The sequence below is a fragment of the Oncorhynchus nerka genome, linkage group LG27, assembly GCF_034236695.1.
Source record: "Oncorhynchus nerka isolate Pitt River linkage group LG27, Oner_Uvic_2.0, whole genome shotgun sequence".
NCBI classification, from domain to species: Eukaryota; Metazoa; Chordata; class Actinopteri; order Salmoniformes; family Salmonidae; genus Oncorhynchus; species Oncorhynchus nerka.
Window position 1 is genome coordinate 91,456,678 of NC_088422.1, and position 68,010 is coordinate 91,524,687.

The window sequence follows — 68,010 nt, forward strand, 5'->3', positions numbered from 1 at the left end:
GTCAATGCAGGGGGTCTATTTAACTAACTTGGTTGTTGTCCTGGCACCACACTGCTATGTTACTGACCTCCCTATAGGCTGTCTCATCGTTCTTTGGTGATCAGGCCAACCACCGTTGTGTCGTCAACAAACTTAATAATGATGTTGGAGTCGTGCGCAACCACACAGTCGTGGAGTCATGGGGGAACAGGGAGTACAGGAGGGAACTGAGCACGCACCCCTGAGGGGCCCTCGTGTTCAAGGTCAGTGTGGCAGATGGGTTGTTGCCTGCACTCACCGCCTGGGGGCGGACAATTAGGAAGTTCAGGATCCAGTAGCATAGGGAGGTGTTCAGTCCCAGGGTCCTGAGCTTAGTGATGAGCTTGGGGGAATTATGGTGTTGAACACTGAGCAATAGTGTTCCTCTTGTCCAAGTGGAGAGGGCATTGTTGAGTGCAATAGAAATTGTGTCATCTGTGGATCTGTTGGGGCGGTTTGCAAATTGGTGTGAGTCCAGGGTGTATGGGATGATGGTGTTGATGTGAGCCATGACCAGCCTTTCAAAGCATTTCTTGGCTACAGATGTGAGTGCTACGGAGCGATAATGATTTAGACAGGTCACCTTGGCGTTCTTGCGCACAGGGACTTTAGTTTTCTGCTTGAAACACGTAGGTATTACAGACCGAGTCAGGGAAAGGTTGAAAATGTAATTGAAGACACTTTCCAGCTGGTCAGCACATTCTCAGAGTACGCATCCTGGTAATCAGTCTGAATGTTAACCTGTTAAAAGGTCTTACTAACATCGGCTATGGAGAGCGAGATCACCCAATCGTCCGGAACAGCTGGTGCTCTCATGCATGGTTCAATGTTGCTTGCCTCGAAGTGAGCATAAAAGGCATTAAGCTTTTCTGGTAGGCTCACGTCCCTGGGAAGCATCCCTGGGTTTCCCTTTGTCAGAGCCAGTGTAGTAGGATTTAATCATAGTCGTCTATTGATGTTTTGACTGTCGGAAAACGTAGAGGGATTTCTTATGTGTCTGGATTGGTGTCCTGCTCTTTGAAAGCGGCAGCTCTAGCCTTTAGCTCAATGAGGATGTTGCCTGTAATCTATGGCTTCTGGTTGGGATATGTACGTATGGTCACTGTGGGGACGACAACGTCGTCGATGCACTTATTAATGAAGCCGGTGACGGATGTGATAAACTCCTCGATGCCATCGGATGAATCCCGGAACATATTCCAGTCTATGCTGGTGAAACAGTCCTGTAGCTTAGTTTACACAGGCAGCCCAATTCTACAATTTTTGGCAAAAGATCTGATCTGATTGGTCAAAGGACCAATAATTGTCCAAAAGACCAATAATTGGGCAAAAGATCAGAGTTTGGCTGTCTGTGAAAACGCAGCCTTGAGGAAGATCTCAATTGCATACACCTTGCGTCCTCTCTCCTTTTTTCCTTCTCAAAACCCATTGGAGGAGAATGTCAAAGGAGCAGGACATCTGGTTTTCTCATCCAATAGCTTCTGATAAGGAAACGAGGAGAGAGGACACAAGGTGTATGGAATCTCCCATAGACTTTCAGGAATATGAAGTGTCCTTGAGCAAGGCCTAATTAGTCTGTCAGTCAATTGCAGCCCCACCACTTGGTTTTCTGTAAAGCAGAGGGATAGGGCTGGAGAAATGTATGATCTCATTCTTTGAATGAGCTATGGATGAAATGACTGACAGCCAATAAGATCAGCGTATTTAGAAGTTATACAGGACAGTGTTTGTAACTTTTAAAACTGAATTCTTAGAATAGATTTTCTTTGCATACCATCCCCACATACAAATGAACAGGTCATAGTTTTCACCCTGTAACACTGAAACCCAATGAGGGTAAATTAGGTTAGTCTTGAAATTCCTCAGGCTTGGAATTACTCCTTAAAGGCCCAATGCAGTCGTTTTTATATCAATACCACATTTCTGGGTAACATTTGGTACCTTACTGTAATAGATTATCCCGTTAAAATAGGCAAAAATGGCTTTTTATCAGAAAAATATTTCTCAAGCAAGGACTGTATGGGAGTGGTCTGAGTGGGGAGGGGAAATCTGAAAACTAGCTGTTATTGACAGAGAAGTCTCCATAACAATGTGTGTTGGAACTGGAAAATAATGAGACATTATACAAAAACAACAGGGATGTCCACATTCATAACATCCTAACCTTGATGTGTTGATGTCCTGTTGACTTGTACAAAGACTACAATCATTTAAGTTGTGTTACTACTAGCACATTTACAAATGTTTGGTCATTGTCTCAATACTGATCCTGTTTTGTAAAATAAGAGTGAGTGTGTTTGTCTGTGTTTCATGTTTGTGATTGCCATTTAACTGACCTCCATTTCTGTCTCCAGAGGCCCAAGCATCCTTCGACACACATCCCTGTGTGAAAAGCTCTGATGTTGATCCAAGTTTTTCTGGGGCACCTGGTTATGGCCCTAGGTCTGCTCCTGCTCTACCCTGTCTGTGAGGCCACCTCTCTGGGTGCAGTGGTCAATGTTGTCCCTCTAGAGAAGAGTGGAGGAAATATGGTGAGGTTACACATGGTTAATTACCAATGCTGTCAGCTTTTAACACGGTGTATTAGGAATGTCAGGATTGACCTAAAATATACACTGCGATAATGATAGGCTTTCTATGTTATGATGCACATGTGCGCAGTATTCAAATGAATTACAAATCCATGTTGATTGGTTCTGTCACGAATATCACCGGCGCTCATCGGTGTCGTCTCCGGTCTACTAGCTGCTACCGATCCCTTTTCCCCTTTTCGTTTTGTTTGGTCTAATTGGTTTAACCTGTTCCTTGTTTTGTGTTGGGGTTATTTAAGTTCAGTTAGCCCGCCTGTGTTCGGGCTTGTTTGCTGTTTTTGGTCCAGGAGTGTTCCTGTCTTTTGGACTTTCCGCTGTACAGCGTATGTACCAGTGTAGTACATTTTGTGCGCTGTGATTGTACGGAATAAAGTGTTTTTTCCGAATCCTCTGCTCTCTGAGCCTGACTCCACACCCATCACTCTTCGAAGCCTGACAGGTTCTTTCTGTACCTCCCAGCTGTAAACACACAGCCCCTCCAGGTTACTTACTACACTGGTATTTTACAGTCTCTGGGATTTACCTGTTGTTTTCATTGTTTTTGTTTGTTTCAATTTACTTGATAAAATGGTAAATAGCCAATAATTACAGTGTGGTTTAGGCACCAATAACAGGTAGACAGTGATTGTGCTGAATTCCGAAAAGCAAGTTCCTCACTGTTACCATGTAATGAATTATATGACCTCCTGACCTCACGTCACCTTTGGCAGGTGAGGGCCCACTACACCGTGATCTCTGCCCTTCCCTGTCCTACGTTCTCCGGAGTGTGTCAGACAGGGGAAGACTGTGTCGTGCATACCACCTCGTTACCCTACACAGGACAGAAGCCCGCCTCAGGCTGGTGTGTCCGCCAATGGCAGAGGACCATTCCCAGCAACTACAAGGCCAACGTGAATGTGGGGTATGTGATTCGCTGAGAGACCTGTTATTATTATTACACCGTGACCATTTGATGTGCTTTTGTAGAACATCTATAGAATCAATACACACTGACTGGTCATGTTCAGCGCTAGCTTCCGCAACATTGAAGACCGTAAGGTTTCATGAGTTGGTTTCATAATGGTGAAAATGTTACACAAACTTACTTCAATGCAGTTGGTCATTAGACCTCCTCAGTCCTCACAATTCAGAACATTAATGTATAATGCAGTTTCATGACTGATCATTCTTACTTTATATCATATGCATTATGTTGTCTATGTGTCATAAAGCAACCATTTTGCAGGTTATGTCACACCATTTCAGAAAAAGTGAAAAACAAACATACTTATTTGACTCCCCTGTAACTGTGAATTAGGTCCAACGTGAATGTGTTTCTGTTCTTGTGGGCTGGACCCTCCAACCAGTCTAACCCATTGAGACTAAACCAGCCCCCTTACTGCAGCCTGCCTCCTCCTCTCAGGTAACTCAACTCACTGTAACCTGGACCTGAGTCTTGAACTGCACATAAAAACATTACTCTGTTTACTCCAGTCTACACATTCTCACGGTTTTGACTGTTGATATGTAGTGTGATTTATTTGGTCATGATGACTGATACATTTTGACCCTTTCTCTCCTCTTTGCCCTTCTCTCCTCTTTCGTTTTCTCCTTCCTTCCTTCCTTCCTTCCTTCCTTCCTTCCTTCCTTCCTTCCTTCCTTCCTTCCTTCCTTCCTTCCTTCCTTCCTTCCTTCCTTCCTTCCTTCCTTCCTTCCTTCCTTCCTTCCTTCCTTCCTTCCTTCCTCCTTCCTTCCTCAGCACCGTTATCCCTTTCCATACTTTTTTCTTTCTCCTCTGTATCTCATCCCGATTGTCAAGCTCTTCGGTTCCGCCACAGCCTCTTCAAGTCTCTAAAAACAGGGTCCCAGTCCTCAAACTGCCTGTGTGTCTGACTTATTGTTTGTAAGATACACTACTGTCCAAAAGTTTGGGGTCACTTAGAAATGTCCTTGTTTTTTAAAGAAAAGCAAATTTTTTACCATTAAAATAATATCAAATTGATCAGAAATGCAGTGTAGACATTGTTAATGTTGTAAATGACTATTGTAGCTGGAAACGGCTGATTTTTAATGGAATATCTACACAGGCGTACAGAGGTCCATTATCAGCAACCATCACTCACTCCTGTGTTCCAATGGCACGTTGTGTTAGCTAATCCAAGTTTATAATTTTAAAAGGCTAATTGACCATTAGAAAACCCTTTTGCAATTATGTTCGCAAAGCTGAAAACTGTTGTCCTGATCAAAGAAGCAATAAAACTGGCCTTCTTTAGACTAGTTGAGTATCTGGAGCATCAGCATTTGCGGGTTCGATTACAGGCTCAAAATGGCCAGAAACAAATAACTTTATTCTGAAACTCGTCAGTCTATTTTTGTTCTGAGAAATGAAGGTTATTCCATGAGAGAAATTGTCAAAAAACTGAAGATCTCGTACAACGCTGTGTACTACTCCCGTCACAGAACAGCGCAAACTGGCTCTAACCAGAATAGAAAGACGAGTGGGAGGCCCCCGGGTCACAACTGAGCAAGAGGACAAGTACATTAGAGTGTCTAGTTTGAGAAACAGATGCCTCAAAAGTCCTCAACTGGCAGCTTCATTAAATAGTACCCTCAAAACACCAGTCTCAACGTCAACAGTGAAGAAGCGACTCCGGGATGCTGGCCTTCTAGGCAGAGTTGCAAAGAAAAAGCCATATCTCAGACTGGCCAATAAAAATAAAATATTAAGATGAGCAAAAGAACACAGACACTGGACAGAGGAACTCTGCCTTGAAGGCCAGCATCCCGGAGTTGCCTCTTCACTGTTGACGTTGAGACTGGTGTTTTGCGGGTACTATTTAATGATGCTGCCAGGAGGAATATATATATATATATATATATATATATATATATATATATAAGTGGGGAGAAAAGCTCTTAAGTTACGTATGATATTAACTGAGTGTGTATTCTTGTGTCAGGGCTCGTGTGAACTGCCCACGTCACTTCCCACTGACGGTGAAGGACCTGGATGGGGACACAGTGCTCTGTCGCTTTGCCCAGGCTGACCTTGGAGAATGCCTTGACTGCCCCCAGTACAACTTTCTGAAGATGGAGGAGGTGAGTCTTAACTTATCTGTGTCTTTGTGTTGGTCCACACAGCAGTGACTGTTACGATGCCCCAAACCGCCAAGAAAAGGTGCAAGAAAGAGAACCGTGTAGGATTGAATTCCTATCCAGAGAAATATCAAACATGAATCGGTCATTATGGATGCATCATGTACCATCTAAATGTGCGGGGAGGTTAAACCAGTTTAGAGTTATTTGTTGGACTTGTGTTTTTTAGGGCTAGACTTTCAGCTTCAGGCATGTGCTCTGTGGAAAACAAAGAACAATTGTTTTCAAATAAATGTTGTTGAATTTGTTTAAATTGCTACTTCATAGGAGACGTGTACGCTGTTGTACAACGGTAAATCGTCCGCTGGCCAATACTCTGTGCAGCTGATGGTGGAGGACTTTTCACGCCAAACCCAAACCAACAAACCCAAAGCACTCAGTTCCATCCCACTGCACCTGTCCCTTACAGGTGAGACTGACACACACAAACGATTTCACGCGGTCTTCTCTTTATTGATGGGCCTGTTTTAGGGGGAAATGAATCAGGTATATTCTGCTGGTCTGTTCTCAATAACTCTACAAACTGGACTCTATAATGTAGCTGTGTTGTTCAGTCTTGATCTGAGGCACCCTGGGATTGATTTATCAAGCGCTCTTGAAAAATACAATTTCAACACAGTAGTTAGTAATGGATGAATTACCCATTACCGGTAGCAACATTTTATATTGAGATACACCCAAAGTTCTTGAAAAGGAGCAATCATATACAGTATGATACCTGAAGGAGGTTAAAAAGATTGTTGTTTAAAACTAAATAACCTTAACTTTTGTCTTGTTCTTGGTTTCAGTGGAGGAGGCGTCCTCAAGCTGCACTGCTGAGCCGGTCACTACAGGACTGACACCAACAGGGGGAGCCACCATCTACGTTCTGCCCTATGAGCAGATCAACGTGTCTGTCACCTTTCATTCTGACCTAGAGAGGTGTGTTATAATACTCAACCTAGAGAGGTGTGTTATACTACTCAACCTAGAGAGGTGTGTTATACTACTGAACCTAGAGGTGTGTTATACTACTCAACCTAGAGAGGTGTGTTATACTACTGAACCTAGAGGTATGTTATACTACTGAACCTAGAGGTGTGTTATACTACTGAACCTAGAGAGGTGTGTTATAATACTCAACCTAGAGAGGTGTGTTATACTACTCAACCTAGAGAGGTGTGTTATACTACTGAACCTAGAGGTGTGTTATACTACTGAACCTAGAGGTGTGTTATACTACTGAACCTAGAGAGGTGTGTTATAATACTCAACCTAGAGAGGTGTGTTATAATACTCAACCTAGGGGTGTGTTATACTACTGAACCTAGAGAGGTGTGTTATACTACTGAACCTAGAGGTGTGTTATACTACTGAACCTAGAGGTGTGTTATACTACTGAACCTAGAGAGGTGTGTTATAATACTCAACCTAGAGAGGTGTGTTATAATACTCAACCTAGAGAGGTGTGTTATACTACTGAACCTAGAGAGGTGTGTTATACTACTGAACCTAGAGGTGTGTTATACTACTGAACCTAGAGGTGTGTTATACTACTGAACCTAGAGAGGTGTGTTATAATACTCAACCTAGAGAGGTGTGTTATAATACTCAACCTAGAGAGGTGTGTTATACTACTGAACCTAGAGGTGTGTTATACTACTCAACCTAAAGGTGTGTTATACTACTGAACCTAGAGAGGTGTGTTATAATACTCAACCTAGAGAGGTGTGTTATACTACTGAACCTAGAGGTGTGTTATACTACTGAACCTAAATGTGTGTTATACTACTGAACCTAGAGAGGTGTGTTATAATACTCAACCTAGAGAGGTGTGTTATACTACTGAACTTTTCCATGAGTTTCCCTCCTTTTGTGTTATGTTTCTCTAGTCTCTCTCTCAGTTGTGTGTAAAAGTTACAAACGGGTTGTTTTCAAAACTTTCAATGGGGATTTCTAATGGAGAAGTTGCTGTGCATATTTCTACTGTGTTGACTGTGTTTGCGGTATGTCTCTTCTTCAGCGTGTCAGAAATAGTGGTGGTTGGTCCCCCTGGCCTCTTCAGGACAGCGCTGGAAACCAAGGGTTCCCTGGCCACCATGAATCTCACATGGGTCCGGAGCCCCAGTAACATGCCCCCCCCTCTTTTGCCCCTTTGTTTCCTGGCCAACACCAACAGGTAACTTTTTTGTCAACAACCAATAATGTTTTGGCATATGTTATAACCAACCTGTCTGATGTACTTTACACAACCTTTTTTCTTCACAGTTTGCAGTCTGAACCCAGATGTGTGTGGCTTTACCAAAGTAAGGACAAGAACAATCACAGTTCTTCCACTCTGTGTGTGTGTGTTGCATGTGTGTGTGTGTGTGGTGCGTGCGTGTGTGCATCTGTCCGAGAGTAAGCATGGTGAAAGGATCATTTCTTAGTTGTTTACGGTGGTGAAAGGATCATTTCTTAGTTGTTTACAGTGGTGAAAGGATCGTTTCTTAGTTGTTTACGGTGGTGAAATGATTGTTTCTTAGTTGTTTACGGTGGTGAAAGAATCGTTTCTTAGTTGTTTACGGTGGTGAAAGGATCGTTTCTTAGTTGTTTACGGTGGTGAAAGGATCGTTTCTTAGTTGTTTACAGTGGTGAAAGGATCGTTTCTTAGTTGTTTACGGTGGTGAAAGGATCATTTCTTAGTTGTTAGTGGTGAAAACGGGGTGAGGTAAAGGTGCAATATTTGGTTCAAAATATGTTCATAATATACACATTTTTTCTGTTCCAGGACAGATGGAGACCTTTCCCACTGGAACAGGTATAGAACACACTGTGTAGTTGATATCCACGACTGGCTGGCTGGCTCTTGATGTATCGTCTCTTTCCAACCAATATGGAAAAGACACACACATACAAGCAAAGAAATACACTACAAAGACCCTCCTCTCTTCACCATAACCCAAACCCTTACCCTAACCCAGGTTCCTATCCAGATCCCTCCTCTCTTCACCATAACCCTAACCCAGGTTCCTATCCAGATCCCTCCTCTCTTCACCATAACCCTAACCCAGGTTCCTATCCAAATCCCTCCTCTCTTCACCATAACCCTAACCCAGGTTCCTATCCAGATCCCTCCTCTCTTCACCATAACCCTAACCCAGGTTCCTATCCAGATCCCTCCCCTCTTCACCATAACCCTAACCCAGGTTCCTATCCAGATCCCTCCTCTCTTCACCATAACCCTAACCCAGGTTCCTATCCAGATCCCTCCTCTCTTCACCATAACCCTAACCCAGGTTCCTATCCAGATCCCTTCTCTCTTCACCATAACCCTAACGCAGGTTCCTATCCAGATCCCTCCTCTCTTCACCATAACCCTAACCCAGGTTCCTATCCAGATCCCTCCTCTCTTCACCATAACCCTAACCCAGGTTCCTATCCAGATCCCTCCTCTCTTCACCATAACCCTAACCCAGGTTCCTATCCAGATCCCTCCCCATACACAGATACATCACTCTTTTTCTTCTTTATTCATGTTTTGTTTAGTCTGATATTTTGTTTTGAGTCCTTTATTTTTGTTTTTCTTTGTTTTTCTTTTCATTTATACAATGTGGGTCCTTAAAAAGGTATGATTATTATTTCTGTCTCCTTCCAGAGCTGACATGTGGGAAGACTGAGATGCATCTGGTTCTCCCCATTTCCACCCTGAAGAACCTGATTGTGTCAGAGCTCCAGCTCAACCATCCTTCCTGTAGTGTCACGTCCAACTCCACCCATGTGATGGCCCGCATCTCTCTGACTGGCTGCGGCACTAAGAGAGTGGTATGAGACTCCGCCCACTGTATCAAATGCAAAACTTACATTGGCTCCGTCCCAGTAGTGGTGCATGAGTAAAATAACTGGAAAAGCCAAGCCAGAGAAAATGCCATATTACAACCTACATGTTGTGATAATTACCTTGTTTGCTCTATAACCTGTTAGTTCATATGCCTTGCCACTGTGATATATAGGCCTAAGACCGAGACAATAAGAAGACACAGTGGCAGAATAAATTCAACCACACCTTTGTTTCATCACAAAACCGGAAAGAAACCTCTGTCCGATGAAGTCCACAAAGCATAGTGCATGAAACAAACAGTTACATGGTCAAGCAAGGTAACGTTGGGGCGGCAGGTAGCCTAGTGGTTACAGCATTGGACTAGTAACCGAAAGGTTGCAAGATCGAATCCACGAGCTGACAAGGTAAAAATCTGTAGTTCTGCCGATGAACAAGGCAGTTACAACTATTGATTTAGAACCGCAAGTCGCAAACAAAGTAGGAGCTGCCTCCACTATTCCAGCACCATTTCAACTTCAACATTTCCACATCATCGAATCAGCCCTGCTTAGTCTATATGATGTGGCTGTCCATAGTTCTGATTTGTGTGTGTGTGTGTGTGTACAGTTGAAGTTGGAAGTTTACATACACCTTAGCCAAATACATTTAAACTCAGCTTTTCACAATTCCTGACATTTAATCCTAGTAAAAATTCCCTGTCAGTTAGGATCACCACTTTATTTTAAGAATGTGAAATGTCAGAATAATAGTAGAGAGAATGATTTATTTCATCACATTCCCAGTGGGTCAGAAGTTTACATACACTCAGTTAGTATTTGGTAGCATTGCCTTTAAATTGTGTAACTTGGTTCAAACGTTTCGGGTAGCCTTCCACAAGATTCCCACAATAAGTTGGGTGAATTTTGGCCCATTCCTCCTGACAGAGCTGGTGTAACTGGGTCAGGTTTGTAGGCCTCCTTGCTTGCACACGCTTTTTCAGTTCTGCCCACAAATGTTCTATAGGATTGAGGTCAGGGCTTTGTGATGGCCACTCCAATACCTTGATATTGTTGTCCTAAAGCCATTTTGCCACAACTTTGGAAGTACACTTGTTGTCATTGTCCATTTGGAAGACCCATTTACGACCAATCTTTAACTTCCTGACTGAGGTCTTGAGATGTTGCTTCAATATATCCACATAATTTTCCTTCTCATGATGCCATCTATTTTGTGAAGTGCACCAGTCTCTCCTGCAGCAAAGCACCCCCACAACATGATGCTGCCACCCCCGTGTTTCACGGTTGGGATGTTGTTCTTCGGCTTGCAAGCCTCCCCCCTTTTTCCTCCAAACATAACGACGGTCATTATGGCCAAACAGTTATATTTTTGTTTCATCAAACCAGAGGACATTTCTCCAAAAAGTACGATCTTTGTCCCCATGTGCAGTTGCAAACCGTAGTCTGGCTTTTTTAATGGCGGTTTTGGAGCAGTGACTTACATTTACATTTAACATTTACATTTAAGTCATTTAGCAGACGCTCTTATCCAGAGCGACTTACAAATTGGTGCATTCACCTTATGACATCCAGTGGAATAGTAGTGCATCTAAATCTTTTAAGGGGGGGTGAGAGGGATTACTTTATCCTATCCTAGGTATTCCTTAAAGAGGTGGGGTTTCAGGTGTCTCCGGAAGGTGGTGATTGACTCCGCTGTCCTGGCGTCGTGAGGGAGTTTGTTCCACCATTGGGGGGCCAGAGCAGCGAACAGTTTTGACTGGGCTGAGCGGGAACTGTACTTCCTCAGTGGTAGGGAGGCGAGCAGGCCAGAGGTGGATGAACGCAGTGCCCTTGTTTGGGTGTAGGGCCTGATCAGAGCCTGGAGGTACTGAGGTGCCGTTCCCCTCACAGCTCCGTAGGCAAGCACCATGGTCTTGTAGCGGATGCGAGCTTCAACTGGAAGCCAGTGGAGAGAGCGGAGGAGCGGGGTGACGTGAGAGAACTTGGGAAGGTTGAACACCAGACGGGCTGCGGCGTTCTGGATTAGTTGTAGGGGTTTAATGGCACAGGCAGGGAGCCCAGCCAACAGCGAGTTGCAGTAATCCAGACGGGAGATGACAAGTGCCTGGATTAGGACCTGCGCCGCTTCCTGTGTGAGGCAGGGTCGTACTCTGTGGATGTTGTAGAGCATGAACCTACAGGAACGGGCCACCGCCTTGATGTTAGTTGAGAACGCCAGGGTGTTGTCCAGGATCACGCCAAGGTTCTTAGCGCTCTGGGAGGAGGACACAATGGAGTTGTCAACCGTGATGGCGAGATCATGGAACGGGCAGTCCTTCCCCGGGAGGAAGAGCAGCTCCGTCTTGCCGAGGTTCAGCTTGAGGTGGTGATCCGTCATCCACACTGATATGTCTGCCAGACATGCAGAGATGCGATTCGCCACCTGGTCATCAGAAGGGGGAAAGGAGAAGATTAATTGTGTGTCGTCTGCATAGCAATGATAGGAGAGACCATGTGAGGTTATGACAGAGCCAAGTGACTTGGTGTATAGCGAGAATAGGAGAGGGCCTAGAACAGAGCCCTGGGGGACACCAGTGGTGAAAGCACGTGGTGTGGAGACGGATTCTCGCCACGCCACCTGGTAGGAGCGACCTGTCAGGTAGGACGCAATCCAAGCGTGGGCCGCGCCGGAGATGCCCAACTCGGAGAGGGTGGAGAGGAGGATCTGATGGTTCACAGTATCGAAGGCAGCCGATAGGTCTAGAAGGATGAGAGCAGAGGAGAGAGAGTTAGCTTTAGCAGTGCGGAGCGCCCGTGATACAGAGAAGAGCAGTCTCAGTTGAATGACTAGTCTTGAAACCTGACTGATATGGATCAAGAAGGTCATTCTGAGAGATAGCGGGAGAGCTGGCCAAGGACGGCACGTTCAAGAGTTTTGGAGAGAAAAGAAAGAAGGGATACTGGTCTGTAGTTGTTGACATCGGAGGGATCGAGTGTAGGTTTTTTCAGAAGGGGTGCAACTCTCGCTCTCTTGAAGACGGAAGGGACGTAGCCAGCGGTCAGGGATGAGTTGATGAGCGAGGTGAGGTAAGGGAGAAGGTCTCCGGAAATGGTCTGGAGAAGAGAGGAGGGGATAGGGTCAAGCGGGCAGGTTGTTGGGCGGCCGGCCGTCACAAGACGCGAGATTTCATCTGGAGAGAGAGGGGAGAAAGAGGTCAGAGCACAGGGTAGGGCAGTGTGAGCAGAACCAGCGGTGTCGTTTGACTTAGCAAGCGAGGATCGGATGTCGTCGACCTTCTTTTCAAAATGGTTGACGAAGTCATCTGCAGAGAGGGAGGAGGGGGAGGGGGAGGAGGATTCAGGAGGGAGGAGAAGGTGGCAAAGAGCTTCCTAGGGTTAGAGGCAGATGCTTGGAATTTAGAGTGGTAGAAAGTGGCTTTAGCAGCAGAGAGAGAAGAGGAAAATGTAGAGAGGAGGGAGTGAAAGGATGCCAGGTCCGCAGGGAGGCGAGTTTTCCTCCATTTCCGCTCGGCTGCCCGGAGCCCTGTTCTGTGAGCTCGCAATGAGTCGTCGAGCCACGGAGCGGGAGGGGAGGACCGAGCCGGCCTGGAGGATAGGGGACATAGAGAGTCAAAGGATGCAGAAAGGGAGGAGAGGAGGGTTGAGGAGGCAGAATCAGGAGATAGGTTGGAGAAGGTTTGAGCAGAGGGAAGAGATGATAGGATGGAAGAGGAGAGAGTAGCGGGGGAGAGAGAGCGAAGGTTGGGACGGCGCGATACCATCCGAGTAGGGGCAGTGTGGGAAGTGTTGGATGAGAGCGAGAGGGAAAAGGATACAAGGTAGTGGTCGGAGACTTGGAGGGGAGTTGCAATGAGGTTAGTGGAAGAACAGCATCTAGTAAAGATGAGGTCGAGCGTATTTCCTGCCTTGTGAGTAGGGGGAGGGAGGTGAGAGGGTGAGGTCAAAAGAGGAGAGGAGTGGAAAGAAGGAGGCAGAGAGGAATGAGTCAAAGGTAGACGTGGGGAGGTTAAAGTCGCCCAGAACTGTGAGAGGTGAGCCGTCCTCAGGAAAGGAGCTTATCAAGGCATCAAGCTCATTGATGAACTCTCCGAGGGAACCTGGAGGGCGATAAATGATAAGGATGTTAAGCTTGAAAGGGCTGGTAACTGTGACAGCATGGAATTCAAAGGAGGCGATAGACAGATGGGTAAGGGGAGAAAGAGAGAATGACCACTTGGGAGAGATGAGGATCCCGGTGCCACCACCCCGCTGACCAGAAGCTCTCGGGGTGTGCGAGAACACGTGGGCGGACGAAGAGAGAGCAGTAGGAGTAGCAGTGTTATCTGTGGTGATCCATGTTTCCTTCAGTGCCAAGAAGTCGAGGGACTGGAGGGAGGCATAGGCTGAGATGAACTCTGCCTTGTTGGCCGCAGATCGGCAGTTCCAGAGGCTACCGGAGACCTGGAACTCCACGTGGGTCGTGCGCGCTGGGACCACCAGATTAGGGTGGCCGCGGCCACGCGGTGTGGAGCGTTTGTATGGTCTGTGCAGAGAGGAGAGAACAGGGATAGACAGACACATAGTTGACAGGCTACACAAGAGGCTACGCTAATGCAAAGGAGATTGGAATGACAAGTGGACTACACGTCTCGAGTGTTCAGAAAGTTAAGCTTACGTAGCAAGAATCTTATTGACTAAAATGATTAAAATGATACAGTACTGCTGAAGTAGGCTAGCTGGCAGAGGCTGCGTTGTTGACTATGTAGGCTAGCTGGCAGTGGCTGCGTTGTTGACACTACACTAATCAAGTCGTTCCGTTGAGTGTAATAGTTTCTACTGTGCTGCTATTCGGGGCTAGCTGGCTAGCTAGCAGTGTTGATTACGTTACGTTGCGTTAAAAGAACGACAATAGCTGGCTAGCTAACCTAGGAAATCGCTCTAGACTACACAATTATCTTTGATACAAAGACGGCTATGTAGCTAGCTACGATCAAACAAATCAAGCCGTTGTACTGTAATGAAATGAAATGAAAAATGTGATACTACCTGTGGAGCGAAGCGAAATGCGACCGGGTTGTTGAGTGCGGAAGTTCTGTTCGGTAGACGTTGGCTAGCTGTTGGCTAGCTAGCAGTGCACAATCAAATTTAGATTTTTCAAATTGGCTGCGTCGAGATTCTGCTGATTTTATCGATTAAAAATGTAGATCTCAGTAGTTCTGTTCCCAAAACTAAAATATGTTACAAACAGAGTGGACTAAATTTTGTAGTCCTTACCTTTTTAAAAATTCGCGTTGATTAGAAGTGCAAAGGAGAATTCAGGTATTTCTTCCTTGCTGAGCAGCCATTCCGGTTATGTCGATATAAGATTTGTTTTACTGTGGATATAGATAATATTGTACCTGTTTCCTCCAGAATCTTCACAGGGTCTGTGCTGTTGTTCTGGGATTGATTTGCATTTTTCGCACCAAAGTACGTTCATCTCTAGGAGACAGAAGGTGTCTCCTTCCTGAGCGGTATGACGGCTGCATGGTCCCATGGTGTTTATACTTGCGTACTATTGTTTGTACAGTTGAACGTGGTACCTTCAGGCGTTTGGAAATTGCTCCCAAGGATGAACCAGACTTGTGGAGGTCTACAATATTTTTTCTGAGGTCTTGGCTGATTGCTTTTGATTTTCCCATGATGTCAAGCAAAGAGGAACTGAGTTTGAAGGTAGGCCTTGAAATACATCCACAGGTACACCTCCAATTGACTCAAATGAGGTCAATTAGCCTATCAGAAGCTTCTAAAGCCATGACATCATTTTCTGGAATTTTCCAAGCTGTTTAAAGGCACAGTCAACTTAGTGTATGTACACTTCTGACCCACTGGAATTGTGATACAGTGAATTATAAGTGAAATAATCTGTCTGTAAACAATTGTTGGAAAAATTACTTGTGTCATGCACAAAGTAGATGTCCTAACCGACTTGCCAAAACTATAGTTTGTTAACAAGAAATTTGTGGAGTGGTTGAAAAACTAGTTTTAATGACTCTAACCTAAGTGTATGTAAACTTCCGACTTCAACTGTATGTGTTCTTGCAAGTAGAAAAAACATGTTGACCCAGCCTACTTGCAGAGAAATGTCAATGCCATCCTCCTCTCATGTTGACGAAACAGTCTATGATTCTGTCATACAGTACATGCTTTTAGTTTTTGTTGTCCTAGGCTACCTGGCTAAAATACTTGCTCGCTAGCCTAACTTTCATGTAATGATGAGCCAGCTAGTTAACATTAGCCTACTACATTTAGCTACATATTTTTTATTTTTTTATTTCACCTTTATTTAACCAGGTAGGCTAGTTGAGAACAGGTTCTCATTTGCAACTGCGACCTGGCCAAGATAAAGCATAGCAGAGTGAACAGACAACACAGAGTTACACATGGAGTAAACAATTAACAAGTCAATAACACAGTAGAGAAAAAAAGGGGAGTCTATATACAATGTGTGCAAAAGGCATGAGGAGGTAGGCGAATAATTACAATATTGCAGATTAACACTGGAGTGATAAATGATCAGATGATCATGTACAGGTAGAGATATTTGTGTGCAAAAGAGCAGAAAGGTAAATAAATAAAAACTGTGGGGATGAGGTAGGTGAAAATGGGTGGGCTATTTACCAATAGATTATGTACAGCTGCAGCGATCGGTTAGCTGCTCAGATAGCTGATGTTTGAAGTTGGTGAGGGAGATAAAAGTCTCTGAACTTCCATGCTCTCAGGCCGGGGACACAATGTACGGTTGGTTGGATAAGAATCACTCTTATAATCATTGGCCAGTAAGGATAATTAAGTAAAACTACAAGTCCAAATCTCTATCTTCATCTATCGCTAATTTAAGAACGGGACCATTTTAGCTAGCTAGCTAGCCACTCGAGGACAACAATGCAACAAGATGCAACAAATCCATTTTTTTCTGTCAATAACGTTTTGCTCTCGATGTGATGTGATTGGTGTGAAGCCAATTCGAAACTGGCCTCTCTGGACCTTTTATTTTTGGTGTGCCAGGACCATTCACAGTTTTGAGCTCACTCAGTTTAGCTCAATGCTGATTGGCTATCATTTTATACTTTTTTTTATCAAGGGAGACCAAATGCTTGCTGGTTTCCCTTGCGTTTAATACTACGGGCGGCAACAATGTCATACTTTTTTTAACCAGACAGCATCAGGTAGACGGGCTACACATACAGAGTCAGAGGAGTGCTGTTTCGCTTGCTCGGATGCTTTCACCGGTGAGATACAGAACGTTCAGCCTCTTGCGAATTGAAGGAAAATTATGAAACTCAGAGATGAAAGATAAATAATTTTATATGTTTTTTTCTTGGTCAGTTTTTTGAGGAAGCCTGGCTTCCCTTTGCATACATGAATGCACGCCACTGCTCCTTCCATAAATCCGTTTTAACAGACTGTCTGCTGTGATGTGTGAACGAACCAGAATATCCACACATGATCCTGTTCCTTTTCTCCTCAGCACTCTGGTTCAGAGATGGTGTACACCAACACCCTGCGAAGTGTACGCAACACTGTCATCAGTCGGCAGCCCACCCTGATTATGTCACTCGCCTGCCGTTTCCCCGGCGTCGAGGCCAAGGGCCCGCGGTACGCCATCAACATGCCGTCGGAGCAGGAGACCTTCGGCATCATCAAGTTCTGGTTGGAGTTCTACCGGCCTGGGGAGGGGCCCATGGCTAACAGAACTAAAATCCCCAAGTTCCGCCACCTCCTCCCTTTCTCGCAGCGTGTCCGCCGAGAGACGTCGGTCCGCACCGCGAGCAGGCTGGACACACTGGACCTGCATGTGTTCTCCAACACCTCTCTGGACAGGGCAGAGCTGATGGTGGGCAAGTGCATGGAGTCCGAGACAGAAGACATGGCTGACAGCCACTGTATCCTGGATCAGGGGTCAGTGATAGTTTTCTGACATTTTTACCCAATCTTAATTGTTTGTTATTACCCCAAATGGAGTACTTGGGTTTTTAATACAAGCTCTACAATAAGCCATATGAACTAAACAATGCATGGAATTCAGAAAACTGTCCATTTAACTCAGTTGAGGGGGTAGCAATTTGTCAAGTCGCTATGAAATGGATAGTTTACTGTGATTGCCTCTGTTTTGAAACCGCTTCTCTCACCTACATTAAAAACATGAAATGTCTTCCTTCTTTCTCAGGTGTTCGGCTGGAAATGGAACCCTGGAGATTCTGACTTCAACCCCCACTGTCAGGGTATACCGAATCAACCTGAGCACTATCAAAACTAAAGGAACCACGGTGTGTCTTTCTGGCCATGTATCTCTCTTCAGGGATATGAAGGGTGCTCCCATTTGTCTCTCGGGCATCCGGAACCTGCCAACATGACTATCCAGTTGTGCTAAAGCCCAGGGACTAAAAATAAATAAACTAACTAGTGCCTATATCCCATACTTAAGCAATAATGCACGAGGGGTTGTGCTATATGGCCCATATACCAAGGCTAAGGGCTGTTCTTATGCACAACGCAACGCAGAGTGCCTGGATACAGTCGTTAGCCATGGTATATTGGCCATATACCACAAACAACAGAGGTTCCTTATTGCTATTATAAACTGGTTACCAATGTAATTAGAGCAGAAAAAAATAAATGTTTTGTCATACCTGTGGTATACGGTCTGATATACCACAGCTGTCAGGCAATCAGCATTCCCAGTTTATAATATTTATTTTAAAACATGTTTTATTATTGTTATGTTACTGATTTATCCACTTCAATCCATGTGTCAGTCTGCCACTATGTGTTTGTCCCTTTCAGCTCTGTTTGAATACCAGTATATGTCCATCTGAAAGGCCATCAAATGTGTATAATGATTATTTCAAATTCTCACAATATATTTCTCCAAGATTTTTGTGGTCTTGGGTCCGACTCTCTCTAACGACATTAGCCTATATGATCACAATAGTGTAACAATCAGTAGTACAAGTGTTGCATGTGTAGTTGATCGTGTCTCTTGTCGTCTGCAGATGTACGTGGAGTGTACAGTGTATCTCTGTGTCACCACGAGGCCCTCTCAGAAGTGTCCTGATCAGTGTGACAGGGCCAGCAGCAACCAGGTAATGGTTGACAACGTGCTGACCAGGAGCTACACCGTCCGCTCCGGCCCTGTTAGCCTCGTACCCACCACCGCTGCACTGGCAACTACCACTGTGGTCCCAGCAACCACCCCCACTGGTACCATTAGTGCAACAGCAGCACCAACTAAAACAGCCTCAAATGGTAGGATTTGTAAACAGGCTCAGCTCAGTCCCGTAGCTTCAATTTATCTTTGGGGGCTTTAGCCCTGCAGTATTCCAACCGATAGGGAAAAGATGACCAGCACTCACCAATAAAGTAGAACTAACCAGTGATATTTACCCTCAATTGGATTCTCTCCTCTACTTTCTCCTACTCTAGCTCCGACTGAGGACGCAAACATGGCAGTGGGCGTGGTCTTGGCTGTCATTCATGTCTTACTTCAAGGCCTGCTTCATCACTGAAGAGAGCAAGGCTTATAATTCCAATGTTGTTAAATTGTAGCTCTCGTGAATTACTGCATACTAATTTACATCATAAGAAGCCAATGGAATTAATGATATGACACACTTCTTACATTGAATGGGTCGTTTTTCAAGATAATTATTTTGTACAGTAAAACTCCCCATGGTGGTTTCTACATTTTCTCTGAGGACATTGGTAGACTTACATTGCGTCGAAATTTGTGCATGTAAAGCACGAAACACCGAGAATCTCACTGCTGAAAGGTACTTATCACAGCGGGTGGCATTCCTTCTCTTGCTAGAGCAAAAGCGGTAGCTGCTGCGTGACAACCTGGTAGCGAGGAACCTACGGCTTCTAGTCAGTGGCCAACAACGTGATTTTGAGCCAATCAGAGGTTCGTCATTAGTTACCACAGCCACAAAGTCATGTGATTTTAAACCTAAACTTAACCACACTGCTAACATTATGCCTAACCATAACTTTAAATTAAGACCAGAAAGCAAATGTTTGTTTTCATTCATTTTTATGATGTAGACAATTTTGGACTTTGCGGTAACTAGTGGAAACCCAATCAGAGAGCACCAACCCCCACGTTGGGGAGCCAACAACGGAAAAAAAGGAAAGAGGGCAGTTTTCCGCACATCCTCGGACGAGCCAGTCACACTTCATATGCAATGTAGGCTATGGGATGGAAACTAACTAAGTGCACAGACACAATACTCAATTATTCCCCCAAGCTAGCTAACCAACCACTGTAGTTAGTATTGACATTGTATGTAAATAACAATTGATTCGCTAGTGTCCATGAAACAGCTGCCTGTGTCAGTTGTGCAGTTAGCTGCCTAACTTTAGCTACCAAACGTTAGCTAGCTAAACTTTTGGCTATGGGCTGGTACTTTGGGATTATGGAGAGTGAATAAAATTGTTTCTTCTTCACCTTGCTAGGTAGTTATCTAGCTGTGGCCATCTGGCTAGTAGCAACATAAACACAGATGTCTGGTAATCTAGACCATAAACAAGACGCACGGATATGCATTGCCAAACAAAGCTACTGCCACCTTCTGGGTTGGAGTATTTTAAAAGTCTGAGTGTGTGACGACTTCCAAGGTCTTTGTTATGTGATCACAAAAGAGTGACTGCCGACGCTGTTCAGAGTTTCTAAATACAGTCGGGAGGCAAATGTTTGACAATTTTACCAGGCAAACGTTTGACCATCTTACTGGTGTGTCCGAGCTTTAGCTATTTTTAACTGCTGTTTATAACTATTTTCGTCCAAAAATCCTGTTCAAAATGTAATCCTGGAAATGAACATAAAGTAAGTTTTAAAATTTGACCTGGTCATGCATGCACTGTAAAAAATATAAATAAAATCTATTTTCAACTAATTATTAAGTAACTGGTTCCACAGCCTTTTTTTTGTTTACTCAACTTTTCGGTCCAAGTGTGACCTGAACAACAAAAAAATTACTCAAACTTAACTCCAATTTGACAAGAATTCAGTCAATTTAAAATGTGTTTTCTCAACTTGTCTCATATGTTCATTCAGCTATAAATTATTATTTGGGCAACCATATTTGACACATTATTACATACAAAAGCGCTGATTGTGTTTGTAACTAGTTCCACAATCTTTTTTTTTTTAGGTAAGATGCCCAAATAACATTTGAGAACACACATAAAGACTGACTTGAAGTACACTGCTCAAAAAAATAAAGGGAACACTAAAATAACACATCCTAGATCTGAATGAATGAAATATTCTTATTAAATACTTTTTTCTTTACATAGTTGAATGTGCTGAAAACAAAATCACACAAAAATTATCAATGAAAATCAAATTTATCAACCCACGGAGGTCTGGATTTGGAGTCACACTCAAAATTAAAGTGGAAAACCACACTACAGGCTGATCCAACTTTGATGTAATGTCCTTAAAATGAGGCTCAGTAGTGTGTGTGGCCTCCACGTGCCTGTATGACCTCCCTACAACGCCTGGGCATGCTCCTGATGAGGTGGCGGATGGTCTCCTGAGGGATCTCCTCCCAGATCTGCACTAAAGCATCCGCCAACTCCTGGACAGTCTGTGGTGCAACGTGGCATTGGTGGATGGAGCGAGACATGATGTCCCAGATGTGCTGAATTGGATTCAGGTCTGGGGAGCGGGCGGGCCAGTCCATAGCATCAATGCCTTCCTCTTGCAGGAACTGCTGACTCACTCCAGCCACATGAGGTTTAGCATTGTCTTGCATTATAAGGAACCCAGGGCCAACCGCACCAGCATATGGTCTCACAATGGGTCTGAGGATCTCATCTCTGTACCTAATGGCAGTCAGGCTACCTCTGGCGAGCACATGGAGGGCTGAGCAGCCCCCCAAAGAAATGCCACCCCACACCATGACTGACCCACCGCCAAAACGGTCATGCTGGAGGATGTTGCAGGCAGCAGAACGTTCTCCACGGCGTCTCCAGACTGTCACGTCTGTCACATGTGCTCAGTGTGAACCTGCTTTCATCAATGAAGAGCACAGGGTGCCAGTGGCGAATTTGCCAATCTTGGTGTTCTCTGGCAAATGCCAAACGTCCTGCACGGTGTTGGGCTGTAAGCACAACCCCCACCTGTGGACGTCTAGCCCTCATACCACCCTCATGGAGTCTGTTTCTGACCGTTTGAGCAGACACATGCATATTTGTGGCCTGCTGGAGGTCATTTTGCAGGGCTCTGGCAGTGCTCCTCCTTGCACAAAGGCCGAGGTAGCGGTCCTGCTGCTGGGTTGTTGCCCTCCTACGGCCTCCTCCACGTCTCCTGATGTACTGGCCTGTCTCCCGGTAGCGCCTCCATGCTCTGGACACTACGCTGACAGACACAGCAAACCTACTTGCCACAGCTCGCATTGATGTTCCATCCTGGATGAGCTGCACTACCTGAGCCACTTGTGTGGGTTGTAGACTCCGTCTCATGCTCCGTCTCGTGGTCTGTGGTCACCACCTGCAGAACCACTCCTTTATTGGGGGTGTCTTGCTAATTGCCTATAATGTCCACCTGTTGTTATTCCATTTGCACAACAGCATGTGAAATGTATTGTCAATCAGTGTTGCTTCCTAAGTGGACAGTTTGATTTCATATAAGTGTGATTGACTTGGAGTTACATTGTGTTGTTTAAGTGTTCCCTTTATTTTTTTGAGCAGTGTAGTATAACTTAATTGGATGTTGGCATGCACACTTTTGTGGGAATGTATCAAAAGTGGACTAATGAATATGGGGGGGTTGAGTAAAATTATCCTGCAATTAGCAAATTATACTCGATTTTATTTTTAAACTGCCGTTGACACATATTTACAAGAGTTTCCTCCACTGTTAAGTGAAATTGAAAGGTTTTCAAAGTTGATTTTCTTGTTTTTTTTAACAACCTTTCTAATAACTCCCAATGAATACCAATCAAATTCGATCAAATGTATTTATAAAGCCATCAACAGTTGTCACATCATTACAGTAACCCGGTCTTAACTAATCAATATTATTGATACTACTCCCGCCCCACGTTTACTACAAACATAGATCGTGCTTTTGTACGCACAAAGACGACTCCTGCTGGGGCTTTAGTTCATCTGGCTATCAGTCTTCAGGTGCAAGGACAAACCAGGTCTGATACGCAGTTGGTCACATAAAGGTCTCCTACTACCGCTGAAATAGTGTTAATCCTCATGAATTTCACTTAATTCAAACATGTTATACCCATGAAACATAAACCCTCTGACTGACTACCAGATTCTCCGAAGTCATTCGTAAGAACATGTAATTTACCATTTGGAAAAGCACCAGAAGTAAGCACCTGTTATAGTATTGCTTTGGTTATAACTGATTTGTGAAGCATCTATAGTCTGGTTCATAAATACTATATGCTGTGCTTATGAAGTCGTTGAGCACTATAATACCTATGCATGAATTGGTGTGTTTATGCGGTTGTGCTGTATCCCCGTGTCAAGATACGACAAGGCACAAAGTAGCGTATTATGTTCATACAGGTACAGTAGCTATATTTCTTACATTATCATCGAGTTTATGGTTCTATATATGATATTTTGTAGTCAATGGTAAAAAAAAGTTTGCGGAGGTCTAAAAATGCCTGTAAGTAACGTTTTTTCCCTGATCTGAGTGACTGGAAATCTGACCAATGAAGTTCCGTTGCTATTGTTTCCTCTGTTGAAGAGTTGCCAATTATCATTTAGAATGGGAGGAGACTAGCCGCCCTCATTGGAACCACGCCTCTGTTCAAGGAGCGTACTAGCCACAGGGATTGTTGTTAGCGGGTTTGCTAGCAGGGGCAGTTCTTTGACATTTCAATTGGAATATGCACCCTCAATCTTGATACGTTTTAACTGGCGAATTTTTGTCATTTGACTGAGAAAATCCAAATTTGGTTCGACAAGTTGTTATTGGTCTCAGTCAGTTGAGGTGAGTTTTATCTCTCAAGCTAACGTTAGCTAGCTAACTAAGCCCATTTGAAGCTAAACTAAATGGCGCTAGCTACGTGCTGTTACAGCAAGTTGCTACATAACCTTGTCAGACAGATGCATAAATACATCTCAGAAAATGTTATCTTTCTGCTGGCAGACTGAGTCTTTAAACGTTAACGATGCCTGCTTTAGCATGTCGAAAATGTCGCTAATGTTCGCTGGCTAATGTGTTTTTGACGATTAGCTAGCTACAGTAGTTCCATGAGCTAGTGAACAGCATCGGACAACAGTAGTTGGCTAGCTAAACATTTAGATAGGATTCGGACAAATTAACGACTGTAACTAGCAAATCGTGAAAAACACATTTATCCAGCGAAAAACAGTATTTGCTACAGTATTGAGATAATGTTAGCAAGGACAGTTGTTGTGCTACCTAACGTTAGTCGAATCACTGGGTTTCATGATGATGACGTTCGAACATGGCTGGTTAGCGTAAAGCCACAATGTGTTGCTAGCAGTAGCTTACTAAAAAGACCACCGGGAAGTCAACCATCCCTTGTTAGCTAACGTTAACTGAAATCTATTTTTAATTGAAATTTTCGTTATTACGATAGCTAAGGTTAACGCGTTAGTTAAAAATGAAAAGGCAAATAGTTAACAGTACTCTGCACATTATTTGACCTGACACGCTCGTACATTTAGCCACACAAGTTCGGGCGCGCACGACTCCGCTAGCAGTGGATGGCGTCAGGCCCTCTTGGCAGAGGGGGAGGGGAATGGGCAGGTCTTATGGCTGGTTTAGAAGCTAACAGTTAGCCAGTTAACATCTCACTGTTAGCTTGTGGATTGTCTTTGGGACGTGTCGCCACCGCTAAATAAGAAACATACATTTAATTGGATTAGATTTATGGATGTGTTCCCTAGCCATATTCCATATGTTGGTTTACCATCTTGAGTGATGAGAGTAATGTTACTTCCTAGTTATCTTAGCAAGCACGCTAGCTAGATAAATGGTTGAAAAACGTTGTCCAGTCGGTATCTTGCCAATGCGTCCCTCGTCCCTACACACTGTAGTTAGCTACATAGTAATCTATGTATTGTCCACTAAAGCAGTCAATGTGAATTCTAGCTCATATTCTGGTCAAACATCCTTCTTTGTGACGTACTGAATTCTCCAGCCTTGTTGGGGGGGCTACCACTCTCCCTCCAAAGTGATCACAATAAGGTTCATATCATCACATTTTTTTGAAATATAGCCACTAGTTGTGGGTGAGACAGAAACTGGAGAATCCCATAAATGTGTGCCACAGAGTGAAATGTGCTAAATGAATGTATCCATCTTGAAATTCGCAGTTGTGTCAGGGTGACTATCGATTTATCAATCAAATATGCCTAAATGTTAACTGTGTTGTACCTGTGCCTCCTAGCTCTTTTGAGTATGAATATACAATGAAGCGGCGTGTGGAGGATCAGGAACCAGTATTTGCGTCCCAGCAGCAGCGTCGCCCCCCAGTCCCGGGTACTGCGGAGGGCTTCCAGCACCGCGTCCTAGCACCAGCCGTGTACGAGGCCGTCACCGACAACATGCAGCCTTCCCCCGGCATCCAATACTCCATCCCCCAGGGTTACCAGGTATGGGAACTGTTGCCATATCTCTTTAATCTAGATGAGAGCATGTTGCACAGAAAATAATAATTTTGCTAGATTCTACAATGCATTAATTTATAAGTGCCAATTAACCAGCAAACTGTAGTTTCTATATTTGCCTTTTTCAAGGCTTTGTTTACTATTTTACCACAGACAGAATGCTGATATTTGACTGAATCTTGTCCTCCAGGTTCCCACAATGCCCCAGAACTCCAGTGGCCATGGACATGCCTCTAGCCCCGCTGCACTTGTCGGGCCACACCCCCACAGTCCAGCTGTCCAATCGCAGGGGGCTGCGGTGGTCCAGAGCCATGCCCATCCTTTGGCCCCTATGGCCCCCTCACAGGGTGCCCAGTTCCAGCGACTCAAGGTGCATTTTTCATATGTATACATTTGATTGAATGTACAAAAGAGATCAAAATAAGCACATGTACTGAATACAGAATAAAGTGGAGGTATGATGGACTCAATTAGGACCTGTTGATTTCAAAGCATGGTAGATAATAGGGCTGGGAGTTGCCAGGGATACAATATCATCACCATACTTAGGTACCGATATGTATTGCGATTCTATATGTATTCTGTCATTGAATTGCTATTCCACGTTACAAACATTGCTCACTGTATGACTGCTGCAGAGGGACGAGAGCCATGGGAAAATTAGTTTTGATCAGTCATGGAAATACAAGTGCTGAAAACAAGCTATGAAGGAGAAGTACTGGAATATAGGGATCCAGAATGGAGCAGCGGTCTAAGGCACTGCATCACTACAGACCCGGGTTCCATTCCGGGCTGTATCACCACCAGCCGTGATCGGAGTCCCATAGGGTGGTGCACAATTAGCCCAGCATCTTCCTGGTTAGGGGAGTGTTTGGATGGGGTAGGCCGTCATTGTAAATAAGAATTTGTTCTTAACTGACTTGCCTAGTTAAATACCTTTTTTTAAGGTGGTTCAGCCAACTAGTGCAAAAATAATATTGGGATATTATTTTGGATGATATATCCTACGTGTAACTGTATTGAGCCCCCCCACCACTAGTAGATAATACAGCAATGAGACTAGTCAACAATTAAAGTATGGAGCTCATTGGGATGTTTTCATTATCTTGATCAATGCCCACTTCATCTCCTTATACCTTTGAAAACATTGTTTGACTGGCATAACTGTGTTTGTAGGTTGAAGATGCTCTGTCCTACTTGGACCAAGTGAAACTGCAGTTTGGGAATCAGCCTCAAGTCTACAACGACTTCCTTGATATCATGAAAGAGTTCAAGTCACAGAGGTCAGTTACAATTTAGTTTGTTTTTCTAAGCAAACACTGTAAACATCCATGTAAGCCGTGAACTCTTGCTGCAGGAAGATATTCCATGTGTTTGAGGGGATCAGTTTGAGCAAGGCGAGGTGGGGAATCACTAATCTTGATCACATAATTAGTAGTTATTTGAGAAGCAAGGTGATTTGTAGATCAGTGATTCTGCACAGTCTAACTACCATGTAGTCAATCTTAAACACGCACATTTACTTTCACAGCATCGACACTCCAGGTGTGATCAGCCGTGTCTCCCAGCTCTTCAAGGGCCACCCAGACCTCATCATGGGATTCAACACCTTCCTGCCGCCGGGCTACAAGATCGAGGTCCAGACCAACGAGCAGGTCAACGTGACCACGCCAGGACAGATCCACTACATCACCCCGCACGGCATCTCTGTCCAGAACCTCCCCGTTACGGGGCCACCCAGCCAGCCGGTGCCCCATCATCACCAGGCCCTGCAGCTGCCCAGTGGACCCCCCACCAGCACCGCCACAGCCAGCACCGCTCTACCAACCCAGCCTACACCGGCCAAGACCAGCAAGGTTCCAGCTCACTAAGACCCCTTTCCTTTGTTGTCATTCTGTGCAAGAACCTCTTCTCAAGTTCTTTGTTTCTGCATGTTTAGTTTCCTATTGGAGATTTGAACCACAAGTCATTGGCTTATTTCTTCATTTGTTATGTAACCATGTATTCATTTACTTATTACTGTATAGTTGCGTATGTCAAATATATTATTCAACTGTTTTATTGTTATGTGCTGCTGTACACTACCATTCAAAAGTTTGGGGTCACTTAGAAATTTCCTTGGTTTTGAAAGAAAAGCACCTTTTTTGTCCATTAAAATAACATAAAATTGATCAGAAACAGTGTAGACATTGTTAATGTTGTAAATGACTCTTGTAGCTGGAAACGGCTGGTTTTTAATGGAATAACTTCATAGGCGTACAGAGATCCATTATCAACAACCATCACTCCTGTGTTCCAATGGCACGTTGTGTTAGCTAATCCAAGTGTCATTTTAAAAGGCTAATTGGTCATTAGAAAACCCTTTTGAAATTGTTAGCACAGCTGAAAACTGTTCTGATTAAAGAAGCAATAAAACTGGCCTGGAGCATTAGCATTTGTGGGTTCAATTACAGGCTCAAAATGGCCAGAAACAAAGTACTTTCTTCTGAATCTCATCAGTCTATTCTTGTTCTGAGAAATGAAGGCTATTCCACGTGAGAAATTGCCAAGAAACTGAAGATCTCATACAACGCTGTGTACTACTCCCTTCACAGAACAGCGCAAACTGTCCCTAACCAGAATAGAAATGGGAGGCCCCGGTGCACAACCCGAGCAAGAGGACAAGTACATTAGGGTTTCTTGTTTGAGAAACAGACGCCTCACAAGTCCTCAACTGGCAGCGTCATTAAATGGTACCTGCAAAACACCACTCTCAACGTCAACAGAAGAGGCGACTCCGGGATGCTGGCCTTCTAGGCAGAGTTCCTCTTTCCAGTGTCTGTTCTTTTGCCTATCTTAATATTTTATTTTTATTGGCCAGTTTGAGATCTGGCTTTTTCTTTGCAACTCTGCCTAGAATGCCAGCATCCCGAAGTCGCTTCTTCGCTGTTGACGTTGACTAGTGTTTCGCGGGTACTATTTAATGAAGCTGCCAGTTGAGGACTTGAAGCGTCTGTTTCGCAAACTAGACACTCTGATGTACTTGTCCTCTTGCTCAGTTGTGCCCCGGGGCCTCCCACTCCTTCTATTCTGTTTAGAGCCATTTTGCACTGTTCTGTGAAGGGAGTCGTACATAGTGTTGTACGAGATCTTCAGTTTCTTAACAATTTCTCACATGAAATAGCCTTCCTTTCTCAGAATAAGAATAGACTGACGAGTTTCAGAAGAAAGGACTTTGTTTCTGACCATTTTGAGCCTGTAATCGAACCCGCAAATGCTGATGCTCCAGATACTCAACTAGTTTAAAGAAGGCCAGTTTTATTGCTTCTTTAATCAGAACAACAGTTTTCAGCTGTGCTAACATAATTGCAAAAGGGTTTTCTACTGAGCAATTAGTCTTTTTGAAATTATTAACTTGGATTAGCTAACACAACGTGCCATTGAAACACAGGAGTGATGGTTGCTGATAATGGACCTATGTAGATATTCCATTAAAAATCAGCTGTTTCCAGCTACAATAGTCATTTACAACATTAACTATGTCTACGCTGTATTTCGGCTTAATTTGATATTTTAATGCACACACACACAAAAAAAAGGACATTTCTGTGACCCCAAACTTTTGAATGGTAGTGTATATTTCATATTTGGAGGCAACTCATTGTCGATCTCCTTTTCCCCCCACAGCCGATGCAGTCTCCTGCCCTGACCCCGACTAGCCAACCCAACCCATCAATCCCATCCTACGCCTCCCCACGGTCCCCCTCGGTCCAGTCCCACGCCCCGGTGAGCAGCACCCCTTCCAGCGGGCCTCCCCTGCAAAACAACCAGCCAGTGGAGTTCAACCACGCCATCAACTACGTCAACAAGATCAAGAACCGCTTCCAGGGGCAGCCCGACATCTACAAAGCCTTCTTGGAGATCCTGCACACTTACCAGGTAAAAACACAGCGCGAGAGCTGCCCCACACAAAGCATTTCATTCAATAAATCTGGCTTCTTTCTGAAGGGTGATATATTTTCAGTGTAAACAACAAGCTATACAAAAGACAGTGTACACACAGAGATCTGTTCGTAACCTGGGTCACCATTCAATATGAACTTGAGGTTCCATTCCAGTGCTATAACGAAACTGCCGACGGGGCAGTGGTGCCCTTTGTGTGGTCTCCCTGGTCACTTTCTGGGAACAGGGATACAAGAACCAGAGATGTACTGGATAATCATTGCAGAAAGAAACCTTAGAGGAAGGAAATTCAGATCATTCTGATTGTGCGCCGCCCTGGCCCAGTGTCGTCCTGGTTAGGGTTTGGCCGGTGTAAATAAGAATGTTAACTGACTTGCCTTGTTAAATAAATACATATATGTAATGTTATTTACATTGACCCTATTATCATCCATGGTTAATTTTTGGTGTAGTCTGTAACCATTGGTCTGATTGAAGTTCGTGGTGTAGTCTGTAACCAGTGGTCTGATTTAAGTTCTTGGTGTAGTCTGTAACCAGTGGTCTGATTGAAGTTCTTGGTGTAGTCTGTAACCAGTGGTCTGATTGAAGTTCTTGGTGTAGTCTGTAACCAGTGGTCTGATTGAAGTTCTTGGTGTAGTCTGTAACCAGTGGTCTGATTGAAGTTCTTGGTGTAGTCTGTAACCAGTGGTCTGATTGAAGTTCTTGGTGTAGTCTGTAACCAGTGGTCTGATTGAAGTTCTTGGTGTAGTCTGTAACCAGTGGTCTGATTGAAGTTCTTGGTGTAGTCTGTAACCAGTGGTCTGATTGAAGTTCTTGGTGTAGTCTGTAACCAGTGGTCTGATTGAAGTTCTTGGTGTAGTCTGTAACCATTGGTCTGATTGAAGTTCTTGGTGTAGTCTGTAACCAGTGGTCTGATTGAAGTTCTTGGTGTAGTCTGTAACCAGTGGTCTGATTGAAGTTCTTGGTGTAGTCTGTAACCAGTGGTCTGATTGAAGTTCTTGGTGTAGTCTGTAACCAGTGGTCTGATCTGATTGAAGTTCTTGGTGTAGTCTGTAGTTCTTGGTGTAGTCTGTAACCAGTGGTCTGATTGAAGTTCTTGGTGTAGTCTGTAACCAGTGGTCTGATTGAAGTTCTTGGTGTAGTCTGTAACCAGTGGTCTGATTGAAGTTCTTGGTGTAGTCTGTAACCAGTGGTCTGATTGAAGTTCTTGGTGTAGTCTGTAACCAGTGGTCTGATTGAAGTTCTTGGTATAGTCTGTAACCAGTGGTCTGATTGAAGTTCGTGGTGTAGTCTGTAACCAGTGGTCTGATTGCTGCTTTTGCAGAAGGAGCAGCGAAACGCGAAGGAGGCGGGGGGGAACTACACTCCGGCATTAACAGAGCAGGAGGTGTACGCTCAGGTGGCACGGCTCTTCAAGAACCAGGAGGACCTGCTCTCGGAGTTCGGACAGTTCTTACCGGACGCCAACAGTTCAGTGGTGAGTGTTTCACGTCCACGCTAAAATAGTGCTCTATTGCAAGAGATAATGCTTCCTTCACCTGAGATGTTATTTCAGAATGATAGAAGTTGAGTTTAAACTATGTGAGGACATTGAATTACAAACTTGGCCACTGTCATATCGTATTGTTATTTTCATATGACTAATACCACCTGTTTTATTTACTACATCATGTGACTCAGACAGGGTGCATGATCAAGATGCACTGATAATGCCTTTCAGTTTGATGTAAAAGTTGTATGTTCTGTGCAGATCTACACAGATGTTGCCTATCTTAAACTCTCACGTTTATCTCTGATCCAGAGTTGTCCCCCTTTTCTCCAGCTGCTGAGCAAGACCACGGCCGACCGGGCGGAGTCGGTGCGCAACGACCACGGCACCACGGTCAAGAGGCCCTTGATGAACAACAAGCAGCGGCTCAACCAGAACGGCTGTCCAATCCGGAGGCATTCTGGAGCGGGCGCCACGCCACCCGTCAAGGTAAACTAGCGCCCTCTCGTTGACAGTCTAAAGCCTTTGTATGTAAACGTTTTGGCACCAAACCGGTGGCAGTTGTGAAAGAGTGAATAATTTAATCGTTTGACTTTTTTTCAATAATTAGGTTATTTTCTCTTGAACCATATGGTCTATCCACTAGAAGCTAATAGACAATATGGACACAGATATAACAAATGAATACTATATATAGTTTTTTTTTTTATTTTTTTAAAGTTATTCAAGTATAAATTACTCAAATTACCATAGATTACCTGTTAATTACCAAAATGACTGAAGATTCCGATAGATTACCGGTAGCTTTGCAACCATAGTTGTCAGACATGCGGTTATTAAGAAACTAGTTAGCAGTAGTAACAGTTGTAATACTGTTCAGACAGCTTAGAATGGTATACTTTTGACTAGAGCGTCCCATAGATCTGTCAACTCTTTAAATGTGGGATTTTTACCTTATTTTTTAGCTTCTCTTATTTACCGTAGAACTGTAATATACCTCTGAAGCCTCTGTCCCTGTATCAGTTAATTGGTCTACCATGTCAGTGGTAATGTAGTCCTTATTTACGCTCAATTCTTCTCTTTCCCACCCTTGCAGAAGAAACCCAAGATGTTGGGGAAAGACCATGCCATGGCTGAGGCCAGCAAACACAGCATCGGCACAGAATCTCTCTTCTTTGAAAAGGTCCTTCTACATTTTTGTTTTAAACCTAATGTGAATGTTATACAATAACATAAAATGTGATCTATACAAATGACACCTATAGAAATGATTTATTCTGTTCCAACTGAACATGATTTGAATTAATGAATTGCATGGTTGTGATGAGACGCTGTCCCCCTAACCCAATTGTAAAGTAATTCAGCGTGTGTTGAAGTGTGTATTTACAGAGCTGCTTTCTTATCATAGGTGAGGAAAGCCCTCCGGAGCTCTGAGGCCTATGACAACTTCCTGCGGTGTCTGCTCATCTTTAACCAGGAAGTGATTTCTCGTGCAGAGCTTGTGCAGCTAGTGCTGCCATTCCTGGGGTAAGCTTTAAGCAACTATCACCTGCGCCAAACAACCATTTAAAAAAACTTTGCACAATTTATCAGCCTGACTACAGGATGCGCTGCATAGCTGTTGCAACTACCTTCTCTGCTGTGAGGAGTGTAGACAATTCAGTCATGCTACAGCAGATGAGTAGAGTTAACAGGGCCACCAGCCTCTCAAGATCAGGCTGAGTCGGTAGTATAAAACTCTGACACTCTGAGCATGTCAAAAAGGTGTTGCTAATATGTTTGTTCTTAGGCAAAATGAATGTCCATGTTCATGATCTAAAAAGCTGTAGGCATCCTTCTCTATTCCTATTATTGGCCTCCTATACATTGTCAGCTCGGGGAAGGCAGGTAGCCTAGTGGTTAGAGGCAGGTAGCCTAGTGGTTAGAGGCAGGTAGCCTAGTGGTTAGAGGCAGGTAGCCTAGTGGTTAGAGGCAGGTAGCCTAGTGGTTAGAGGCAGGTAGCCTAGTGGTTAGAGGCAGGTAGCCTAGTGGTTAGAGGCAGGTAGCCTAGTGGTTAGAGCGTTGGGCCAGTAACCGAAAGGTTGCTGGATCGAATCCCCGAGCTGACAAGGTAAAAATATGTCGTTCTGCCCCTGAACAAGGCAGTTAACCCACTGTTCCCAGGTAGGCTGTCATTGTAAATAAGAATTTGTTTTTAACCGACTTGCCTCGTTAAATAAAGGTTAAATTAAAAATAAAATATTACATTAAAAATAGATGGCCTTGTTCGTTAACGGCATGTGAAAATACAAGCTTTGTTATTCATCCTGATATTTTGCCGCCCATCTAACACCCATTCTGGAATGTGATCTGCAGGAAATTCCCAGAGCTGTTCTCCTGGTTCAAAAACTTCCTGGGCTACAGAGAGTCCAGCCACATCGAGAGCTTTCCCAAGGAGAGGACCACAGAGGGCATGGCCATGGAGATTGACTACGCTTCCTGTAAGAGGTTGGGCTCCAGCTACAGGGCGCTACCCAAGAGCTACACACAGCCCAAGTGTACAGGGAGGACCCCCCTGTGTAAAGAGGTGAGCGTAGCAGTTACTGACAGTCAAATGTTACCCTTCAAAGTCAACCAAATTGAATCATAGGATCAATAAAAACCTGAGGAATTAGTCAAATACATGTTTGTGTATTGGAAAATTAAGAGCAAAGAAAATACAATTTTAGTCACTTTTTTGCATGCGTCATCCTGCCAGTGAAGTCGATCACAGGGGTTTAATTGGTTAGTACTGAGATGTTGTTCATCTTGGGAAGTGACTGAATTAGAGCAGAGTTTTAACAGTATGGTCCATTTCAGGTCCTGAATGACACGTGGGTGTCGTTCCCTTCGTGGTCAGAGGATTCCACCTTTGTCAGCTCCAAGAAGACCCAGTATGAGGAGCATATTTACAGATGTGAGGACGAGCGCTTCGAGGTGAGACTTTCCCCCCCTCTCGTGGTAGTTATATTCTAATAGTACAAACCAAAGTATGCTGATGTCAGTACATCACTTCAGACAGGACATTTTCCATACTCTTCTTCTCCCTGCAGCTGGACGTGGTGCTGGAGACAAACCTGGCCACCATAAGAGCTCTGGAGGCCGTACAGAGGAGGCTGTCGCGCATGACGGCCGAGGAACAGGTCAAGTTCCGGCTGGACAACACCATGGGCGGCTGCTCCGAGGTCATCCACCGCAAGGCCATCCAGAGGATATACGGCGACAAGGCTGCCGACATCATCGACGGGCTCAAGAGGAACCCGGCTGTGTCCGTCCCTATAGTACTCAAGAGGTGTGATATGAAGAGGTTGTGTGATGGACAATAAATGTAAATTAGAGTAATGTAAAGCGGCCTAAGCAACAGCTTCCAGAGAACATGTTGCTGTCCCATGTTAACCACGGTATGTGTTCTGATTGACCTCGTTCCAGGTTAAAGATGAAAGAAGAAGAATGGAGGGAAGCCCAGAGAGGATTCAACAAGATCTGGAGGGAGCAGAATGAGAAGTATTACCTCAAGTCCCTCGACCACCAAGGCATCAACTTCAAGCAGAATGACACCAAGGTGTTCCGCTCAAAGACCTTGCTCAATGAGATTGAGACCATATACGATGAGGTAAGAGGCAGTGATATACCACTTACTTGATCTGATCCATGTGTTAATGTCTCCCAATTATTGATTAAAGCTTTTTTATATATATATAGATAAGCTACTCTAACCTGTGTTTTTTTTGCCTCCATTTAGCGACAGGAACAGGCTTCCGAGGACACGGCCCCCGTGCCTGGCGGGCCCCACATGACCCTGACCTACCAGGACAGCCAGATCCTGGAGGACGCCGCCGCGCTCATCATCCACCACGTCAAGAGGCAGGTCGGCATCCAGAAGGAGGACAAGTACAAGATCAAACAGGTCATCCACCACTTTATCCCAGACATGCTGTTCGCCCGGCGCGGGGAGCTGTCGGATGTGGAGGAAGAGGAAGACGAGGAGGAGGAGGAGGAAGAAGACGAAACCGGGCCAGATGAAGACGGGTCAAAGAAGCACAACGGGTTGGCTGGCAGTGGTGGCTCCGCTAAGTCTAAGCTGTTATTCGGCAACACGGGGGCACAGAAACTGCGTGGCCTAGACGACGTCTACAACCTCTACTACGTCAACAACAACTGGTACATCTTCCAGCGCCTGCATCAGATCCTCTGTTTGCGGTTGTTGCGCATCTACGGGCAGGCAGAGAGGCAGATCGAGGAGGACTGCAGGGAACGGGAGTGGGAGAGGGAGGTGCTGGGTGTCAAACGGGATAAGAGTGAGAATCCTGCCGTCCAGCTGAGACTAAAGGAGCCCAGTAAGTCCAGACAACCTTTAAAACCAAACTGCAGCACGCTATGAACCCACTGACCATTAAGGTTTAGATCAAAGGATCACACATTTTCTTTTGCACCCAGTTTTAACATTTTTCTATGTAGAAAATGTACTTTACCTTCATCATGCAATTTTATATCTGCAAAGCTCTTCCTCTGAAAAAGTCTCATGTTGTTTTTACTTTCATATCTGGAAAAATGTACATGCTAACGTCTCCAGGAGAATGTTTTTTGACAACGTCAATGGTCCCAACACAGACCTTTGTTCCAATTGCACATAGATACCGTTCGTATCATTTACACCACCACCAGGGGGAGATATACCCTCCAGATGTTTTCCTCATCTCAATAGGCTAGCTGGGATCATGACAACTGTCTGTATTTTGAAACCTTCTGATTTCAACACGTTTTGCCAATGTATGGCTCATTCATGCCTAAGATACCCTCTGCAACCTCCCCCTAAGCGGAGAAAGCCACACAATCCTTACATTCAATGCTTCAAATATTTCCTGCATGTGAGCTGCGCTCGTTTGTTTCATAGTGGACGGGCACTTGTGAAGCAACACAGGTTAACTATAAATGCTTAGTTATTTTGATAACTGAGAATAAATATATCGGTCAAATCAATGCATCAGATCAGACGTTAGTCAGAAGTTCTCCTACTAATAACAGATGAGGGTGAGACATTAGTTACATAACAATTCCTAAATAACATCCTTATAGCCCATCGTGTCATACTATGAAGTGGACGTTGTTGTACACACCATCTCTCATTTCACTAGGCTATGTTTTGCCATAATGATCTGATCACACTGTGCTACAAGGGATGTACATTAAGTAGCCTACAGCAACCTTACCTGGGCCACATTCAGTAGCCAAACGTTGCCGAACTAAATGCCACCAATAGTCCGTTGTGTCCTTATTCTAATCTAGGCTACATGTCAGAAAGGCATGTTTGTTCCACATAGAGTATATCTATCTGAACTTTTCAAAACGTTGCATCTTGCTGAACGCACCTCTGATGTTGATTGGCAGGTGGAATGATGTCTAATGAGGTTGCAAGGTAAAAGTGGGAGGCGGGATCAGGGCAGCAGAACAATGAACTGATACACACATGTAACTTAAAACAGTTTTCCGGGACCCCTTTTGGCTGGTGAACGCTACTTTCAAAAACCACTTGCTGAAAGTCTACAAAACATCTGTACTATTACTTTAAATCCTGACCTTCTCCTTTTCCAGTGGACATTGAAGTGGAGGACTACTACTCTGCCTTCCTGGAGATGGTGCGGAACCTCCTGGACGGTAACATGGAGCCCACCCAGTACGAGGACTCCCTCAGGGAGATGTTCACCATCCACGCCTACACTGCCTTCACCATGGACAAGCTCATCCAGAGCATTGTCAGACAGGTCAGTACAGTCTTTTCCCTCCGTTAGGTCCCAGACCGCGAGAAAAAGCCAACCTTGAGGAACATCTAGGCGCCAAAATTGTCAAATGAAATCAGTTGAGGCCAATCTCTTTCAGGCGGTGGGGGGGGCGGCGGCAACAGAGCTAAATGGGGGCCCACCCGGCCTAAACAATGATAACTTTGATGGCTGACTTAATGACTGTGCTCACACCTGGCGTTGTGGTTCCCATCACCAGCTCCAGCACATTGTGAGTGATGAGCTCTGCGTGCGCGTGACAGACCTCTACCTGAGCCAGAGCACCAACAAGGCCACCGGCGGCGCCCTGTCCACCCAGGCCTCCAGAGCGACCGCCGAGGGGGCATACCAGCGCAAGGCGGAGCAGCTCATGTCCGACGAGAACTGCTTCAAGGTACAGTATGGATGGGTGGATGGCTGTCCCATCTGGAATGTTATTGTGTCTCAGGAAAATACTTTTGAGTTGCATTTGAACTTTCATGTGTTCTCTCTCCAGCTCTCTGGTGTTCTCTCTTGCTTTCATTTTGTTCTTCTGTCCCCATTTTGTTCTTCTGTCCCCCCTGGTACGTTCTCTCTGACCTTTGCTGTCTTGTCTTGTTGGTTGTCTTGTTGTTTGACTGGTTTGTTTGTGGTCCAGCTGATGTTTGTGAAGAGCCAAGGCAGCGTGACCCTGACCCTGGAGCTGCTTGACACGGAGGAGGAGAACTCAGACGAACCCGCTGAGACAGAGGTGTGTGTTTGTTAGTGTGTATGGCAGGCAGTCGCCACATGCATCGCCACATGACATTTAGAACAGATTCCGATGAGTCAGGTTCTTGTGTTGTGACGGTAGTTCTCTTCTGGTTCTTTAAACAGCGGTGGTGTGACTACGTGGGACGCTACCTGAACTCGGACTCAGCGTCTCCAGAGCTGCGCGAGCACCTGGCCCAAAAGCCTGTGTTCCTCCCCAGGTGAGGCCTCTGGCTGTGTCTCCCCCGTCTGCACAGCTAACAGCATCTACCCCTAAAGGCTCTCTAAGACAGGCCATGGTACTGTTTCACAAGCCAAAACCAGCTGACAAAAAAACAAAAACGACTCATTTTGAGAATGAGTGCAAGTCCATCTCCCTCTCGACGTGCAGGTCAGTTCCAGGTCAGTGTTTTTTGCACAAACCAAACTTCCAGGGCTTTCTCCCCGTAGCCTCAAACTAAATGGGGCCCCGAGACTTATCCACGAAGCACTTGTTTTGAAAAACTCTGCCAATAGTGATGAACACACACACCAGTTGAACTACAAGTGCACTAGGTCATTTTTGTGTTTGCTTTCCTCAGAAAAGTAGGCCTAAGTGCTAAAAAAATATATATATATGTTTAGTAGAAATGCTGACGGTGCCTGTCCTGTTTTTGTTAGAGAGAATGTAATTGGCTGTCTACTCGAAAAGCAACTTGTTTCCCTCCATTTCTGCCCCCTGCCTTTATCTCCGAAAGATTGCACTTTACCCTGCCATCTTTTTAAATAGACTCATTATTTATCCATTTATTCACACTTTTTTGTTTTGTTTTACGGGGCCCTTTTATTTATGAATATTGCAATTTTTATATTATATTAGTAGGATAGTATTTATTTCAACTTTCCCACTCAACAGACTAGTCATCAAATCATTGGGTAAAAAAAATAACAAATATTTCGTTAGATTTTTTTTATTGTGAGAGTAAGGCTACAATAGTGGTTTGATATAAACTGAAAGGAGGAAGAAGAAGAAAAAGCAATGAACAGGAGTTGACGTTTCACATTGCGTATGTATGTAAGGGAAGGAAGTATTTTTATACCATGGAGCATATTAGTGTTCTATTGTACAATCATTTCCTCTGTTGGAGGAGAACCATTTGGTTGAGCAGAAATTCTATATGTACAGTGTCCTTAATTGCATTGTCACAGCGGCCATTTTTTTTGTTGTGGCATTGGTGACAGGCAAAAGACCCCTTTTTGTCGGTCTAGAGAAAAGGATTCAGATAAAATCATTTTTCTTTTTTATCAGCTGCCCTGTGTTTCCTGTAATTGTATTCATAGGGAAAACATTCTGTATGTGACTTCTTCTAATCACTGTTTAGATACATGTAAATGTTGTACGGATTGAGATTTGGGGTGTTCAGCATACTCTATTATAATGTGTAAAACAATTTAAGGATACAGTGCACTCCCGTTGCAATCTTTTTGTTGTGGGTGAGGTTTTTATACGAGTTGACCAAGACTAGTGCTGATAACTCATGAAAACCTGGTCAAGCACGGCATCTGCAACACTTGTACAAAAGAGAAGGGGCTTGTGAATAAAATGGTCTGAATTGTATGCTCAAATGTTGGTGTATTTCTTTCCAGACGTCTCTCTGAGCATTGCATGGAAGGGTGGTTGGGTTCTCTATATTAAGCCCTGAGATGAGTGTTGCACATCAAGCCTGTCTGTCTTTGGTTTTCAGTGCTTGTTGCCATTTTTCAAAAAGGGTGTCCATAATGTATCATATACATTTCAATGGGCTGGAAGGACTCATGCAAAACAGGAACAAAAAAATGGGCGTCAGCCCCCCCCCCCTTTGTTTTATTTTACCCATTGCATATATTTGCTACTTGTCTTGACTGGATATGATTTATCAGTGATCTCACCCACATTTAGTCTGTTTCTCATATCAAGAATATGAGAGGTTGGTACAAAAGTCAATAGGCATGATTCTCTTATTTTCCACCCCTAAAAGTACCTTCAAACAGCAGTGACAACCAGCAGGTTGTCTTCTCAGTTAAATGTTATCCTCATTGCATGGTCATAACTGCTCTGTACATTGTCAGTGGAAGTACTGTATGTGCACATCAACGTATCCTTCAACCCATATCCTGGCTTGTTAACCCTTTTGGCGGCAATGTGTAAAAAAACAAATGAAATGTCCTTTCTCCCATTTCTATTGGAAATTGGCTACTCTAACTGCAATGTCCTAAGTGGCATTGACAAAATATGCTTCACGGTTTCAGTCCTCGCTCACCTCTACCCTGTGTGGTAAGTACACATTTAAACCTTTCATTAAAGCGGGGTGAATAATAATTGCATTTTTAATGCTTGCAAAATAATTTAAAAAATCTGGATTCAATTTGATTGACCAAAATATTGTTTGCCAAGGATATTAAAGACTAACAAGAGAATCAAATATGAATGTCAAACGGAAGTGCACTGTACAGGAATACTGCTGCTACTGCAATAGAGCCTACCCTTCCCCTAATCATTTGTGTCCCAGTTAAACTCTTATTGGGTGAGTTGCTATGCATGGGTATATCAAGACAAATCTTTACAGGGACGGCCCGCTCAAATTTCACATTTTCTGATCTATTAAAATTGTTAACTTTGAGTCGGAAATGGAAAACATTGGCCTAAATGACTGAGTATTTTGACCTCTAAATAGCTTTAGCGTTGGTCTGTTATTTGGGAACCATGTGTCCTGTCATTTAGCTATAACTTACACCTCCTGTGCTCAACCAATGTTACAAATGGTATGGATATAGTGCATTGCAGTCTAAGTACTCGCATGATTTGACCGAAATTTGCGTAAACTGTCCTTGTAAACTGAATTGCTATGTGGGAAGAGGGCACAGGTAAGCAAGGTGTTACTGGCTCTGGTCTAATGCCAATCTTTCTCCTCTTCCAATCAGGAACCTCCGGCGGATCCGGAAGTGCCAGAGAGGGTGGGAGCAGCTGCAGCAGGCGAAGGCGGCTACGGGGACGTCAGAGAAGTCCCACAGCGCTGAGGACCTGAAGATGGAGTGCATGTTCAAACTCAACTCGTACAAGATGGTGTACGTCTTCAAGTCGGAGGACTACATGTACAGACGCACTGCGTTGACCCGGGCTCATCAGGTAGGCAACACCACCAACCAATGTTCCCGAAAAGAATGTGGGCCACTGAGCAAATTTCAGGTCTGCTGAACGCAAATTTGAACATTTCTGTAAATTCTGTTCAACTTCCAGCGTGTGTTTACTGTGAACACTGAGGCTGTACTCCCTTTAAGTTTTAACAGTGGCCAAGTAGGCTACTGTGGCTATTTGATCAAAAACAATGGCTAAAATGGATCCCATACCGTTTTAACATGGAAATAGCTGTTCTATCATTGAGCCTACAGTAGTAGCCAATGTGTGGTGTTCAATGTAGGTTTACATTCCATGGGACTTTAAAAACAACAACATGTGGGCTTGTCATTAACCTGTTCATACACTTGACTGAAAATGTTGTTTGATGCAAGAAACCACTTTACAAAATAAAATGCATTAATATTCCCATACCATTACTACAGAGAATCAGACTAATGCCCTCTGCCTATTGGCTACTTTGCTTATTCAAGTCTGTCTCAAAATACAACACTGCCCCTTTAAGACAGTCTCTTTACCTGACTCACTTTTAAAAGAAGTCTAGAAATGCACACATTTTGTTCTCTTGTAAGAAGCAATCACTCCCCTATTGCTGACTACAAATGATCTATAACTGGACTAATAACTCACTAACTAGCAAAGGGTATGAACAAAATGTGCAACCGTGGCTACATGCAGGGAATACTCTAGAACAGTGGTCACCAACCTTTTCTGAGTCCCAGTCACTTTCTGAGTCAAGATGCAATCTGAGATCTACCGCTCAGAATTTTTTAAAGCATGACTTAAGTAAGTCTATGCAACATTAACCAACATGAGCCAATTAAAAGACCAAATCCAAAACAACTAACAATAAACTGAATTCATCAATGTTCAGTATTTTAAATTGTAAAGTCATGTCTTTCTACAACAAATGTTTCCATTTTGGGTGGTAAACTCGATAAAGTATTCAATAATCAAGGCATTAGAATGTACCGTAGGCCACCGAAATACAGCTCCTCCCGCAAAAACATGTACCCAGGGGGACCTGGCTACTATTTCTATTTGGCTGACAAGTAATGTACATGTGGAAAACACTGAAGATATTGGAATATGTCATATTTTGAAATAATTTAGAGAAACATAATGGCCGCTTACTGACGTTTCAACCAACATGGTGTTGGTCAGAGTGCTGATATGATCTTCACTACAGCTAACCCCGGTGTCCCTCCCTTCCCCAGTCCCACCAGAGAGTCCACACTCGCCTGCACCGCCGCTTCCAAGGCTTGGTGGACACCTGGGCCAAGGAACACGTGACCAGCGACATGGCCACCGACACCCGCAAGTGGCTGATGGGAGAGCGTCGCGAGGGTCTGTTGCCGTGCACCACCACCCGGGATCCCCAGGTCCTCTATTACCTGAAAATCAACAGATACCATGTGACGTATCATGGCAGCTCGTCAGGGGCACCTTAGCTCAACCCGGGTGACCAGATGACAGGAGTGTATTACTTGTCGTCATTTTAATACATCAGTTTGGCAGCAAATTGCTGGATTCTGGAAACTGCCGGAGATTACTTTATATTTGTTTTTATAAGGACTTTTTAAATGGACCCTTCCTATCTTTGCAGCACAAAAAAAAGCCAAATTTCCAATGTGGCCACCAACCAGTTGTCCATCAGCCCCCCTGAACCCCCACCCACCCCTACCGGCCTGTCTTATGCCCCCTTTGAATACAGCAGAAGACGTGCTGCGACCGAATACTCTGAGTGCAAGAAAGGAAGCCGTTGTCGTGAAACAGCTATTGATCCTCGGCTGGACTGATCTTCAGACTGATGGATACTGTTGAGAGCCACGCAGAAAGAGCACGCCATACAGAATGCTTGGCCTTCTCCCCCATGTTTTGAAGCAATATACACCCATTGAAGTGGTTGAGGAGCACCACACCATCCGGTGTGCAGGTCTCTAGTTTAACTGCTAAGGGGAACCACAGAAGTCTCTCACAACCACTGTGAGTAGGAAGATTAGCATACAGGCATGGACTATGAACATGTATTTTATCCAGACCACAAGATGGCTTTTGGATTTTGTATAATTGTAAAGCCTGTGAATGTTTCTTTTTTTCAGTGGTACAGGTATGTATGCTATGTGTCCACAACATGTCTGGCAGCCGTGGTGTAGTTATTGGGCAGATTTCTGCGAAAATACCAGGTTTTCCCCCAGTCAGTCAAGTATAGTAACATCAGACTACCCACATACTGCTGATTTTGTAAATAGCTTGTTGATAGTCGTCCTTTTTGTCAGAGATGTGCATTGATGTGTACCCTAACAGACTTAGTTTAGACCTCGGGTCAAAAGTTGCTGAAGAGAAATAGCCTATATTGAAAATGCTTAAATTTTAACAACTGTTTTTACCAAAGGAACTTTATTAGAGCCTTTTTCCTTTGTGTTCTGTTTCTTTCGTGTTATGTCATGTAAGCCTTCATTTAGCAAAGTATAACGTTTTCATTGTCTTGAAATGGATCATTTTATACAAAATGTTTCAAGACCTTATTTGTCTATCTGGTTTTTCACTCAAGTCATTGGCACCAGTTCCCATTCGGAATTTCTGAACAATGAATGTAGCCTAGAAAGTATTTCCGCTTTCCCTGTACATAATGTAAACGGTTTGTACCCCCTAAACCAATTCTCCATGAATATATCCATCAGAATGTCTGGTTCAGTCATCAAATATGGAACCGCTGATCCCATAAATCCACGTCGTCTTATTGTGGTCGGGATGATAGTTGCCATTGGTAACAGGCAGGTTGTTGCGTGTTAAGATTCCCACTTGGATCACAGGTTCCTCCTCCGGGGCTACAGTAGAGGGATCAGTCATGCCACCACCTCCACAGGACCAATCAGCCACATGCAGCATCCCCATCTCTACTTTCTGGTAAATGTCACTTTAAACATGACTCAGAGACGTAAGACTCCCGAGTCTGTTTCTGAAGCACAATCATGCTCTGTTAAAATCAATCCAGATGAGATGTGGTTCTACCTACTTTACAAGGTATTGATAATGTCTCCATATAAAAGAGAACGGTGGTAATGCCCCCCCCCCCCCAATTATAAACAGCACTGTTTTATAGTGTCATGTTGTACACTTTCAGAAGGTGCAGGTGTAGACACTTATCTACAATGATTTGTGAAATTGTATTCTGATCGCCAAATCTGGTCCATGTCCATAATAAGAGCCACATTGACAACCATATGAGTATATGTGAATGTATACCATTCAACCGCTACAATTGAATCATCAACAACCAAGCAACAAGCACACTGCATTTGACATGCGATTCTTTTTCTTGTAAGTCCTGTCCCCAGAAAGGTTGCGCCTGTAGTGTTTTGGGTTGGTGGTATAATACTTCCATTTTCCCAGTGTTTCATCATCGAATTAATTTGAGTTTCATTTTGTCTAACCACATGTCACACCACTCGGTACCTCTTCAAGCCTGACCAGAACCTTCTCATCTGGCTCTGTTTCTGTCCAGCATAGCCTGTAAATTCTGGATGTTAATTCTGATCTCACATGAGAACCTGGGCATTCCGATTTACATGAACAAATGTAAACAAAAACACTTTGGCTACGGACATCAACCAGATCCTCAGATCCACTTGACTGAAGTCTTGCTCCTACACTACCGATGGAACGATCTCATGGAATAGATCCAAGCCACTACACCAGGGAATACTTTGGGGAGAGTTGTGTGTGTGAAGTTGAACTGCCACCAATTGATCTGGAAGGAGGACATTTTAACAACCCAAATAGGACCAGTTTCCCCATCAACGTTTGGCCCCACAAGGTGACTCTGTCAGTGCTGTAACCAGCTAAAGACAATCTCTGGACTGTTTCTATCTTTAGACTGATTTTCATTTTTCTATTTACTGTGTTGAACATGGAGGACAGGAGGACTACCGGGCAGCTGAATTGTATATACAAACTACAAAGACTACATTTGTAGCCCATTTTCTGTGTCCCTTTGTCACCTCTTCTTTGACTTCTATGATGTTGTGTAGTATGGTGTTTGGCATTAAACTCTGATTTGAATAGACTGAAGCCTTGTCCATAGTTTAATTTATTTTAAACCTCTAGGTGGCGGTCAAGTTGCTTGAACAAGAGAAACATAGTCTGCATCTGTTCTGATTGGGCAAATCTTTGATGCTCCTTTTTGGTTCCTTGTTGTTGCAGTGACATTTCTGCATGTTAAAGCAATAGGTCACCTACACTTAGAAGGAAGTTCATCATTTTCCTACCTGACGTTTGTCTTGATACAAGCGGATGTATTTCTTTAGACATTTCCTTGACACCAGACAAATAATACAATATGAGTAGAAAGAGGAGGAAGGGAAGCGTTATGTTGGTAGACAGAAGGTGCTCTTTGGTAAAAGGGGTAAATTGGTCATCAAAAAGAAAGGAGGACCAACTCTTCATATAATGAATTAAATTGCCTTTATTAGTATGGCATGTTCAATAGAAACAACGTTTTTTTAAACCGACGTGTTTTGGCTGCATGGCCTTCGTACTCCCTGACCAAATAATACAATATATTGAAATTATATGTATATCGTCTCATTGCCAATACTGACAAAACACTGTAAATACAAAAAGGATGAAACATTGTTTTATTAAAGTGGCAGTTGGCATGAGAAACAATGTCTAAATACAATTGCATGTTTGGTCTAGTTACATGAAGCATGGTAAATGTCTGTTTAATCTGATATATGATGCTATGTTATGAAATATTTCTCTGAAGATGGATGTGTTGGAGAGTTACTGCAGCTGTACCAAGGGGGATGGAGCCCATTATGATGGTCCTGGTCGGTCCTGAAGCTACGTTATTTATTTTCTCGTACGTAAATCCGTGTGCAAACCACGTCGTCTGCCCCAAAGGTCTGAAAAAGACAAAAGATGCCAGTTATCTCAACAGAAATGCTTCCTGCTGTTGTAGATCAGATGTTCAACCTTCAGATAAGAACACAGGACTATTTTGTGTTCATCTCAAATATGACAACTGGTGTCAAGTGAGATTTGTTCAAACTCTCATTGTGACAGAATGGAAGACTGCTTTAGCACACAACTTGTTGAGATTTCATGTCCAAAAACAGTCAATTTGGCACATGGCAGCTGCTACAGTATCAGTGAATTAATGAGGGAAGAGGGGAAATGATCAAGATGTGTGGGTGGCAGAGGCGCATCGAGCCCCCAAAGATTTATGGTACTTTCAGAGGTTCAGCAAGACTGCAACCGAACTTGTCAGCACCACAGATCATCATTACCCCAGCACCCAGGGAGGGAGGAAAGTAAGTATCATTCGGGTTTAAAGAATGGCGCTAAGATGGAGCCATCTGCCATGTGCAGCGAGTGTCCAGGGAGCCATTAACGTGAGATGCGTCATGGTTCATTGGCGTTTTCTAACACAACATGATCAATGAGGCACATTATTGCGGGCAGACAGCCAGTAGCTTTTAACCCTACACACACACACACCTCTGGCGGTAAAGGCCTGCATCAGGCACTGGAGAAGGGAAGGCCCCCGCCTCTTACATTGGGGCGTCGATACTTTACAGGACAACAGCATGGTAGATAACGTAAACAGTGTGTCAGTCAGGAACACATGCAGTATCAGAGTAACTACAGGACAACAGCATGGTAGATAACATGAACAGTGTCAGTCAGGAACACATGCAGTATCAGAGTAACTACAGGACAACAGCATGGTAGATAACATGAACAGTGTCAGTCAGGAACACATGCAGTATCAGAGTAACTACAGGACAACAGCATGGTAGATAACATGAACAGTGTAGATAACAGTCAGGAACACATGCAGTATCAGAGTAACTACAGGACAACAGCATGGTAGATAACATGAACAGTGTGTCAGTGCAGTATCAGAAACTACAGGACAACAGCATGGTAGATAACATGAACAGTATCAGAGTAACTATCAGGAACAACAACAGCATGGTAGATAACATGAACAGTGTGTCAGTCAGGAACACATGCAGTATCAGAGTAACTACAGGACAACAGCATGGTAGATAACATGAACAGTGTCAGTCAGTCAGAACACATGCAGTATCAGAGTAACTACAGGACAACAGCATGGTAGATAACATGAACAGTGTGTCAGTCAGGAACACATGCAGTATCAGAGTAACTACAGGACAACAGCATGGTAGATAACATGAACAGTGTGTCAGTCAGGAACACATGCAGTATCAGAGTAACTACAGGACAACAGCATGGTAGATAACATGAACAGTGTGTCAGTCAGGAACACATGCAGTAGATCAACAGAGTAAACACATGCACAGGACAACAGCATGGTAGATAACATGAACAGTGTGTCAGTCAGGAACACATGCAGTATCAGAGTAACTACAGGACAACAGCATGGTAGATAACATGAACAGTGTAGATAACAGTCAGGAACACATGCAGTATCAGAGTAACTACAGGACAACAGCATGGTAGATAACATGAACAGTGTGTCAGTCAGGAACACATGCAGTATCAGAGTAACTACAGGACAACAGCATGGTAGATAACATGAACAGTGTGTCAGTCAGGAACACATGCAGTATCAGAGTAACTACAGGACAACAGCATGGTAGATAACATGAACAGTGTGTCAGTCAGGAACACATGCAGTATCAGAGTAACTGGTACAGGACAAGTCAGCATGCAGTATCAGAGTAACTACAGGACATGAACAGTGTGTCAGTCAGGAACACATGCAGTATCAGAGTAACTACAGGACAACAGCATGGTAGATAACATGAACAGTGTGTCAGTCAGGAACACATGCAGTATCAGAGTAACTACAGGACAACAGCATGGTAGATAACATGAACAGTGTGTCAGTCAGGAACACATGCAGTATCAGAGTAACTACAGGACAACAGCATGGTAGATAACATGAACAGTGTGTCAGTCAGGAACACATGCAGTATCAGAGTAACTACAGGACAACAGCATGGTAGATAACATGAACAGTGTGTCAGTCAGGAACACATGCAGTATCAGAGTAACTACAGGAACACATGCAGTATCAGAGTAACTACAGGACAACAGCATGGTAGATAACATGAACAGTGTGTCAGTCAGGAACACATGCAGTATCAGAGTAACTACAGGACAACAGCATGGTAGATAACATGAACAGTGTGTCAGTCAGGAACACATGCAGTATCAGAGTAACTACAGGACAACAGCATGGTAGATAACATGAACAGTGTGTCAGTCAGGAACACATGCAGTATCAGAGTAACTACAGGACAACAGCATGGTAGATAACATGAACAGTGTGTCAGTCAGGAACACATGCAGTATCAGAGTAACTACAGGACAACAGCATGGTAGATAACATGAACAGTGTGTCAGTCAGGAACACATGCAGTATCAGAGTAACTACAGGACAACAGCATGGTAGATAACATGAACAGTGTGGTCAGTCAGGAACACATGCAGTATCAGAGTAATAACTAACAGGACAACAGCATGGTAGATAACATGAACAGTGTGTCAGTCAGGAACACATGCAGTATCAGAGTAACTACAGGACAACAGCATGGTAGATAACATGAACAGTGTGTCAGTCAGGAACACATGCAGTATCAGAGTAACTACAGGACAACAGCATGGTAGATAACATGAAACAGTGTGTCAGTCAGGAACACATGCAGTATCAGAGTAACTACAGGACAACAGCATGGTAGATAACATGAACAGTGTGTCAGTCAGAACAGTGAACACATGCAGTATCAGAGTAACTACAGGACAACAGCATGGTAGATAACATGAACAGTGTGTCAGTCAGGAACACATGCAGTATCAGAGTAACTACAGGACAACAGCATGGTAGATAACATGAACAGTGTCAGTCAGGAACACATGCAGTATCAGAGTAACTACAGGACAACAGCATGGTAGATAACATGAACAGTGTGTCAGTCAGGAACACATGCAGTATCAGAGTAACTACAGGACAACAGCATGGTAGATAACATGAACAGTGTGTCAGTCAGGAACACATGCAGTATCAGAGTAACTACAGGACAACAGCATGGTAGATAACATAACATGAACAGTGTAACTACAGGACAACAGCATGGTAGATAACAGTCAGGAACACATGCAGTATCAGAGTAACTACAGGACAACAGCATGGTAGATAACATGAACAGTGTGTCAGTCAGGAACACATGCAGTATCAGAGTAACTACAGGACAACAGCATGGTAGATAACATGAACAGTGTGTCAGTCAGGAACACATGCAGTATCAGAGTAACTACAGGACAACAGCATGGTAGATAACATGAACAGTGTGTCAGTCAGGAACACATGCAGTATCAGAGTAACTACAGGACAACAGCATGGTAGATAACATGAACAGTGTGTCAGTCAGGAACACATGCAGTATCAGAGTAACTACAGGACAACAGCATGGTAGATAACATGAACAGTGTGTCAGTCAGGAACACATGCAGTATCAGAGTAACTACAGGACAACAGCATGGTAGATAACATGAACAGTGTGTCAGTGCAGAGTAACACATGCAGTATCAGAGTAACTACAGGACAACAGCATGGTAGATAACGTGAACAGTGTGTCAGTCAGGAACACATGCAGTATCAGAGTAACTACAGGACAACAGCATGGTAGATAACGTGAACAGTGTGTCAGTCAGGAACACATGCAGTATCAGAGTAACTACAGGACAACAGCATGGTAGATAACATGAACAGTGTCAGTCAGGAACACATGCAGTATCAGAGTAACTACAGGACAACAGCATGGTAGATAACATGAACAGTGTGTCAGTCAGGAACACATGCAGTATCAGAGTAACTACAGGACAACAGCATGGTAGATAACATGAACAGTGTCAGTCAGTCATCAGAGTAACTACAGGACAACAGCATGGTCAGAACAGTGTGTCAACACATGCAGTATCAGAGTAACTACAGGACAACAGCATGGTAGATAACATGAACAGTGTGTCAGTCAGGAACACATGCAGTATCAGAGTAACTACAGGACAACAGCATGGTAGATAACATGAACAGTGTGTCAGTCAGGAACACATGCAGTATCAGAGTAACTACAGGAATCAGCAGCATGGTAGATAACATGAACAGTGGACAACAGCATGTCAGTGTCAGGAACACATGCAGTATCAGAGTAACTACAGGACAACAGCATGGTAGATAACATGAACAGTGTGTCAGTCAGGAACACATGCAGTATCAGAGTAACTACAGGACAACAGCATGGTAGATAACATGAACAGTGTGTCAGTCAGGAACACATGCAGTATCAGAGTAACTACAGGACAACAGCATGGTAGATAACATGAACAGTGTGTCAGTCAGGAACACATGCAGTATCAGAGTAACTACAGGACAACAGCATGGTAGATAACATGAACAGTGTCAGTCAGGAACACATGCAGTATCAGAGTAACTACAGGACAACAGCATGGTAGATAACATGAACAGTGTCAGTCAGGAACACATGCAGTATCAGAGTAACTACAGGACAACAGCATGGTAGATAACATGAACAGTGTGTCAGTCAGGAACACATGCAGTATCAGAGTAACTACAGGACAACAGCATGGTAGATAACATGAACAGTGTGTCAGTCAGGAACACATGCAGTATCAGAGTAACTACAGGACAACAGCATGGTAGATAACATGAACAGTGTGTCAGTCAGGAACACATGCAGTATCAGAGTAACTACAGGACAACAGCATGGTAGATAACATGAACAGTGTGCAGTCAGAGTAACTACAGGAACACATGCAGTATCAGAGTAACTACAGGACAACAGCATGGTAGATAACAACAGTGTGTCAACATGTGTCAGTCAGGACAACAGCATGGTAGATAACAGGAACATGGTAGATAACAGTCAGTCATCAGTATCAGAGTAACTAGGACAACAGCATAACAGAACACATGCAGTATCAGAGTAACTACAGGACAACAGCATGGTAGATAACATGAACAGTGTGTCAGTCAGGAACACATGCAGTATCAGAGTAACTACAGGACAACAGCATGGTAGATAACATGAACAGTGTGTCAGTCAGGAACACATGCAGTATCAGAGTAACTACAGGACAACAGCATGGTAGATAACATGAACAGTGTGTCAGTCAGGAACACATGCAGTATCAGAGTAACTACAGGACAACAGCATGGTAGATAACATGAACAGTGTGTCAGTCAGGAACACATGCAGTATCAGAGTAACTACAGGACAACAGCATGGTAGATAACATGAACAGTGTGTCAGTCAGGAACACATGCAGTATCAGAGTAACTACAGGACAACAGCATGGTAGATAACATGAACAGTGTAACAGGACAACAGCATCAGAACAGAACACATGCAGTATCAGAGTAACTACAGGACAACAGCATGGTAGATAACATGAACAGTGTGTCAGTCAGTATCAGAGTAACACATGACAACAGCATGGTAGATAACAGAACAGTGTGTCACTCAGGAACAGGACAACAGCAGCATGGTAGATAACATGAACAGTGTGTCAGTCAGGAACACATGCAGTATCAGAGTAACTACAGGACAACAGCATGGTAGATAACATGAACAGTGTGTCAGTCAGGAACACATGCAGTATCAGAGTAACTACAGGACAACAGCATGGTAGATAACATGAACAGTGTAGATAACAGTCAGGAACACATGCAGTATCAGAGTAACTACAGGACAACAGCATGGTAGATAACATGAACAGTGTCAGTCAGGAACACATGCAGTATCAGAGTAACTACAGGACAACAGCATGGTAGATAACATGAACAGTGTGTCAGTCAGGAACACATGCAGTATCAGAGTAACTACAGGACAACAGCATGGTAGATAACATGAACAGTGTGTCAGTCAGGAACACATGCAGTATCAGAGTAACTACAGGACAACAGCATGGTAGATAACATGAACAGTGTGTCAGTCAGGAACACATGCAGTATCAGAGTAACTACAGGACAACAGCATGGTAGATAACTATGAACAGTGTGATAACAGTCAGGAACACATGCAGTATCAGAGTAACTACAGGACAACAGCATGGTAGATAACAGAGTATGAACAGTGTCAGTCAGGAACACATGCAGTATCAGAGTAACTACAGGACAACAGCATGGTAGATAACATGAACAGTGTGTCAGTCAGGAACACATGCAGTATCAGAGTAACTACAGGACAACAGCATGGTAGATAACATGAACAGTGTCAGTCAGGAACACATGCAGTATCAGAGTAACTACAGGACAACAGCATGGTAGATAACATGAACAGTGTGTCAGTCAGGAACACATGCAGTATCAGAGTAACTACAGGACAACAGCATGGTAGATAACATGAACAGTGTCAGTCAGGAACACATGCAGTATCAGAGTAACTACAGGACAACAGCATGGTAGATAACATGAACAGTGTGTCAGTCAGGAACACATGCAGTATCAGAGTAACTACAGGACAACAGCATGGTAGATAACATGAACAGTGTCAGTCAGGAACACATGCAGTATCAGAGTAACTACAGGACAACAGCATGGTAGATAACATGAACAGTGTCAGTCAGGAACACATGCAGTATCAGAGTAACTACAGGACAACAGCATGGTAGATAACATGAACAGTGTCAGTCAGGAACACATGCAGTATCAGAGTAACTACAGGACAACAGCATGGTAGATAACATGAACAGTGTGTCAAGGAACACATGCAGTATCAGAGTAACTACAGGACAACAGCATGGTAGATAACATGAACAGTGTGTGCAGGAACAACAGCATGGTAGGACAACAGCATGGTAATAACATGAACAGTGTGTCAGTCAGGAAACACATGCAGTATCAGAGTAACTACAGGACAACAGCATGGTAGATAACATGAACAGTGTGTCAGTCAGGAACACATGCAGTATCAGAGTAACTACAGGACAACAGCATGGTAGATAACATGAACAGTGTGTCAGTCAGGAACACATGCAGTATCAGAGTAACTACAGGCACATCCCCTGCTGCCCGTCCTATTAAACTAAACTAGTCCCCTGAGATTTCTCCATGCTAATGAACACATCCTGGACTCTGTCTTACATCACTGGATACAGTAAAGCCAGAACATACGGTCTTCATTACTTTCTTTCCCCCAACACCCCCTCCATCCCTCCCTCTTTCAAAGCTTCATTTCCTCATCAGCTCATAGATGCTTTGATGTGAGCCACCTGCATTTCCGTTTTCCTGGCCAGGTCCAGATTCCTTTGTCACCGGAAGGAGAGCAGGCTTGTTTTAGTGGAGGATGAGGCGCTGCCCATTAGCTCCCTGGAATTAATGAACAAATTGTTCAAATTGTTCAAATTTAGATCCATTGGCCTGTGAGAACAAAATTCTGAGGTTATGTTTTTCGATGTGTGGGACCTGGGAAGAAGTGTATCGTGGCACCTTCTTTGTCATCCATTGGGTTTTGCTGCATGTGGATGGGCATATGCAGTGCATTGGGAACTTTCTCCATATTGCGGTAATTCAATAAGAAAAAGTCATGGTTCCCACCTTTTCAGACCCTACCAAGTTGAGCATTTAGTGAAAAAGTATTTTCCTCCACAGTAAAACACAAGATTGTGTGCCTAGCAGGAAACACATGTTACACTGACCCCCCGCCTCTAATATTGGACAATACTCTGAGCCACCTCATGATCCCATCTCTAAACAATCAGATAGTTGTCCAACAACGGCCTCACAGACCTATCATGTGGCTCAATATGCACAGAACTACACACCCTTGAGTTGAAACACACACATTTCATGTTTGTTCATAGCATCTCCTGTTGCGAAGTCCAAGCATGCATCCAGAAAGGAGTCCCTTACATAGAGGCTTTCCTCTTGATTTCCCTCTGGGCTTTGTAAGAGTCAATAAAGAGGTTATCCTCATCACTTATAAACTGGAATCTAAGTTTATTGGCCCCATTTACTGTTGTCAATCAGTCTATAAAATTAAAACAGGCCAGAAGTTTACAAAAAGCACATCTTTTTAATATGAAAGCCAGTGCCGTGAAGAAGTCAAGAACTGTTTTTGATGGATGTAAGGACCTGGTATGTGAGGAGCTTAATTAACAGCAAACATATATTTTTGTGCAGTATAATATCAGCCAGTACCAATACATCAAAGAACAAGTGTTGAAATCCCTTAGGAACCCTTTCAGAGGTGTTCGTAACAGTGACAATAGTTTCTGAGTTAGGCTGTGCAGAGCAAAATCCATCATACGGAGTGTTCTGGTGGAAAAGCTTGTCTTAGCTTTGATGTCAAGCGTCTGTTTGAACCTACAGTATAATCTCTTGGGGAATAGTATGAAGTGCAGGCCTACTCTCTTCTGGGTTCAGAATGAAGTGTTAATACTAACAGTGTGGGGTACCAGTGCACCAAGTCTGGAAGCAACAGGATGTGCTTCTACCCCCAAGCCATTAGACTGCTAAAGAGCTAATCAAATGGCTACCCAGACTACCTGCATTGACCCTTTATTTTTGCACCAACTCTCTTGCACTGACTCTACACACACACACACGGGTCTCTACACACACACTGAACTCTACACACACACTGGACTCTACACACACACACTGGATTCTACACACGCACTGGACTCTACACACACGCACTGAACTCTACACACACGCACTGGACTCTACACACACGCACTGGACTCTACACACACACACTGGACTCTACACACACACACTGGACTCTACACACACACTGGACTCTACACACGCACTGGACTCTACACACACACTGGACTCCACACACACACTGGTTTCTACACACACACTGGACTCTACACACACACTGGACTCCACACACACATTGGTTTCTACACACGCACTGGACTCTACACACGCACTGGACTCCACACACACACTGGTTTCTACACACACACTGGACTCTACACACACACTGGACTCCACACACACACTGAACTCGACACACACACACTGAACTCCACCCACACACTGGACTCTACACACACACTGGACACTACACACACACTGGATTCCACTCACACACTGGACTCTACACACACACACACACACACACACACTGGACTCCACACGCACTGGACTCCACACACACACTGAACTCTACACACACACTGGACTCCACCCACACACTGGACTCTACACACGCACTGGACTCTACACACGCACTGGACTCTACACATGCACTGGACTCCACCACACATTGGACTCCACCCACACACTGAACTCCACCCACACACTGGACTCTACCACACACACTGGACTCTACACGCACTGGACTCTACCACACGCACTGGACTCCACCCACACACTGGACTCCACCACGCACTGGACTCCACCCACACACTGGACTCTACACGCACTGGACTCCACCCACGCACTGGACTCCACCCACGCACTGGACTTCACCATGCACTGGACTCTACATGCACTGGACTCTACACGCACTGGACTCTACAGGCACTGGACTCCACCCACACACTGGACTCCACCCACACACTGGACTCCACCCACACACTGGACTCCACCACGCACTGGACTCCACCCACGCACTGGACTCCACCCACGCACTGGACTCCACCATGCACTGGACTCTACACGCACTGGACTCCACCCACACACTGGACTCCACCCACACACTGGACTCCACCCACACACTGGACTCCACCCACACACTGGACTCCACCACGCACTGGACTCCACCCACACACTGGACTCCACCACGCACTGGACTCCACCCACGCACTGGACTCCACCCACGCACTGGACTCCACCCACGCACTGGACTCCACCCACGCACTGGACTCCACCACACAATGGACTCCACGCACACACTGGACTCCACGCACACACTGGACTCCACCACGCACTGGACTCCACCCACGCACTGGACTCCACCCACGCACTGGACTCCACCATGCACTGGACTCCACCATGCACTGGACTCTACCCACACACTGGGCTCCACCCACACACTGGACTCCACCCACACACTGGACTCCACCCACGCACTGGACTCCACCATGCACTGGACTCTACATGCACTGGACTCTACACGCACTGGACTCCACCCACACACTGGACTCCACCCACACACTGGACTCCACCCACACACTGGACTCCACCACGCACTGGACTCCACCCACACACTGGACTCCACCACGCACTGGACTCCACCCACGCACTGGACTCCACCACGCACTGGACTCCACCCACGCACTGGACTCCACCCACGCACTGGACTCCACCCACGCCCTGGACTCCACCACACAATGGACTCCACGCACACACTGGACTCTACACACACACACACATGTTATTTTCTACTCCCTGTATAAAGCCATGTTATTTTCTACTCCCTGTATAAAGCCATGTTATTTATAGCCATGTTATTTTCTACTCCCTGTATAAAGCCATGTTATTTTCTACTCCCTGTATATAGCCATGTTATTTTCTACTCCCTGTATATAGCCATGTTATTTTCTACTCCCTGTATATAGCCATGTTATTTTCTACTCCCTGTATATAGCCATGTTATTTTCTACTCCCTGTATATAGCCATGTTATTTTCTACTCCCTATATATAGCCATGTTATTTTCTACTCCCTGTATATAGCCATGTTATTTTCTACTCCCTGTATATAGCCATGTTATTTTCTACTCCCTGTATATAGCCATGTTATTTTCTACTCCCTGTATAAAGCCATGTTATTTTCTACTCCCTGTATATAGCCATGTTATTTTCTACTCCCTGTATAAAGCCATGTTATTCTCTACTCCCTATATATAGCCATGTTATTTTCTACTCCCTGTATAAAGCCATGTTATTTTCTACTCCCTGTATAAAGCCATGTTATTTTCTACTCCCTGTATAAAGCCATGTTATTTTCTACTCCCTGTATAAATCCATGTTATTTTCTACTCCCTGTATAAAGCCATGTTATTTTCTACTCCCTATATATAGCCATGTTATTTTCTACTCCCTATATAAATCCATGTTATTTGCTACTCCCTATATATAGCCATGTTATTTTCTACTCCCTGTATATAGCCATGTTATTTTCTACTCCCTGTATATAGCCATGTTATTTTCTACTCCCTATATATAGCCATGTTATTTTCTACTCCCTATATAAATCCATGTTATTTTCTACTTCCTGTATATAGCCATGCTATTCTCTACTCCCTGTATAAATCCATGTTATTTTCTACTCCCTGTATATAGTCATGTTATTTTCTACTCCCTGTATATAGCCATGTTATTTTCTACTCCCTATATAAAGCCATGTTATTTTCTACTCCCTATATAAAGCCATGTTATTTTCTACTCCCTGTATAAAGCCATGTTATTTTCGACTCCCTGTATATAGCCATGTTATTTTCTACTCCCTATATAAAGCCATGTTATTTTCTACTCCCTGTATATAGCCATGTTATTTTCTACTCCCTGTATATAGCCATGTTATTTTCTACTCCCTGTATAAAGCCATGTTATTTTCTACTCCCTGTATAAAGCCATGTTATTTTCTACTCCCTGTATAAAGCCATGTTATTTTCTACTCCCTGTACAAAGCCATGTTATTTTCTACTCCCTGTATATAGCCATGTTATTTTCTACTCCCTGTATAAAGCCATGTTATTTTCTACTTCCTGTATATAGCCATGTTATTTTCTACTCCCTGTATAAAGCCATGTTATTTTCTACTCCCTGTATAAAGCCATGTTATTTTCTACTCCCTGTATAAAGCCATGTTATTTTCTACTCCCTGTATAAAGCCATGTTATTTTCTACTCCCTGTATAAAGCCATGTTATTTTCTACTTCCTGTATATAGCCATGTTATTTTCTACTCCCTGTATAAAACCATGTTATTTTCTACTCCCTGTATAAAGCCATGTTATTTTCTACTCCCTGTATAAATCCATGTTATTCTCTACTCCCTGTATAAAGTCATGTTATTTTCTACTCCCTGTATAAAGCCATGTTATTTTCTACTCCCTGTAAAAATCCATGTTATTCTCTACTCCCTGTATAAAGCCATGTTATTTTTTACTCGTTATTGTTATTCAGTGTGTTTTTATTCCTCATGCCACTATTTATTATTTGAATCTTTCTCTTTCTCTCTGCATTGTTGGAAAATGACCCATAAGCAAGCATTTCACTGTTTAGTCTACACCTGTTTTCGAAGCATGTGAAAAATACAATTTGATTTGATTTCTATACATCATAAAACTAATTTGATAGACACATTTGAGATCTTTGAGTTACTAGTGAAAAGAACACTCTTCTATAGTTTCAGTGTAAAAATAGATCAAACGGAGGGGGCCTGACATGACAGCCTTGCCTACTGCCTTTCTTTAGTCACAAACGTCCTCACCAGTATGAGTTCATCTCCCCTCAGCTCTCTGGTCCAGAAGGTCCTTGGGCCGTTGCCATCCAGGAGAGTCTGCCTGCAGTACATTTTGCTCTCGGTCTCCCATGTGGCCAGGCTCTGTTGATATGAGTGTAATGCAATGAAGAGGGTCCATGTCAATACATCCATGTACTTTCCTGTCCTCACTTATCGAAAGGGGATCTGATCTGAATGAGTGAACATGGGCTGCGTCTCAATGTAGCTTCCTCTCCTTGTCTCCTTTCCTTCATCCGTACAAATGCTATCTAAATAGGATTGGGACATTACCATTACATTGTATGGGAGCAGACTACCTTTACATTGTATAGGGGCAGAGACTACCTTTATATTGTATAGGGGCAGAGACTACCTTTACATTGTATGGGGGCAGAGACTACCTTTACATTGTATGGGGGCAGAGACTACCTTTACATTGTATAGGGGCAGAGACTACCTTTATATTGTATAGGGGCAGAGACTACCTTTACATTGTATGGGGGCAGTGACTACCTTTACATTGTATGGGGCAGAGACTACCTTTACATTATATAGGGGCAGACTCAGAGACTTTACCTTGCACTTCCTGCCATCTACCGTCTCCTCATTGAACTCCTGGCCTATGAGGAAGTTGATCTCGGTGGTGCGCACGGTGGTGGAGGTCTTGATGTAGAACTGCTCCCCATTCTGCCTGATCTCCACGTGAGGTTTGGACGCCGCGGCACCAGCCACCTTCCTCAACATAGCATTGACCCCTGTGGGCAAATAACACGTCATTACGCTAACTTTAACGGTCATAAGTGCTGCATAACCAATTGCATGTGTCATTGATCAGTTTTGACTTTGTCAGGTTATGACAACTGACTGTACACAACCTTGACATGCCACTGGGTTGAACCCATGGTGACAATATGGCTTCACGGGGCTATCGTTTGACTTGTACTGACATTTGGTATGTCATGTTTGTGCCTATCCTCACCTAATTCAAGGATGAGTACAGTTACATTTCTGTCTCCTCCTGGCGCCATTGATAGAAGGAAAACAATCCTGAATTCCACTTTCAAAGGTGTAGGTTGTGCTTATTTACAAGAGGAATGCATAGTGGCAGTGTTACCTGGTAGACAGAAGGTTCTTGGGAGTGTGAGAAGAAATCAATGGTGCACTGTAGGTATGCAAGTTGTTATATACAGAGTTCTCAAGGCAAGCAACTGCAAATGAGATGGTTATCAGCAGATGTTGCAAATATGGGTGGATGCTATGACAAGGTGATGAAAACAAGGAATGCTGGAGTCATTAGCTTTGTTTAGCTCTCCTGCAGACTGATGGATTCCTCCAAGAAGTTATTGTGGAGCTAGTTAGCTCTGTCACACAGTTACAATTTAACCAATTGGATGAGAAAATGTCTTGCTGTTTCCATTCATTCCCCTCTGCATATGTTTTCAGAGCTGCTCTCTCTCAAATACGGTATCCTTCAGTACTAGTCTTATTGCTCTCATTTAAACAATGGGTGTACTTGAGTTCCCCAGAGGAGAGGAGTTCAATCTCTTCACCTTTTTTTCTCCTCTCATCTCTTTGTTCCACGATGAAAAAAAAAAAACTATGGCACCAAAAGCCAAAGTTTTGTCCAAGCCAATACCTAGAGCTCAGATTAAGTGAGATCTCAGTGCAGTCACAGGAGACGTATTTGAGAAAACATACACAGTGAATTGTCTCATCTATTCCACACCAGCTGGGCTCAACAGTGCAGCATTGGGATGATCCACCCTCACTGCTTTCACTGAAAAGATGACTATTCTATGGCAGGAAACAACATGCAAGATCAATCTGAAGTGATTTGTAATATGTAAGTGTATTATAATATGTATTACATGTGCACCTTGTGTACATTTTCCATTTTTAATTTTATACATGCCCAACTCAGTTGACTTTCGGGAATATCAACAAAATGACAACATAAAATGCATCTCAAATGAACAAGGTACATGGATTAATGTATGCTGGGATGATCCTAAAACTGATGATATATGCGAAACTCAAAGATGATCAAGATGTCACACACCCTGTGGCCTCCCAAATATTGTTTCCTCAAATATTTCCCCAAATCAAATAATGATACGTTTGGTAGTCGGACACAATAGAGAAAGAACAGTTAGGATTTTGATAATATATGGTTAAGTATTTATTCTTTCAAATAGCTCTTAATGATAGAAGGTAAGAACTATAGAGAAAGAACAGTTAGGATTTTGATAATATATGGTTAAGTATTTATTCTTTCAAATAGCTCTTAATGATAGAAGGTAAGAACTATAGAGAAAGAACAGTTAGGATTTTGATAATATATTGTTAAGTATTTATTCTTTCAAATAGCTCTTAATGATAGAAGGTAAGAACTATAGACATCTTACCAAGTGCTTTGAGTAGTTCATCAAAATTCTCACTGCTTCTCATTTTCCAAGTGCCTGCGAAATTGGTCATTTTCTTGGGAAGGAACGACGTGTACCGGTCTCTCTCTGCCTCTTGATATGCTCTGTATCTCCTCAGCTCACTGTCCCACTATCCCTCCCCTACGCTCTCCCTTTCTCTCTCTCTGTAATAACCCCTCACAGCATGCTCCTCTCTCTCTCTCTGTGTAATAACCCCTCCCAGCATGCTCCTCTCTCTCTAGTCCTGTAGTGAGTGAAATGTCCTCCTCTTAATGACCATTTTAAATGACAGATGGACAGGGGTTCAGGTGGTCTCGTTTCAAGCCTGCAATATAAATAGGACATTTAAATGGAATGAATTCCATAGAAAAGAACCATGGATGTCACCATCACAGCAATATAATAAAGCGCTGAGTGCGATTATGGTTTCCAATATAAACCAATATTGTAGTTGTGATAAATCTAAGATCTTTCTTTGATAAACGATGGGAGTCAATGTCCATCTAACGTTCATCCCATTGACAAGCCCTCTCTCTCCCTGGCTACAGCTGAGGATCAGACTAAACATGCATTCAATACCTTTCCCATTAAGTCCAATTCAACCCAAGCACCCCCCCCAACTCACCAACAGCCCCCCAACACAGAATGAGAGGCCCCGATAGCTTCACTCACTCCCCCTCCCATCAAGTCTGATTTGTTCTCTTTCTGATGGCTCTTCATCAATCTCTTTGACAAAGTGGCTTCCAGACAGCAGTTGATAATTAATGTATAGAGCAGAGCAGGGAGCACTCTGTCATCCCTCCAGGAAGTGTCACGTTAAAAAGGCTCCCATCTATTTCCCTATGCATGCTGGTCCACCACAGTTTGTCTCATCAATCAATAGATTTGTCTTTAGCCTTTGGGTGCTGTTTTTCTTTGAACACACAGAGAGCAGTAGGGGAAAGAAAAACAGAGAAATGGTTCCATTTTCTGTGTTAAATGTTGAATGAATGACCCTTTCACGAGGTTCGTGCAGCTTTGTTTTAGTTTTTTTAGTGAGTGGACTTATTTAATTATTAGTATCATGCTGTGAGGGGAGAAATACACATTAAAGGGACAATTCACTGATTTGATAAACATTTTCTAACTTTGAAAGTATTCTGCTGGTTGTGATGAGACAATCCATAGACATTTGAATGACAAAATATTTCAAACAAATTAATGGGTGACAGCTTAGTCAAAATGTTCATCCTCCCTGAAATCTGTATGCACACTTGGGACTATGACGTCGTTTTTGTTTAACTTGGCAAGTCAGTTAAGAACAAATTATTATTTATAATGACGGCCTACCCCGGCCTCCCCTAACCCGGACAACACTGGGCCAATTGTGCGCCGCCCTATGGGACTCTCGATCACGGCCTGTTGTGATACAGCCTGGATTCGAACCAGGGTCTGCAGTGATGCCTCTAGCACTGAGATGCAGTGCCTTAGAACGCTGTGCCACTAGTTAACCATATACTCTTAAAAACTTTTTTTTTTAAAGAAGCAAAAAGGGTTCTATCTCTTGCTTCACCTTTAGGGGCGAAATATATGAAATAAGCGATAGAACACTCTTTGGCTCTATATAGAACCCTTTTCCCCCTAAGACTGTATATTGGATTTAAATTAAACGGACTCTTTTCTAATGGATCCTATCCATCTCACCTAATATCTAGCAACACAGATACATGACCTTGTGTGTCAGAACGTCACTTACAAATAAGACATTCTAAGGCCCCCCAGTCACAAGAACATCTAGGAGACATTAGCCAATCAGAGCAGCGAATCGCATTGTGCTCTCCCAAAATGTCTGCTAACCCAACGCAGATCCATTCAAAGCCCTGGGGCTTTTTCTATGGACTCCTAAAGGACTAGCTTAAAGACCCCCTCTATCGTTCTCTTAATGGTCATTTGTCATGCTTAACCTTAGTTATGGCAGAATAACCAAGGTGAGTCTACCATCCAATCGTGATATTTTAATGACCCAAGTTAGTGAAACAAAACTGCCACACAAAACCATCAAAGAAACCTGGGTCCTATTCATTAGTGCAAGTCTAGTCTCTCCCCATTTCTTCCGTTTGGTTTCTAGTGACTCTCCATTATGTTGGAGCCATGTGATGTGACCATAGCAGACATTTGAAACGAGCCACTCAGTTATCACTGTGTAGACAACAGAACACACTATGTTAAACAGCAAGCCTGTGTGATGCCTGGATTCCTTTTTACATTTTTAAAATGGTTTTTCGGGTCAAGTTTGATATTAAAATTCCAGGCAGTAGTCTATATATTTTGAATGTGCTTAGTTATTGTCTTCTTTGAAGTCAAATTACAGTCCCTACTCACCCTAGGGGAGCATGGATTTACAAAACAAACCTCTAAAGAGGGTAGCCTTGTTGCCCATAACAAGTGCCCTTTCCAATACATGACAGAGTATGAGACAGAAATACTAATGTACATAAATGAACCTAGAAGGCAAGTAAGATGTAAGCCACACTGAAGAAAAATATAAACGCAACATGTAAAGTGTTGGTCCCATTTCATATGCCCAAAAAGCTTATTTCTTTAAAATGTTGTGCACACATTTCTTTACATCCCTGTTAGTGAGCATTTCTGCTTTGCCAAGATAATCCATCCACCTGACAGGTGTGCCATATCATGATCATTACACAGGTGCACCTTGTGCTGGTGAAAATAAAAGGCCACTATAAAATGTGCCATTTTGTCACACAACACAATGCCACAGATGTCTCATGTTGAGGGAGTGTGTACTTGGCATGCTGACAGCAATGTCCACCAGAGCTGTTGCCAGAGACTTTAATGTTAATTTCTCTACCAAAAACCTTCAACATCGTTTTAGAGAATTTGGCAGTACGTCCAATTGGCCTCACAACCGCAGACCACGTGTATGGCGTCATGTCGGTGAGCAGTTTGCTGATGTCAACGTTATGAACAGAGTGCCCCATGGTGGTGGTGAGGTTATGGTATGGGCAGGCATAAGGTACGGAAAACGAACACAATTGCATTTGATCGATGGCAATTTGAATACACAGAAATACCATGACGAGATCCTGAGGCACATTGTGAGACCCATTTATTTTAAGGTATCTGTGACCAACAGATGCATATCTGTATTTCCAGTCACGTCACTCAGTAAAATCTTTGAAATTGTTGCGTTTATATTTTTCTTCAGTATCGTTTGAACCTTTGCTATTGTCCAGAGAAATATCAAAATACATTTTTTTTCTCTCCAATAAATAACTTCAGAACATTTTATTTTAAGACAATAATATATTGACAAATTCAAAGAAATGTACATTGTGCAACCACACATTTGAGCTGGAAGTGATTAAGTTAATACATAGATTGCACTCAGAGGTTTACTGCCACAATACATAAAGGGACATGCCTCATCTTGTTCTCTGCCTGGAGTCCTCATCTCACATGGCTTCCTTTAAAGAGCACTTCACTGGTGGTCCAGCACACTAACAACAAATCCCTCCCAAATACCAACCCTGAAACCATCAGAAAAGTAATTTACTGAACATTTTAAACTACAACAGTTAACATTTCACAATTGGCCAACAAACGTGATTGTTCAGTACCACATTAGTTGAATATTGCTAATATTGCCACAGCAGCAATGGTAAATACCAGGGTCAAACTATTGAATATTGGAGTTGAGGTGAAGACAATTGGAAACGATGTGCTTTAACAGTATCATTTACAGGATCACATCACATATTTATTTAATTCACAATAAGATGGCTGCCCTAAACACCCCCAAAGTTACATGTGCTACTTCTAATATAATAATTATATCATTTACCAGCTACTTTATTTTGTGCTGGGAGTAACCTTGTCCGACCCCAGGCTCAATTGCTAGAGAGCTGGCTGGGTGGACGAGATTCGGTTGGGAGGACTAAAGGGGAGGGTCTTTGCAAGTGAAAAGTCAAAGAAGAAGAGGAAAATGTGCCATAATTGGATGTTTTGTTTTGTGTTTTTGAGCTGAACTTGTGTATGTAATTTGCTGTTGCTACCTCCTAGAACTAAACCTGATAAAGGCTACAGAGGGCAGCTATAAACAGATTGAAGAGCATCTATCCTATTACTAAGACAGTAGAAATACATTAGAAGTGATGGATCAGTCCAGTGTTTATACCGAAGGAACCAACTAGTGCTGAGCGATTACTTTTTGAAGTCGGTTTGGTTTGATTATTTTTTTTAAATGACGTTTTCTTTCATTTGAATTTGATTTTTTACATGAAATGCACTGCGCATTATGTGGTTTGAATACTGTAACACAGAATGAAACAATTAAAAGTCCCATGACAGTAGTGACTGCCCATTACCGCTTATCACTTATTAAGCATCATTTATTCATGATTTTAATTCAATATTTCATTTGTTTTAAGCCTATTTGATGTCTTTATTTCATTCCAAGTCATGTCATCTTTACAGAGCTGCTGCCCATGCTGTCTGACAAAATCACTATTTGAGTAGTTCTTCAAAGTAAACACGGCATGTTTTTATGGAAACTACAACTCCATTGCACAGTTCGGGCTTGATCTGATTTATCGCTAGAAAAACTGTGCATAGCGCTCAGACAAAAAAACAACTAAATGGAATTCAAATAATTCACCAGACATTGGTCAATTAGTTCCTTAAAAAAAATGAAAAATAACGGTTAATCAGTTAATCGCTCAGCACCGGTCACAAATTACACATTGTAATGACATACTACTGTTCCTTCATTCACTTACAATTTAAGATAAAAATCCCCACTAAAAGGCAGCAGTAATTTAAAAGGCAAACAAAATGATAAGGACAAGGAAGCCATTAAGGAATAGAAGCAGGCAGAGCTTGTTGGCCCAGTTCCATTTCAGTCCCTGGGCCAATATTGTGCTCTATTGCTATCACCTATGTAGCGGTGAGGTCAGGGGAGCTCTAGAGGCCAACTTGGAATCAGGGCCACAACAACCATTTCTAATCCCAAATCCATCTGTGTCCCTTACCCACTATGATTGTATAGACAATGTGGTGAAAATTCAAGTGAGAAATGTGTAGCTATTTCCATATTGGTAAAACCTATCCCCTAACCTGGGCATAGAGGGTTTGGGCTAGGGGTCGATTTGGAATTGGGTGCTAATGTCCTCTACCAGTGTCTGGAGTCGACCAGCTCCGGTCTCAGGCTCACTCTCTTGAGGGTTTCGTAGCCCACGACCATAACGATGGCGGTGGGAATGGAGGATATGATGCGTGCAGACAGCCCTTTGGTCATCCCCCAGAATCCCTCCTCTGCCAGCAGGTGCCTGAAAGTCTCCATGACGGAGGTCCTGCCTTCAACCTGCCACCCACACAAGGTTGTTGTTACAAAGGGATTTATTCATGTACATTTTTTTGTGTAAAATTTGATTTGCTATGCCAGGATTTAGACCCGGGGTAGGAAACTCTGGTCGTGGAGTGGAACAGAATTATAATAATAATAATACATATAATTATAATAATGTGCCTGTGCCACTCCAGGACCAGGGTTGCCTATCCCTGATTAGACTCTGTGCCACTCCAGGACCAGGGTTGCCTATCCCTGATTAGACTCTGTGCCACTCCAGGACCAGGGTTGCCTATCCCTGATTAGACTCTGTGCCACTCCAGGACCAGGGTTGCCTATCCCTGATTAGACTCTGTGCCACTCCAGGACCAGGGTTGCCTCTGTGCCATCCCCAGGGTGATTGATTAGACTCTGTGCCACTCCAGGACCAGGGTTGCCTAATTAGACTCTGGCCACTCCAGGACCAGGGTTGCCTATCCCTGATTAGACTCTGTGCCACTCCAGGACCAGGGTTGCCTATCCCTGATTAGACTCTGTGCCACTCCAGGACCAGGGTTGCCTACTCTGTGCCACTCCAGGACCAGGGTTGCCTATCCCTGATTAGACTCTGTGCCACTCCAGGACCAGGGTTGCCTATCCCTGATTAGACTCTGTGCCACTCCAGGACCAGGGTTGCCTATCCCTGATTAGACTTGTGCCACTCCAGGACCAGGGTTGCTGATTGCCTGTGCCACTCCAGGACCAGGGCCACTTGCCTGATTAGACTCTGTGCCATCCCCATTAGACTCTGTGCCACTGATCCCTGATTAGACTCTGTGCCACTCCAGGACCAGGGTTGCCTGATTAGACTCTGTGCCACTCCCTTGCCTATCCCTGATTAGACTCTGTGCCACTCCAGGACCAGGGTTGCCTATCCCTGATTAGACTCTGTGCCACTCCAGGACCAGGGTTGCCTATCCCTGATTAGACCCTCCAGGACCAGGGTTGCCTATCCCTGATTAGACTCTGTGCCACTCCAGGACCAGGGTTGCCTATCCCTGATTAGACTCTGTGCCACTCCAGGACCAGGGTTGCCTATCCCTGATTAGACTCTGTGCCACTCCAGGACCAGGGTTGCCTATCCCTGATTAGACTCTGTGCCACTCCAGGACCAGGGTTGCCTATCCCTGATTAGACTCTGTGCCACTCCAGGACCAGGGTTGCCTATCCCTGATTAGACTCTGTGCCACTCCAGGACCAGGTGCCACTTGCCTATCCCTGATTAGACTCTGTGCCACTCCAGGACCAGGGTTGCCTATCCCTGATTAGACTCTGTGCCACTCCAGGACCAGGGTTGCCTATCCCTGATTAGACTCTGTGCCACTTGCCAGGTGCCACCAGGACCAGGGTTGCCTATCCCTGATTAGACTCTGTGCCACTCCAGGACCAGGGTTGCCTATCCCTGATTAGACTCTGTGCCACTCCAGGACCAGGGTTGCCTATCCCTGATTAGACTCTGTGCCACTCCAGGACCAGGGTTGCCTATCCCTGATTAGACTCTGTGCCACTCCAGGACCAGGGTTGCCTATCCCTGATTAGACTCTGTGCCACTGATTAGACTCTGTGCCACTCCAGGACCAGGGTTGCCTATCCCTGATTAGACTCTGTGCCACTCCAGGACCAGGGTTGCCTATCCCTGATTAGACTCTGTGCCACTCCAGGACCAGGGTTGCCTATCCCTGATCCTGTGCCACTGATTAGACTCTGTGCCACTCCAGGACCAGGGTTGCCTATCCCTGATTAGACTCTGTGCCACTCCAGGACCAGGGTTGCCTGCTCTGTGCCATCCCTGATTAGACTCTGTGCCACTCCAGGACCAGGGTTGCCTATCCCCAGGGTTGCCTGATTAGACTCTGTGCCACTCCAGGACCAGGGTTGCCTATCCCTGATTAGACTCTGTGCCACTCCAGGACCAGGGTTGCCCCTGATTAGACTCTGTGCCACTCCAGGACCAGGGTTGCCTATCCCTGATTAGACTCTGTGCCACTCCAGGACCAGGGTTGGACCAGGGTTGCCTATCCCTGATTAGACTCTGTGCCACTCCAGGACCAGGGTTGCCTATCCCTGATTAGACTCTGTGCCACTCTCTGATTTGCCTAGAGGACCAGGGTTGCCTATCCCTGATTAGACTCTGTGCCACTCCAGGACCAGGGTTGCACTCCATTAGGACTCCAGGACCAGGGTTGCCTATCCCTGATTAGACTCTGTGCCACTCCAGGACCAGGGTTGCCTATCCCTGATTAGACTCTGTGCCACTCCAGGACCAGGGTTGCCCCTATCCCTGATTAGACTCTGTGCCACTCCAGGACCAGGGTTGCCTATCCCTGATTAGACTCTGTGCCACTGGACCAGGGTTGCCTATCCCTGATTAGACTCTGTGCCACTCCAGGACCAGGGTTGCCTATCCCTGATTAGACTCTGTGCCACTCCAGGACCAGGG

The 68,010-nt window shown here is 43.9% G+C and overlaps 4 protein-coding genes and 1 non-coding gene across 9 annotated transcripts in view; 3 read left to right on the forward strand and 2 right to left on the reverse strand.

Moving 5' to 3' along the window:
- Nucleotides 1-2,376: 2,376 nt before the first annotated feature.
- Nucleotides 2,377-20,459, forward strand: LOC115118122 (uncharacterized). Its single transcript, XM_065012287.1, has 14 exons — nucleotides 2,377-2,549; nucleotides 3,320-3,510; nucleotides 3,907-4,011; nucleotides 5,549-5,687; nucleotides 6,012-6,153; nucleotides 6,533-6,665; nucleotides 7,747-7,902; nucleotides 7,992-8,029; nucleotides 8,494-8,523; nucleotides 9,361-9,527; nucleotides 17,029-17,459; nucleotides 17,728-17,827; nucleotides 18,554-18,806; nucleotides 18,984-20,459. Exons 1-14 carry the CDS (start codon nucleotides 2,418-2,420, stop codon nucleotides 19,064-19,066), a joined length of 2,100 nt encoding a protein of 699 aa, XP_064868359.1. The 5' UTR covers nucleotides 2,377-2,417; the 3' UTR covers nucleotides 19,067-20,459.
- Nucleotides 20,460-23,315: 2,856 nt separating this feature from the next.
- LOC115127845 (paired amphipathic helix protein Sin3a-like) lies at nucleotides 23,316-44,352 on the forward strand. 4 transcript variants are annotated; one of them, XM_065012288.1, is made up of 21 exons: nucleotides 23,316-23,520; nucleotides 24,950-25,154; nucleotides 25,360-25,539; nucleotides 26,346-26,452; nucleotides 26,701-27,025; nucleotides 28,836-29,087; nucleotides 30,436-30,588; nucleotides 30,913-31,089; nucleotides 31,697-31,783; nucleotides 32,009-32,127; nucleotides 32,956-33,166; nucleotides 33,439-33,555; nucleotides 33,672-33,910; nucleotides 34,048-34,231; nucleotides 34,361-34,955; nucleotides 36,211-36,380; nucleotides 36,616-36,789; nucleotides 37,033-37,125; nucleotides 37,251-37,345; nucleotides 40,065-40,269; nucleotides 41,496-44,352. In XM_065012288.1, exons 2-21 carry the CDS (start codon nucleotides 24,972-24,974, stop codon nucleotides 41,727-41,729), a joined length of 3,900 nt encoding a protein of 1,299 aa, XP_064868360.1. In that variant the 5' UTR covers nucleotides 23,316-23,520; nucleotides 24,950-24,971; the 3' UTR covers nucleotides 41,730-44,352. The 4 variants fall into 4 exon arrangements, with proteins under 4 accessions (XP_064868360.1, XP_064868362.1, XP_064868363.1 ...); XM_065012290.1 differs by having other exon boundaries at nucleotides 30,934-31,089; XM_065012289.1 differs by lacking the exon at nucleotides 23,316-23,520 and adding an exon at nucleotides 24,342-24,747.
- Nucleotides 32,211-32,348, forward strand: LOC115118889 (small nucleolar RNA U109). Its single transcript, XR_003861917.1, has one exon. It is a non-coding gene; the product is annotated as a small nucleolar RNA U109 (small nucleolar RNA).
- Nucleotides 44,353-44,728: 376 nt separating the features above from the next.
- LOC115118049 (cellular retinoic acid-binding protein 1-like) lies at nucleotides 44,729-60,728 on the reverse strand. The gene is made up of 4 exons (XM_065012292.1): nucleotides 60,167-60,728; nucleotides 58,338-58,516; nucleotides 57,750-57,863; nucleotides 44,729-45,188 (listed from the first exon to the last, which is right to left on the reverse strand). Exons 1-4 carry the CDS (start codon nucleotides 60,234-60,236, stop codon nucleotides 45,132-45,134), a joined length of 420 nt encoding a protein of 139 aa, XP_064868364.1. The 5' UTR covers nucleotides 60,237-60,728; the 3' UTR covers nucleotides 44,729-45,131.
- A 2,543-nt stretch (nucleotides 60,729-63,271) lies between these two features.
- The window catches only part of LOC115115994 (solute carrier family 25 member 44-like), a 7,373-nt gene continuing 2,634 nt past the window's right edge, over nucleotides 63,272-68,010 (reverse strand). For both annotated transcript variants that reach the window (XM_065012293.1, XM_065012294.1), the window contains exon 4: nucleotides 63,272-65,546. In XM_065012293.1, the coding sequence (XP_064868365.1) occupies nucleotides 65,355-65,546 (192 nt within the window). In that variant the 3' untranslated portion in view covers nucleotides 63,272-65,354. The remainder of the gene's footprint in view (nucleotides 65,547-68,010) is intronic.

What these genes read in the sequence shown, in the direction of transcription:
- LOC115118122 (XM_065012287.1), top strand. Translation starts at nt 2,418, where the DNA reads ATGTTGATCCAAGTTTTTCTGGGGCACCTGGTTATGGCCCTAGGTCTG. An exon ending in AGAAGAGTGGAGGAAATATG is followed by an intron (nt 2,550 to 3,319) that starts GTGAGGTTACAC and finishes CACCTTTGGCAG; the next exon opens with GTGAGGGCCCACTACACCGT. An exon ending in AACTAAAACAGCCTCAAATG is followed by an intron (nt 18,807 to 18,983) that starts GTAGGATTTGTA and finishes CTCCTACTCTAG; the next exon opens with CTCCGACTGAGGACGCAAAC.
- LOC115127845 (XM_065012288.1), top strand. Translation starts at nt 24,972, where the DNA reads ATGAAGCGGCGTGTGGAGGATCAGGAACCAGTATTTGCGTCCCAGCAG. An exon ending in CACCGGCCAAGACCAGCAAG is followed by an intron (nt 27,026 to 28,835) that starts GTTCCAGCTCAC and finishes TTCCCCCCACAG; the next exon opens with CCGATGCAGTCTCCTGCCCT. An exon ending in GCGCCACGCCACCCGTCAAG is followed by an intron (nt 31,090 to 31,696) that starts GTAAACTAGCGC and finishes CCACCCTTGCAG; the next exon opens with AAGAAACCCAAGATGTTGGG.
- LOC115118049 (XM_065012292.1), bottom strand. Translation starts at nt 60,236, where the DNA reads ATGACCAATTTCGCAGGCACTTGGAAAATGAGAAGCAGTGAGAATTTT. An exon ending in TAGATGGCAGGAAGTGCAAG is followed by an intron (nt 57,864 to 58,337) that starts GTAAAGTCTCTG and finishes TCATATCAACAG; the next exon opens with AGCCTGGCCACATGGGAGAC. An exon ending in GGGGAGATGAACTCATACTG is followed by an intron (nt 45,189 to 57,749) that starts GTGAGGACGTTT and finishes TGTCTTTTTCAG; the next exon opens with ACCTTTGGGGCAGACGACGT.